At 34.8% G+C, this 72,089-nt stretch overlaps 5 protein-coding genes across 5 annotated transcripts; 3 read left to right on the top strand and 2 right to left on the bottom strand.

Moving 5' to 3' along the window:
• Positions 1-2,746: 2,746 nt before the first annotated feature.
• Positions 2,747-3,670, bottom strand: LOC126705274 (uncharacterized). Its single transcript, XM_050404167.1, has one exon. It carries the CDS (start codon positions 3,668-3,670, stop codon positions 2,747-2,749), a length of 924 nt encoding a protein of 307 aa, XP_050260124.1.
• Positions 3,671-19,100: 15,430 nt separating this feature from the next.
• On the bottom strand, positions 19,101-21,557 carry LOC126715730 (RING-H2 finger protein ATL56). The gene is made up of 2 exons (XM_050416495.1): positions 20,848-21,557; positions 19,101-19,479 (listed from the first exon to the last, which is right to left on the bottom strand). Exon 1 carries the CDS (start codon positions 21,454-21,456, stop codon positions 20,890-20,892), a length of 567 nt encoding a protein of 188 aa, XP_050272452.1. The 5' UTR covers positions 21,457-21,557; the 3' UTR covers positions 19,101-19,479; positions 20,848-20,889.
• Positions 21,558-37,940: 16,383 nt separating this feature from the next.
• On the top strand, positions 37,941-39,488 carry LOC126707489 (putative EG45-like domain containing protein 1). The gene is made up of 2 exons (XM_050407177.1): positions 37,941-38,040; positions 39,241-39,488. The coding sequence occupies exons 1-2, from the start codon at positions 37,941-37,943 to the stop codon at positions 39,486-39,488; spliced, it is 348 nt and encodes a 115-aa protein (XP_050263134.1).
• Positions 39,489-40,805: 1,317 nt separating this feature from the next.
• LOC126715729 (EG45-like domain containing protein) lies at positions 40,806-42,143 on the top strand. Its single transcript, XM_050416494.1, has 3 exons — positions 40,806-40,992; positions 41,529-41,805; positions 41,951-42,143. The coding sequence occupies exons 1-3, from the start codon at positions 40,887-40,889 to the stop codon at positions 41,955-41,957; spliced, it is 390 nt and encodes a 129-aa protein (XP_050272451.1). The 5' UTR covers positions 40,806-40,886; the 3' UTR covers positions 41,958-42,143.
• A 5,636-nt stretch (positions 42,144-47,779) lies between these two features.
• Positions 47,780-49,301, top strand: LOC126707483 (putative EG45-like domain containing protein 1). The gene is made up of 2 exons (XM_050407164.1): positions 47,780-47,879; positions 49,027-49,301. The coding sequence occupies exons 1-2, from the start codon at positions 47,780-47,782 to the stop codon at positions 49,299-49,301; spliced, it is 375 nt and encodes a 124-aa protein (XP_050263121.1).
• The last annotated feature ends 22,788 nt before the right edge of the window (positions 49,302-72,089 follow it).

Below are 72,089 nucleotides of genomic sequence, written 5' to 3'. Positions count from 1 at the left end.
GAGTCCGACTATATAAGATTATGAACAATTGATTCCGATTAGTTATAATTATAATTAATTTGAAATTAATGATGTGTCATAATTTGATTGGCTAGGACTACATCTTATAGTAAGATTGCACACATTTAATTAATTAGAGAGTCAAATATAATTATTCAATGAGTAATTTATGTAATTATCTTTTTAATTAGGGTAAATTTGAAACTAATTAAGTTTGAAATAGAAGTAATTGGAGCATATTAATGTTAATTGAAAACTAATTTAGGACCTATTAATGTTAATTGTGCTAAAATTATTTTCTAACAAATGACTTCTGTTCACAATTTCATTGATTTCTCTCATAATATTTTGAATCTATGAGTGAAGTTAATTTTTCAAGAAACTAGACATACGGGGCTTCAATTTAAGCACAAGAACGAGAAAATTTCGATTATAATTGAGTAAGATATGATTTTTTGAATTTGGCTTTGTAGGTTGTTACAATAGTTACAGGAAAACCGAATTTTGTTTGCTCATCACTCCCACCAATCTCTATATTTAATGCACTAGCTTTCCCCAAGGTTTGAAATAGGGTCTAAGTTCTTGATTCTTTTTTATCCTTTGTCAACCCTATTAAATAACCTTCCATTCACTTTTCAAAAAAAATAAAATAAAATAACCTTCCATTCATAATTTTTTCCACTACTACTATATAAATCTCCTATCTCCTCCATTCCAAGGCACACAAAAACCCATTTTCTTCTTCTCTCTTGAGTTCTATTAAAATACAATAGTCTTGACATATCTTAGTCTTCTTGAGACTTAAGGTATTGAGTGAAATTCACTTTCTTTTTTCAAGTTCTTCTTTTCTATTCTACCCTTAAGACCTCTACCAAGAGCTTTCTCCTCCTCCATCATGTGGATTTTGCATGTTGGTATAATCTCTTTCCCTAATTTGTTTTGTATGTTGCTATATGATGAGAATTTAAGATTAAAACATGCTAGTGGTTATTTAAATTCTTTGAATATATTTGAATGTTCTTAAATGTTCATATGTGTTCTTCACATGTTCTTGATTGTTCATCACATATTTATACATAACACTAGCTTTAATATTAAATCCATGTCAAAATATGAAAAACATATTTACTTCATAATTCTTTCAAATCCTTGAATCTAGGATATCACCATTCACACACATTCACTAGAATTTATTTTTCAATCCAAATGCAACACTTAGTAAATTAAATTAGGGTTTATCACATGCACACACATTAAATTCAACATGCAAATTAATTGATAACATATTGGATGATATGATATGAATGTTGGCCATTATAGTCTAGAAGACCGGTTTCATCAAGAAAAATTGGTATTTAACACTTTCTCATCTTGTAACATAGCCTCCGAGTTTAGATTAAGAATTGATAAATTAATGCTTATCAATGTAATTTTCAATTTTTAAATTGTAACTAGAAAACAAAGTCATGTACTTTATCGTAGATTGTACCTAGGACCAAAATCATGTAATTTCTTATGATCAATATAGATTCATTTGCAAATCAATAAAATGAGGAATTTTTCAATTTTAGTTTTCTTATTTATTCCAATAATTAAATAAGAGGTGACTCCATTGTAAAACCTTTAATCTAAAGGGGAAAATATAATCAGTTGAACCTCCATTTTGAGAGATAATAACACAACTCCACCTATTCACGTGGGTTTAGCCCAACATCCAAAAATGGGTTTGGAGCGTGATCTCTCACACAAATATTAAAATTTTCCTATAAAAAATAATTAAAATTTCAAGTTTGTTATGCATGGAATTCATACTACAAAAGATAAAGATAGGAATGAGGCAAAATGCATTTAGCTGCTAATCAATTTGAATTCGAATAAATGTGCTCCACTAAATGAGGATAAATAAGCAATAGGCCAATAGTAGATGAGAGAAGTTAATGGATATCTTAAGGAGGCAATTGGTTCGCTGTGGTGTGCCCTTGATGTAATGCACATTACGATAATATGATATTAAGATTTTTGGTTTATTTTATTTTTTTCTAACATTGCCATAATTTAAAATTACAAAATATATCACATTATCTTAATCTCATCGTTTTCTTAAACAATGTAATGTTATATTATTATATTGAGATTACATTAATGTAAAATTATTATAACGTAATATTATGGCACAATGTAACATCATGGTGAATCAAGCGCTGCTTAAGAGCATTGATTTAGTAAATATTTTTAGAAACTTTTTATAAAAAAATGGAAAAAAAATGATTTTTTTTTACTTTTTTTTTTATTTTATATTTTCCAATAAAGTTGTATAAAAACTTTCATAAAATTATCTCTTTCTCTCTGTCGTTTGGGAAGTTAGTCATAACACCTTTTTAGTTCAGGTTCATAATCATAACAAAGTTCTATCACCAGATCACCTACCTCTATTATCATATGTATAAGTTTTGTCCATTTTATTCTTGAAAAAACTCAATTTATCTATGAGCTACTTAGTTAACTAATTTTTTTTCTCATATAAATTAAACATCATAACTAAATATTTTTTCAACTTCACATATTTAGATCAGAATGTCAATTATCAATAACCTTTTTTTTTTCTAAATTGTCATCATATGTCAATAGGTAAACATATCCTCACTTTCAACACATTAATAAAAGATTCTTCTTTACTCTTAACCAACAAAAGAAAAAGGAAAAAGAGGAAAAGAAAAAGAAAGAAAAAAAGAAAAGAGCATGAAAGCTAAACTGCAACACTCTCATCTTCCACCCTATTAACGTGTCTCTTTCTACACTCGCAGTAAAAAACTGTATTAACAATGTAACTCCAAAGCACCACTACTCCATACAACAAAATTAACCCCACTTTATTTCTAACACCATCCACTACCCTCATAGCCGTCGATGTCGATGACAACAAATCCTGACCGTCCACGATCCTCTCTAGATCCATAGCAATTGCGCCCGATACCAACACGAACAAACCCGAAAGCACCCACCCGGAAACTCTCCGACCCGCCATTAGACCAGACCCGACACGAATCGCTTCCCATCCAAACCTGTCCTCCGCGATCGATACCACGAGGCCGAGACTCAGCACCGCCATTAAGTAAACCTCGAGACCCGACCCGATTAGGAGGACCAAGAATTCGGACCCGGGCGACCCGGATAGAGCTGCTAAAGTACGCGGGAGCTGGGCGTAGAATAGCGAGATGGCGTAGGTGAAGATGGTGGTGACGGAGGGGCGTTTCCACGTGAGCTTAACGGCTTCGAAGGAGGAGACGAGGGTGGGGCGTTTGGAATGGACGGCGGAGACGGTGGAGCTGACGGAGGTGACGGCGGCGACGAGGGAGAGGAGGAAGTTGGGAAGAAAGAAGAGAGCTCTGAGCTTGAGGAGGCCGAGAGCGTCGGCGCGTGACTCTTGCAAGACGTGACGCGCCTCGAAGCGCGTGTGGGAGCGGAGGGCAATGAATTCCAGGTGGTAAACGTGGGACTTGAGGCGGTGGGAGTATAAAGATAGAGAGAAAAGAAGAAAAGAAAGTGGGAGGGTGGCGAGGGCAAATATGGAAAGGAAAATGTGTTTGTTTCGCAGGAAAATCTTGAGGGAAATGTAGAGAGTTGAGAGAGGTGGGAAGAAGAGAAATGTATCATCGCTGCTTTCGAACATTGTGACGGGTGATGATTATGGGCTCATTGGAGTTTCTTTTTTTGGTGGTGGAGTGTGGAGGGAGGGGTATGGGTGGAATTTTACCAAATTGCCCCTATATTGCGCCGAAACGCGTGATATCGAGAGATCAGCAACAGAATCAGAATGTGGGGATTGTGTTTGTGTTTGTGTATGTGGTGTGCGTATCTTTGTCTGTGACTGTGGCAAAAACTTTTGTATTTAGAATTTAGTGATTGATGGGTAGGATTTGTTTGATGAGACTGGATGACTTAGATCAATCCTCAGATTTTTTACATCCATTATAAAAAAGTTTTTATTAAAAATTGAAAAAAAAAAATATCAAACTTTTTTGCCAATTTTTTCAATTTATGATAAAAATTGTCCGAAAGTGATTTATTAACATATTCTCTAAGGGTATGCGGTAATAAATCTCTATTATTAATGGGTAGTATTAATAAGTCAATTTTTTGACCAATTTTATATGGCCTAGCGTCAATAAAGTCAATTTCTTAAGTTTCACAGTATTATTTTTAGTCATTTCATCAATTTATACCAATTTTTTATTAAGTGAACTTCACAATAAATTATCCTTAATGGATACTTTACAGTGCCCTTTAACATTTCGCCTTATTAATTAGAAGATAGAAGTAGTGAAGAGTCACCTCTCCAATAACAAATTGTACTTTGAAAAAAAATGAGAAAAATTAAGAAAAAAATTAGGAATTTGAAAATTTTGTACTTAATAACTAAAAAGCTAAAAATTAGCTTAGTGTCTTACTTTTTTTTTTTTTTTTTTTAGCTAATTATTGATCAAAGAGAAATGTTATATCCACAACATCTTCACAACAAATCCTAAGTAGAAGGTTATTGTTAGTTGTTATTGTTGGGGCAAAAAAGTAATCTCAGTAGTAAGTTCAAATTTGAATCAATAACAACTAATCACCTATATTGTGTATGTAACACTTCTCATTGATTAAAATACTTATATGATTATTTATGAAAAATATTATGTTCATAAAATTTCATAAAATTTTTATAATAAATTCCAAGTGGTAAACTATTATTAGTGAACAAAAAAGTAATTCAAATTATAATTGTGGGGTCCAATAGTTTATGGGTCCGGCCCACGCGCTTATGGAAAGCCCACCGGACCTAAACTGAAGGAGGCCAGGGCCCAAGCTCGAAACTAGGAAAAGTAAAAAATGGCCCGAAGACACAGCCGAGGACGGTTTCGTCCTCGGCAGGTCCAAAACCTCAGGGATAGGAATGGAACACGAGTAAGCTAGAAAGATCAGAAAATATCCTGGGGAAGTTGTCTTTAATACCCTTCCCTGACATGACACTGCCCCTAACAGAGCCAGGATCTTAGGCTTTATGGATCATCTCCAGCAATTTTGGGATTAGACTGATGGGACAGATATCTGCCCCGGAAAGATCGACCCTACACGTGGACGAAGGACAACGAACGTAGGCTAGTATAAAAGAGAATGTTATGTGACCAAAGGGGGGGGGGGCTCCCATCGAGCTTCTGGAGAAAGACTTGATGAAAGAGAATGCCTGGATAATATACGCCGGACACCACCTAAAAGCCTACCGACGGGTAACCGGAGACAGCACCATCTCTCCTCGGACATGATCCGAGGAGCCAAATCCTCCTGGATACAAGATTGAAGGGCCTGAATACCCAGCCCAAAGCTCGTTCTCGTATTGGTTCACCTACAGTCCGGCCCGAAATGTCGTCCTGTGATCCAACGCTGGCCTTTCAAGCCCACTCTCTACAAATAGTATTGTGAGGGACTTTCCGTGTGCGAGCCCGACATCGTTGTTGGGCCGCCTGAGATTTTTGTGTCCTTCCAATTGGCGCCGTCTGTGGGAAGGCTTGCGCGTTGGCGTAGGAGGTGTTTGAGTCAACTCTCTAGCCAGTTGAGGTTTGTGGGATTCCCTCCATCTCCGGCGACATGCCGTCGTTGCTCCGACCTGAATTTTTGCTAGGGGCTACGCCCTGCAGTGTCAACAGCGCGGACAGCTCTAGGGGCTTCCGGCTTCAGGCCAAATCCCCCCCGCCATGGTCTAGGGGCTGATCTCCAACAAGTTTTGGACAGAACCAAGGCCTTGCATGGTCCTCGGACCCAAGCCTATGGGGAAACCAAGTACAAAAAAGAAATCTTACAAGTAATGGACAGAACCAAGGCCTTGCATGGTCCTCGGACTCAAGCCTATGGGGAAACCAAGTACAAAAAAGAAATCTTACAAGTAATGGACAGAACCAAGGCCTTGCACGGTCCTCGGACCCAAGCCTATGGGGAAACCAAGTACAAAAAAGAAATCTTACAAGTAATGGACAGAACCAAGGCCTTGCATGGTCCTCGGACCCAAGCCTATGGGGAAACCAAGTACAAAAAGAAGATCTTACAAGTAATGGACAGAACCAAGGCCTTGCATGGTCCTCGGACCCAAGCCTATGGGGAAACCAAGTACAAAAAAGAGATCTTACAAGTAATGGACAGAACCAAGGCCTTGCATGGTCCTCGGACCCAAGCCTATGGAGAAACCAAGTACAAAAAAGAGATCTTACAAGTAATGGACAGAACCAAGGCCTTGCATGGTCCTCGGACCCAAGCCTATGGGGAAACCAAGTACAAAAAAGAGATCTTACAAGTAATGGACAGAACCAAGGCTTTGCATGGTCCTCGGACCCAAGCCTATGGGGAAACCAAGTACAAAAAAGAGATCTTACAAGTAATGGACAGAACCAAGGCCTTGCATGGTCCTCGGACCCAAGCCTATGGGGAAACCAAGTACAAAAAAGAGATCTTACAAGTAATGGACAGAACCAAGGCCTTGCATGGTCCTCGGACCCAAGCCTATGGGGAAACCAAGTACAAAAAAGAGATCTTACAAATAATGGACAGAACCAAGGCCTTGCGCGGTCCTCGGACCCAAGCCTATGGGGAAACCAAGTACAAAAAAGAGATCTTAAAAGTAATGGACAGAACCAAGGCATTGCATGGTCCTCGGACTCAAGCCTATGGGGAAACCAAATACAAAAAAGCATCATCGGAGTCCCCTATATCCCAGTCGATTGCTCAGATGGATTGCTTAGAAATCATCAACCTTGGACGATATTCACGCGCTTATCACAGAATATCCAACTGATATCTCGAAACGCACACATAGGGCACACCCATTCAAGAAACAGTGTTGTCAAAGAAACAGTGCTCAAAACAAATAAAGAAATTTCCATTCTTATTACGAAGAAGAAATAGTACAGCGTACAATGAAAAGCTGGAATCAGCCTACGTCAAAGCTTACTACGTAAGCAAGAAAAAGAAAAATACAAGAAAGCTGGAGAAAGCCGAGGAGGTATGTCGGAGGAAAGGTTGGCTACAGCTCCGAGACCTTGTTCTTCCCCCGCACCCTTACATGCCCATAACTCAGGCAGCCAAAGAGACCCAACTTGAACCTGACACCGTTGAAGAAAAGGTGCAGGGAGTTGGAGATGGTGGGCCTTTCTCTAAATATACGCCTGCCGCAAAGCAGAGGCGCTGATGGAGGAAAATCTCTCTTCTGCCATACCAAAGTGCTGGCATGAACAGAGCCTGCTTCGGATTTTGACTAAAAGAGGGAGAGACGCCGTTCCCCCTCGGTGGAGATGGAGTACTCTCCTGAACTTGTGCTTCCTGTGCCCATACCTTACTGTTATAAGCCTCATGAAGACACGGCGCTTCTGCGGCGGAGACAGTTCTTTCTTCCCAACCCTCACTTTCAACATGTTATGCCAAGAAAGGAGAACTCCGGATGTGGAAGCTGTGATGCGGGAGAAAATCTGAAGGATTTGTGCATATATAAAGCAACTTTCTCTCCCTCCCATTTATTGGAAAAGACAAGGTGATGGCAGTCAACTCACGTGGCGTCCCAAGAAACGCTACAGACAAAACAGTCCTGGCTCAACTTCCAACATCAACTGCAACCACAAGATTAAAGAGCCTCGTAAAGGCGCACCTCGGTCACCGTGACATCAGAGAGTACCACGTGGCCAGAAGTTGCAGAAATATCTCTTAATTCATGGGCTAGGTGGATTCGTGGCCCCGGGCTCGCTTTGCGTAAGGGCCCAGGTACTGTGGCCCACACCGAGCAATGGCCATGGCCGAGGACAACCCCTGTTTGGCACCTCGGGAAATGCTCAAAGAAAGGGAAAGTCTGAACTCAAAGTCTTGGACAGCACCTAAGGCTTGCATGATCCTCGGACTCAAGCTAAAAGGGAAAACCAAGTACTGATGCAGACATTGGTCTCGGACAGAACCTAAGGCTTGCATGATCCTCGGACTCAAGCTAAAAGGGAAAACCAAGTACTGATGCAGACATTGGTCTCGGACAGAACCTAAGGCTTGCATGATCCTCGGACTCAAGCTAAAAGGGAAAACCAAGTACTGATGCAGACATTGGTCTCGGACAGAACCTAAGGCTTGCATGATCCTCGGACTCAAGCTAAAAGGGAAAACCAAGTACTGATGCAGACATTGGTCTTGGACAGAACCTAAGGCTTACATGATCCTCGGACTCAGGCTAAAAGGGAAACCAAGTACCGATAAAGACACAAGTCTAGGACTCAAGCTTAAGGGAAGAACCAAGTACATAAGATAAAACGTATAAGTCCTGAACAAAACCCAGGTTTTGCAAAGTCCTCGGACTCAGGCTTCTTGGGAAATCAACTGCCCGAATGAAGAAATTTTTCGGCTTAAATACTGGAAAAGGCTAAGGCTCGCATATCATGGAGATGGCAGAACAACCTAATGATCGTCAACCTAAGGAGGCCATTCATCCGGTGGGTAACATGCCCTCGGATAACTACTTCTTACACCTTATTGAGCATTTAATACCCATCACGGCTAATTTTAAGATAAGTCTCCTTCCTTACTGGTCGGACTGTTATATTGAATAATAATTTTGTTAAAGTTATCGTGGCATCTTTTTATCAACGATTACTTTGGCCTTAGTTATTATTGATTCAAATGCTATATTATTATGCCGAGCAGCGCTTTCACATTTGTTAAAATATATAAACAAGACATACGAAATAGAGTAACAATAACTTTTATTAATATGAAAAATTGTTACAACGTACAAGGAATGGCTTAAACAAGCCTATACAAAAAATGAACTGCTAAGACAGAAACAACATCCGTAATACAAATAAGTGAACCATCAAGTGTCTTCTGAATTCGCCTTCAAAGTCTTTCTGAAATCTATGCCTCAGTACTGCTCATATCAGGAGAAGATCCCTATACAAAAATAATGAAGGAGAAGGAAGAAGAATTGGAAGACATGGAAGCACTTCAGCAAGCTCTTGTCACTGAAGAATGCAAGGGAAAAAGAAGATGGAGGACATGAGCGGGAAGGAGGAGAAGAAGAGGGAAGTAATGAAAAGAAAGTAAAAGGAGCAAAAGAGGGAGAGGGGGAGCCTTATTAGGTATGCTCATGAGAGAGCAGATGGAGATGACAAGGGAGGTTTTCGACTCAGTCACACCAGAAATGGGGTGTGACGAGTCCCTGCTTCGGATTTTGGCTAAAAGAATGGGGAGGCAAATCTTAAGCCTCCGTCATCCTTGCCCCGACCGAGCCATCTCGAGTTTTGTTAGGACATGGCATTCCTGGGAAAGGAAGGATTTGTTCATGGAGGATTACTATGAGATAAATATTATTGAACAGGGAGTAACCGGATGGGGGAAGTGGATTCTGGGAAGAACGTGAGGGATTCGGATATGAAAAGGTCATCCTCAGTCTTCTCTCTTTATATAGGGAACGAAGAAGAGGGTATGTGATACATTCAGATCCCCAGGGAAATCCAGAGTATAACGCGCCGTTTCGTTCTCCCACACCATCAGTAACCGTTGCATCTGAGAGGCCTCGTAAATGGGAAGACATTAAAGACACGCTGCAGATAACCACGCGGTATAACGGCAACGTGCGCAAATCCAGGAAAAACGGCTCGTAGACCGGTGCGTTCCTTGGGGAGGGGAAGAGTCGCCAGTGTTGATCAAGATCCGAAGAAAGTGAACGGCAATAAGGGCTTGACATCATCAAAATCCACCTGTCCTACCATGACGTTGGACAGCAGGATTTTGAGGGGCTAATGTGGGGTCCAATAGTTTATGGGTCCGGCCCACGCGCTTATGGAAAGCCCACCGGACCTAAACTGAAGGAGGCCAGGGCCCAAGCTCGAAACTAGGAAAAGTAAAAAATGGCCCGAAGACACAGCCGAGGACGGTTTCGTCCTCGGCAGGTCCAAAACCTCAGGGATAGGAATGGAACACGAGTAAGCTAGAAAGATCAGAAAATATCCTGGGGAAGTTGTCTTTAATACCCTTCCCTGACATGACACTGCCCCTAACAGAGCCGGGATCTTAGGCTTTATGGATCATCTCCAGCAATTTTGGGATTAGACTGATGGGACAGATATCTGCCCCGGAAAGATCGACCCTACACGTGGACGAAGGACAACGAACGTAGGCTAGTATAAAAGAGAATGTTATGTGACCAAAGGGGGGAGGGGCTCCCATCGAGCTTCTGGAGAAAGACTTGATGAAAGAGAATGCCTGGATAATATACGCCGGACACCACCTAAAAGCCCACCGACGGGTAACCGGAGACAGCACCATCTCTCCTCGGACATGATCCGAGGAGCCAAATCCTCCTGGATACAAGATTGAAGGGCCTGAATACCCAGCCCAAAGCTCGTTCTCGTATTGGTTCACCTACAGTCCGGCCCGAAATGTCGTCCTGTGATCCAACGCTGGCCTTTCAAGCCCACTCTCTACAAATAGTATTGTGAGAGACTTTCCGTGTGCGAGCCCGACATCGTTGTTGGGCCGCCTGAGATTTTTGTGTCTTTACAATAATTCAAATTAAAATTAGTAATAATTTACCATATATAATTTGCTGAAATTATTGTGAACGTAGAACTCTCGACATTTATTCTATATTTATTTTATTAAAATATTCATTTTTATTAAAAAAAGTTTTAATCTCTTTTTTCTCTTCATATAATAATTAAGTACACTCTTCTCCATTGTCCTTGGAAAAAAAGTAAGATAATAATAATAAATTATTGACCAATTTCATTTTTTATTATTCTTGAAAAATGTAAAATAATAATAATAAATAAATATTTTCATCAACTAATTTTAATGTGCATAAATGGTGATTTATGACGGGCTTCAATATATTTTAAGTTTTGGTGCTATCTTACCAGGAAAATTATTAGATACTTCCGGAATACCATAAATGTGTATTTCTCCCTCTTACATAAATGGTGGGTCTCACAATAAATTTAATTAGTAAGACCCATAATTTGTGTGAGATGAGAGAATATACATTTATGGTACTCCAAAAATACGCAATAATTTTTCATCCTACAGTGCGCATGCTCTTGTTTATTCCAAAAAAAAAAAAAAAAAGCTATTGTTTAATTAGTTTTTACCCAATTTTTTTTAAATTAAATGGTAAAATAACAATAATAAAATATGGATTGAGTTGCCAATTACAGGACACTGACAGAGTGAGATTGGCCGCTTCTACTTTACGCGAAGGCGCTGACCTACTGACTCTATTGTCATTTTCGGAGACAATAGAACGTTCACCTCTTTTCTTTTTTCTTTGTTTTTTTGGGAACCAGGTTCTTGTATTTTTAACTACCTTTCCAATATATATATATATATATTTTTTTTTTGTTAAACAGGTACTTGAATAAACAGAAAAGCAACTACAAAAAGGCCATAGAGGCCAAAGTATTGGCAACATGTCTATAATAATACAGTCCATTCCTATCAGCTTCAAGCAATACATTTAAGTTATCATAAGGAGAGGTATCAAACACAACAAAATTCTCCATCAAGGAAGAACCCCTCTTAACCAAAAGGTCGGCGCATTTATTCGCCTCTCTAAACACATGTCCCACCCGAACCTGCCTAAACCTGGCCATGAGACACCTACAATCACACAATAAAGTAGTATAATTTCTGTTAGGACAGTTTGTATTTTGGAGCATTTCCACAATCACCTTGGCATCAAGTTCTATTTCTAGTTGGCTTATTCCCAATTGAATGGCCAAATTCAGGCCATCACGCAATACCCACCACTCAGCCATGACACTAGTAGTATGCCCAATTGATCTCGAAAACACCTTAACCCAATCTCCATGGTAGTCCCTAACAACTCCTCCACCACCGGCCTTACCTGGGTTTCCACACGACGCTCCATCGGTGTTAAGCTTATGCCAACCACCTAATGGCTTAGTCCATCTGACAGGGATAGCAATTTTGGAAGAAGCTTGGCGGACCTTTCCAATATTCTTTACGATGCAATCTTTTTTCTTTTTCTTTTTTTGAGAAGAATTATGATGCAATCTTAGTTAGTTATTTTATATATAAATTTTTTAAATCAGGTAACCTTTTAGTATATATTCTCAAAAAAAAAAAAAAGAAGGCAATTTTTAGTATTCTAATATATATATTTTTGGAGTGTTAATTATTCTAATTAAGTTAAATAATTCTTTATCTCTGTCTCTTCTTTTTTTAAGAAATTAATAAATAACTAACATCTTAACACGTGTACCAAGTGTTTTGAGACTAGTTTTTTTTTTTTTTAAAGAACTTTTTTCAATGTGAGGGCTCATTTGGTAATATTGTTTTAATAATATTATTTGTATTTTTTAAAAATATATGTGAGTGAAAAAATGTGTTGAAATACATATAATGTTATTTAAACACTAAAAATTGTTGTTTAAAATACACTACCAAACAACTCCTCAATTTTAGTGATATACATCTGTCATGAACTTATAAAGAACTCAATTGCATAAATACCATGTAGTTTCTTTTAAGAACTTTTCTTTAATGTGAGAGATTTTCAATTTTTGTGATGTACACCTGTCATAAACCTATAAAGAACTCAATGGAAGAAGATGATTGTATTTGTACGAAATGTGCGCATAAGCAGAATTTGCAAATTATATTTTTTTAATTTGAATAAAGAATAAATTATAACGCAAATTTCCGAAACTCCCAAAAGCATTACCCAAAAAAGTCCATAATAGAAAATATATTATAAAAAAGTAAAGAAAAGTTTGCACAGTGTCTTATAAAAAGATCCCACGATCCAAAACTTTAAATCCTAAAACCAAATCCTTCTATGTGACATACAATTATCAACCATATACCTAACCCAAAATAAATTTAACCGCTTTTTGACAAACTAAAAACAACTGAAGAAATACTGTGTCAATTATCAAGTAGATGAAGTGTATATAGGATTTTGATTGACTATGAGACAAAGATGAATATATTCAAATCAAAAAGGGAATATAGTCGATTTCACTAGTCGGGTCATCAGTTTGTTCATAACTATATTAAAGAATTAATTTGTTTTCTCTAGCCCTTTTGTTTTATTAAATTAAGAACCTAGCTTTCATTATCTGTCAATTGGGATTTAATTTCTGTTGTTGGGTTTTCTACTACTTCATATATATTTATAGTGTTTTAATTTGCCATTTTCTCAAATCATGCATTGGTATAAACAAATTGATGACCTTTTAAAATTGGTCTTGGCATCCATATCAGTTGCTAATTGATGACATTGATAGGTAGTAAAAATTATTTAACATTCCTCTAAAATCTATTAAGCTTGCTCTAAAACAAATTGTTATGCTGCTATGGGTAGCCAAAAACAAAGATTGAATTTTCATTTTTTATGTTTTGAAAATGTTGCATAAGGAGTACTTTAGGAAAGCAAACAATAGTCTTTAGGAAAGCCCACAAAGTTATTTTAAGAGATTCAGCTAATGCCCCAGGAGGGGTGGTCCAGCGGTGTGGGATCCCACGTGGATGCTCATGGTCCCATGTTCGAGTTGTGGCGGGTACCATGTGGGGGGAGGGGATTTATGGCATGCATTGCACCCCACACTCTGGCTCTCTTGGGGTGCTAGGACAAGGTCTGTGGCGTCCCGATCGTAGTAGCTATGACTCAATCCAATATTCCCCAGCGGGGGGTGTCCCTATTAGATCACACCCTAGGGGGTAAGTCACATATAGTTGCCCCCATCCCCCCTTTCTTTTTAGCAAAAAAAAAAAAAAAGAAAAAAAAAAGAGATTTAGCTAATATTCCTGATAAATTCACTTAGGAATTGAAAGGTGAAATATTTAGAGATTCAACTAATGTTCATGATTCCTGTAATTATGAAAACTTTCAATAATCTGGTATTTGTATAAAAAAAAAATCTGGTATCCTTGAGTTCTTCTCAGCACAGTATATTCATGTTTATGTAGTAACTACTATCTAGCTAGACTATTATCATTTCATGGGTATTTTTGAATAATTAAATTATTGTGCAATAATACCACCATGCAATTAAAGTAAACTTATACAACTCACTCTTACCTTATTTATTTATTTTGTCTCTAATCGTTTTTTACAAAATTAACGAAGGAAGATAAGTTTGATTACTCGGTTTTAAGAGCTAAATGACAAATATATCCGCGTCAAATGGAATGGGGGTGTCAATTGGCTTTGAAAAAACTGTAATACGCAATTATGCAAGGTGATTAGGCCACAAAAGTCATTCTAAATCCTCTAAAAGTAATAGCTTTACCATTTGTAGAATCAAAGGATCAATTGCCATTTTCTTTGTTCAATTTTATACGAATTAAAGTTCATTTTATATTTAGCCCTGAAATTATATTGATTTTTCAAGAATTAAACAATTGACACAATCAATTTGAAGCAACCCCAAAAAATGGATCATAATTATAGTATACTAACCTTTGAGACTCTTCTTTTCTTTTCTTTTTTCCTTTTCTAAAGACTAATAATTTTCATTCATTATAATTCAAGGTTTCTATATTTTACAATCACTTAAAAACCTAGGATGAGATGAGATTTATATGTTTGTGGGTGTAAATTTTTTTGTGCTATATCTCATCACACCTCTAGGTTTTGTAATGATTGGAAAATGCAACAATCATGAATTATGATGAATGAAAATTATTAACCTTTAAAAAAAATAATAAAAAGGCCAAGTGCACAAGTAAGTATATAAAGTTGCAATTTAATCAACAAAATAATATATTTAATTATAAATAATGCTACAAATTGCAATCTAATTCTATTATATAAAAACCACTATTTTAAAAATTAGACCAAACTGGTCAGTTCAACTAAGAACCGAGCACTAATTCGCACCAATAAAATCTCTAAGAACTAGTATAAAATTAGTAAAGAGCAAGTTGAACTGGGAACCAAGGCACAAACCAATTCTTTGACCATACTGGTTTTTAAAACTATAATAAAAACTACTCAAAACATGTCCAAAATACAAATATAAAAGACCCTAAAAATTCTATTATTTAGGCAAGAACCAGAGAGCAAGAAGTGAAATATGTCTCTGACCCTTTGAAAGCCGCAAAAATCCTATACTTTAGAAAAAATTTCATGAAAATGCAAAATCTTCCCATCTAGAACACTAGAGAATACAAAGCTTTAATAGTTGGCTTAATTGAGGAAAACTATAGCCTTTAAGCTCATCAACAACAAAAAATGAAATAGTGTTCAGTAGTTACTAATTACGACCGTATTTAGAAGTCAAAAGCATCCCCAATCTTTGGTGATTCGATTGAATAGAATTTATCTTCATTCTTTTCTTTTCTGTCAAAAAATGGCAAATGTTAACATGTGTGCTAAAGGTTAGACTAACGTGGGTCCTATTTAATAAAAAAAAATTGAATAAATAAACCGAAAAAAATATAAAATTAATCCCATAAATTATTTTAATATTTTTTTTCTCTTTTTGAAGTAGGCTCCACAATTTAAAAAGCTGAAAAGAATGACATAAAATTGCACAAAAAGATAAGGTCGAAATTGTTAACACAAACCTTAAAAAAATAGAGAATTGCAATATTCTGCTTTCTTTGGAAATGGTTTTGACACAGTTTCCTCATTTAGCTAACATGGATAGAATTCAAATACAAGTTTTACGATATTAATAAAGGAGTCCTCCTTAAGATTTCCCAAGAGAAACTATTTTGGATTTTGAGATTTTGACTTAATGCATAAAACTACAAGGAGAATCATGAAGGGGCTTAAAAAAACAAATGGCACTTATTGCCAAAATAGAACCCCTCTTCAGATTTACTTGTGCTGTCAACGACCCAAAAAACCTCTATCAAGTCTTATAGATTTTACACACACATTGACCCTACATACCAGATCCACGGCCTTATTCAATGTCTCACTACAAAGTACAAGTTATTTTAAGCCAGTTAGATTGAAATATAATAACAGAATAGATATCTAAAGATTCTGTTGACAAATTCAAAGATCAGACAGATATCTAAAGATTCCTTTTTGATAAGAGATATCTAAAGATTCCTAATCAAACCATTTAAATCTCTAACAACAACAGCTAAACATTACTGTGAGTCTAAATTCCTTTGTCATAGACAACAAAAAGGATGGGATTTTCAATTATTATCAGTCTCTAGGAAAATTAACCATCTAGGAACATGACATTAAAAACTTAATCATTCTGCATGATTAGAACTTTCGAAATCCTGTATATTTGACTATCATCTCAAAAATAAGGTTGAAATTGTTGTGACAGAAAAATTTAATGCAAAACATTACTATACCACCCAATTATTAAATTATTTTTCAGTACTATACTACCCGCAATTTGCCACATACATACATGTGTGAATTTATATACTGCATTCATGCAGAGTTCAGTATCTCATTATTGATTCTTTGCAGTTTGCACACAATCGAATGAAGAGCAAATACAAAGAAAAGTAGGGTCAAAACTCAAAAGTAAACTACATAGCTCACAAATTCAATGAAAGTCTAACATTGTGGGAAAACAGATTTCAAACCAACAGTCAAGAAAGAAAGTCAGACAAGTTCTAATCTTTTCGGCCAGAAGTCCTTCAAGACTTCACACACTTCAACAAGCAAGAAAACTATCAGAATATAGATTGTTAGTAGTATCCATAACTGAGCTCCTATCCCTCGAAATTCTTGTAATTAAAAAAACAAAAAAGGAGGAACCAAATGGCAAATCAAATATTCATTAATATTAGGGACACTAGTGTTCCTTCAAATCTTCAATGGACAACTAGAGCAATGGCACCATACTTCCCTAGAAGAAGGCTTTGCAAAGTAGGCCAGCTAAATCTCAAGAACGGATTTTGTGCAGTTTTGTGATCATCCTTATAAATTGTTATACATAAAGTGCTGAACAAACCAAATATTTAAATTCACAGATGATGATGATGACAAAGATAGTGTGTGTGTGTGTGTGTGTGTGTTTTTTTTTTTTTCATTATGTTACACAGTACTTGTATTAAAAGAATGACCAAAGAAGTTGTTGGAGAATCTAAAGGATGAGGGCTACCGACTAAGGAGACTTAATGGTGCAATGAAGTAGTTCAAGCAATATTGTGAGAGAGAGAGAAGGCTATAGAAACCTACCAAAATATGGAGACAATGGCACTATGCAGTTATGAAAATTATAAAGTAGGTGAAGAGGGAAGCAAAAAAGGCAATGTGCTTATGAAATGTTTTTATTAAAGTATGTGTAGAGACAATGCGATTATGAAAATTATGTAGTGAAGAGGGAAACAAAAAAGGCAACCCAAGAGGAAAACGTGAGATTTTAATTATATCAAGGACATTAACAATGGAGATTAAAAGTGTTAAAAACAATAACACTAAGAGAAAGATGAACATGCTGGACTTACTCTCATGCCAATATTTCATAAACAATAACAGATGATGATGATGACAAAGATAGTTTTTTTTTTTTTTTTTTTCATTATGTTACGCAGTACTTGTATTAAAAGAATGACCAAAGAAGTAATTGGAGAATCTAAAGGATGAGGGCTACTGACTAAGGAGACTTAATGGTGCAATGAAGTAGTTCAAGCAACATTGTGAGAGAGAGAGAGAAGGCTATAGAAACCTACCAAAATATGGAGATAATGGCACAACGCAGTTATGAAAATTATAAAGTAGGTGAAGAGGGAAGCAAAAAAGAAAATGTGCTTATGAAATGTTTTTATTAAAGTATGTGTAGAGACAGTGCGATTATGAAAATTATGTAGTGAAGAGGGAAACAAAAAAGGCCACCCAAGAGGAAAACATGAGATTTTAATTATATCAAGGACATTAACAATGGAGATTAAAAGTAAAAACAATAACACTTAGAGAAAGATGAACATGCTGGACTTGCTCTCATGCCAATATTTCACAAACAATAACAGATGATGATGATGACAAAGATAGGTTTTTTTTTTTCCCAATCATGTTATGCAGTACTTGTATTAAAAGAATGACCAAAGAAGTAATTGGAGAATCTAAAGGATGAGGGCTACCGACTAAGGAGACTTAATGGTGCAATGAAGTAGTTCAAGCAACATTGTGAGAGAGAGAGAGAGAAGGCTATAGAAGCCTACCAAACTATGGAGACAATGGCACAATGCAGTTATGAAAATTATAAAGTAGGTGAAGAGGGAAGCAAAAAAGGCAATGTGCTTATGAAATGTTTTTATTAAAGTATGCATAGAGACAATGCAATTATGAAAATTATGTAGTGAAGAGGGAAACAAAAAAGGAAACCCAAGAGGAAACCATGAGATTTTAATTATATCAAGGACATTAACAATGGAGATTAAAAGTGTTAAAAACAATAACACTTAGAGAAAGATGAACATGCTGGACTTACTCCCATGCCAATATTTCACAAACAATAACTGATGAGTGGAGAAGTGGAGGCATCACAATTGAGTTTTCCATCACAATAACTTAGTGATAAAAAACATCATTAAATTCATATCTCTTTGCACTAGCTATAGTTACCAATAAGCTTAGCATTAGGAATATTATATGATCATTGAGTACCTATTAAGTTATAGGAAAGATTAAGCACCAACTAGACTTTATGGTACTGAATGTTGGACCATTAAGAAGCAACATGTCCATCTAATAAGTGTAGTTGAAATGAGAACATTAAGAAAGATAAGTGGATAAAACAAGAAACAAGAAATAAAAAATGAAGAAACTTGTTTAAAGATATGAGTGATTCCTATTAATGAAGATGAGAATATGGTGTAGAACAAATTGAAGAATTAGCATACTTGTGGTTGTGGTGAGTTAAGTTTTAAGAAGATTGGTGGGTTTTGGTTTAAGAACCCCTTGAGAAGAAGGGTTAGGATTCAATATAGAAAATATTTAATTTATAGTTGAAAAGAGAAGAACAAAGACAAAAATATAATTTTTTTAAAGAAATTTGTGAATAGTACCAGTGAAAAGTGCCCAAGAAAAGAAAAGAAGAAAGAAAGAAGGGAAAGGGGGAAGAAAGAACCCTAAGGCCAACATGCCTCAATTTTCAAAACACAATAATTTTATTAAACAACTCTAACTTGTTTGAGTACAATACACTTATATAGACCATACTCTTGACTCCTCCCAGTAGAACTAGGACTTCTATTTCGACTAGTAAACCAAACCCAAATTGAATTAAACCAAATCCCATACATAAAGACCCATAAACTACATGAGACTTAATTAATAGAAGAAAATCCATGGCCCATACAGAACAATTGTAGAATTACCAAAATACCTTCACTCTAGAATAACCAAATAAAATACAAAAACCTAATTAACTACCATGGACACTTATTCCTGGGCTTCGCCCTAACATTAGGCTTCCAAAGAAGATATTCTTTCTCTAACCATGCTATGGTTGGGCCATTAGAGTTGGTCTTGTAAGATGATTTGTCCATATGCAAAAGAGAGTGACAAAGGCATCAGCAAGAATAAGTGAGTTGATTAAAGTTGATGGAATGAAAATATTTAGTAAGACTTGAAATAACATTGATAGAAATAGTAAAAAAGACATGTTAAATAAGAAGGTCACAAAGAATATGATTTTAGATGGGAGGCAATGTGGAGAAGAATATGCATGGATGATCTTGATTAGTCTGTTGAGGATTCATAGTCAAGGTGAAAATTTTGAGACTAGGGCATTGTTGTTGCTGCTGTAAGTTACACATACACGTAGTAGGCCTTGAACCCATGATCTCACCTAGGTTCCATTTGGGATAAAATTCATGGCATAATAACCTCAAAATTGCAAGAATGTAAGCTATAAACCCACCCTCAAACCTGTCAAACCAACTTGTTCTGAGAAAATAATATGGGCAGCCAGACATTTGATCGATATTTATCATAGCTCTTTTAATGGAACAGATGATACATTTAAGAAATGTTACATCAATCACTTTCTTAGCAACCCTCAAGGAAAGACCTATGATGCTTCCCCTTGGGTCAACGAATACATATACTAACACCTCAAAACCATCATCCTTAAGCAAACAGAGGAATTGACATAAACAACCAACAAAGTACTAATAATCACTCACACAAAGCCAACCCCAACAAGTGAGTATTAAGGATTGGTTGAGTTGAGTTGCCTCCAAACTAAAAAAGGTTTGAAATCCCTTATTTAGACAATGAGAACATTAAATAAGAAATGAGTTCTAAATTAGTCAAAATTGTTTTTTTTTTTTTTTTTTGCAAGTCTGTAAAAATATGACCCTATTCCACATACTTGATAGAACATATCAAGAGGGAAGACACCGTCTTGGGGTTATGGAAGACATTATTCCATTAACTTGCCCTATTTCTTTTAATCCAGCTTTCAAGATCCAAATGAAGTTTTAAAAGCCCAAAAGTGGAACACCCAAGTTTACCCAACGCATTCCATAAAACTAAGGACTTCAGGTGCATATGTCATAAAGGAGTTCTATTTCCCATTCTTATATAAACTGATCCTATTAGCAGTGTCATACCTATTTGAATTTTGAAGAATAGAGCTTTTTAATGTCTGAATTATATGCTAAAGTTAAACAATGAAAATCTAGTAATAGGAACATAATTTTCTACTCTCAATTTACATTTTTCTCTGTAACCAAACAAAACCCAATACAAGCAAACATAAAATCGAAACAAACAAGCTGCATATTATGTATATATATAAATATAGAAACTATACATCAACGAAGAAAAACGAGAGAAAACAAAAATTAAAACTTTTTGGGTACAAAATTTCAAAAGATAGCAGAACTTACAATAATTACAAGGCTAACAAAACCCCTGAAAATCAGCATCCTCTACCAAACACCCCAGGAATTTTTTTCCTCTTCCTCCAAACTCACAACAGAAGAACCCGTCCTTGAGGCATTTGATCGAACAGGTGCACGGCAAATAGGACAAGCAGCGACCTTGGCAAGCCAAGAGTCAACACACCTCATGTGGAACACGTGACCACAAGCGGAGAGCTTTCTACACCACTGGGCGTCTTTGAAAGCGTCAAGGCAGACCACGCAATCATCGTCTCCTCCAAGAACGACGTCGCTGCTGTTGCTGTTGCTGTTGTTGCGGCGGTGGGGTTGTGTGCGTTTTAATCGGAAGCGGGGGAGGGCGTCGAGAACTGTAGGGGAAAGGCCAGAGGAAGGCGCGGCGGTGGATAGGGAGAGAGAAGAGCCGCGGCGGTGGCGGTGGCGGTGGTGGGAGAGAGAGAGGTGGAGGAGGAGTAAGGCGGCGGAGGCTAAGCCGAGGAAGAGAAAGAAGAGGGAGGTTAAGAGAGCCATTATGATGGCTTTAAGAAGTAGGGATAGGACTTTTGGGTTTGGTTTCGGTGGTAAGCCGTGGGTTTGGGTTTGCTGTAGAGGAGGCATGGTTGAGAGAGAGAAGAAAGAGAAAGAGAGATAGAGAGAGATGTGGACGATAAAGCAGTAAAAAGCAACAAAGAAAGGAAGGTAAACAACGTTATACCGTAGAGTTAGTTGTCTGGGTCAGCCTTACTTCGTTATTTAGGCCTTGATTAGGGGCAGGGAATGAAATAGAATGACAAGAAATAATAAAAATAATAATAATTTTAGAATATTTTTTTATTTTTTTGTTTGAAAGTTTTAATGGAGGGAATGATTTGAGAGTTTAAGTGAGAGAGAATGGAATGAGTAGAAGGAAATACTTATTTTTCTCTATTCCTTTAAAATCTCAAATTTTTATTTTCCCAAAATTGAGAGGAACAGGAGTGAATGAAATTAAATTTAATAAATTTTTTATTAAAACTCCCAAAATATTCCTATTTATTCAATTCTTTATTTTAAAATAGGGGTTTAATAGTAAGATTGTCATAAAATGATTTCATTTCATTTCCTTCATGTTACTCCTTAAGGCTCCGTTTGGGAGTTCATAAGGAAATGAAATAGAATGATTATAGGAGAATGAAATGGAATGTATTTAAGTAAGGGAAATGAATAGAAAATAATTGAATGGAATGTAATTAAGTAATCTTGATTGGATGTTTTAAAATAAAAGAATGAAAATAAATGGAATATAAGTAATCTTGTTTAGGAATAATATGGAGGGAATGAAATGAAATCATTTTATGACAATATTACTATTAGACTCTTATTTTAAAATAAATAGTGAATATATAAGGGTATTTTGGGAGTTTTTGTAAAAAAATCATTAAATCTAATTTTAAAATTATTCTTTTCATTCATTTTCATTCCATCCTTCCAAACGAGGCCTAACAAGACTACTTACATTTTATTCATTTTCATTCTTTTATTTTAAAACATCCAATCAAGGTTACTTAATTCCATTCAATTTCATTCTTTTCAATTCCTTTCCCTTTTTCAAATACATTCCATTCCATTCTATTTCTTTTCATTCCCTTATGATCATTCCATTCCATTGTGAACTCCCAAACGAAGTCTTAAAATTTTTGTTGACCAATTGTGCATGTGGGCAGAATCGGCAAATCTCTCTCTCTCTCTCGGAGAAGGTCTTTGTTTAACAAATTAATTTTTTTTTATGAATATTAATAATCTTATAAAAAAAATGAATAGGCCTATCAAAAAAAAAAAAAAAAAAAAATATATATATATATATATATATGAAAAAAGAATAGGGCACTAAAAATTTATAACTTCGGTTTTAAAAATCGGACTATACATAAAATCATAAAATAATTTGACAAAAAATTACTCAACTGATAAGTCTCGCATCTTGGTCTGACTCTCTAAAAGAAAAATAATGAGACAAGAGAATTCAAAAGAATGAAATCATTAAAATTGCTAATAAGCATAAATCAAAGCGAAGATGGGTTTGAACTTTGGATCCATATATAGTAAAATGCGCATGGATCAAATGTTGAGCAATGAACCCAAATTTGGCCCAAATCTCCCTCGAGCAACGCCACCAATCAAAATGTGTTGCCACCAGCAAGGTCAAAGCTAAAGCTCCATACATGTTGGCACCAAATAGCCATTTCCAAAAATCCCAAACCATCAAATCCCCATCAAATTTCTAAACCCATCATCGCTTTTAACCAAGCACCAAGCCTTTGCTACTACCACAATTGAGCTATACCGAGATGCACCCTTTTGAAAAACACTGACTCAAACTAAGCATTAATCTTTTCCACAAGCCCAATTTGTTTGTTACGTTTAATTCCTTAATCTCAACATAAACCCTATTGTTTTTACTTTTTATGGCCCACACAACCTAGCCATCGACAAGTTAAATGTGTTGGGGGAAAAATCCTAAATCTCCTCAATGTCTGTGTGAATTAAAATAAATGACTATCAAACAATAGCAATATATATGGGAAAAAAGTTTCAGCAAGCATCACAAAAACACAATCACACAAGAACACCAAATTTTACATGGAAAATCCTTCGGTGTAGAGAGAAAAACTACGAGGTAACTCCGAAAAATATCCATTATGAAATAGAGATTACAACTCTCAAGATTATGCCAAAATTGACTCCACAATAAATTGTATATACAACAAACAAATCTTAAGGAGTAAACACAATTTCACCACAAAGTCAGCAGCAAAATCTTCGTTTGAACACTCCAACTCTCCATGGTTGTAGCACTAAAAAACATATAATTACAACCATAAATTAAGCAATAATAACAAAAGCTAATACCTTTATAAACTAAACAAGCTAAACGGGTTTGCATGTTGAACACAAACATGACCGTTTATTAAACAGGTTAGCCGTGTCGATTTAAATATAACTCGAATCCGTTTGGCCTTAACTCATGACTTGTTTATAAATGGATTAGTCGTGTCGGGTTCACGAGTTATGTCAGATTTTGCCACCCCTAATTTAGAGGGCATGACCTCTCATAATACAAACCCAAATAGTCATAAAACAACAAGTTTAAGTCCACATGCAGATTATCAAAAAACACAATGTATTGGTCTAGCAAGGAAAGGTCCAAAGCTAGATCAAGACATGGTGTATTTTGATAATCTTCCTATAGACCTAAACTTGTTGTTTTATGACTATTTGGGTTTGTATTATGAGAGGATATGCCCTCGAAACTCTGTTGCTTTTGGTTATGTTGTTTAACGAATTCTGGTTTTACCATAAAAAGAAAAAAGAAAAATGAAAACGTCTGCCTTCATTAAATGAGACATGAAGGTTTGGGCTGGACCCATGGTGCTAGGATGCACCCAACAAAATGGAGAAGGTGGAGCTGTGAAATAAAGATGAGCTCAGAGAGAGAAGAGAAGTTAAGTGGAGAAGGTGGAGCTGTGGAATAGGGAGGAGTTTAGAGAGAGAAGGTAGGCGAGATGTAGAGAGAGAAGAGGTGTGGGATTTTGAAAAGTAAAGAATAAAATAACTTGGAGACAATTATTTCATTTATCTTGATCGTGTTTGTTTATGAAATTTAATAATTTTGGTAGTTATTAAAATTTATTTATTATAATTCCTTTTTTATAGGTAATTATTATGATAATTATTATTAATAAATATTTATCACAATAATTAATAGATATTTATTATGATATTTTTAATATATAATTATGATATTTTTTAATTGTGTTTGTATAAATGAAATTATCTATTTTATTAATTAAAAACAAAAATATGATGTGGAAAGTTTCTAATTGATAGTTTAAATATATAATAGAATTTAAACTCAATTAAAAATTTTGTATATTCGCCACATCAACTTTTGAGACCTTACTACTTTATACATCAACATTTTCACAATAAATCATAAGTGTCAAGCTATTATTAGCTGTTAGCTTATTACTAGTGGACAAAAATGTAATTTCAACAATGGATTAAAATTATAACTAAAAACAACTTACCACTTTTGTTGTGAAAATATTGTAAACTCCATAAATTTTATAAGATTTAAAGGTGATAAAGCTTAAGTCACTACTCTTGTGAAGTTACATTGGGTTTAGTTTAAGTTACACACACACACACATGGTTGGGTTCAAGTTACATATTGCTTAGAGTTACACCCCATAATAACATTTTTTATAAGTCAAGAATGTATTGACCCATTGTGATGAATTAATTGATTAATTAGCCAAGTTTATTAATTAATCAAATTAATATGCAAAGCGCGTGGTAGCACAAACAAATCACCAATTAACTAAAGTATGCAGCGGAAAATAAATTGATATAGTGATTTGTTTACTAATGGGGGAAAACCTACACGGCAAAAACCCCATCGAGTAATTTTAAGGTCACCACTTCCGAGAATCTACTATTATCAAAACAAGCAGTTACAAGTAAAGGAATCCCAGTACCTTATACCAACCTACAGTTGAACCCTTACCCCAATACCCAATTGGACTTATTTTGTAGTGACAATCTCTCCTTTTAATGCACGGATCTCAGTACGTGACTAACCAATTACATGGATCCCAGTATGCGACTTGATCACCAACTTGAAAAGGATGTTGGCTACAAAGTTCTTCAGTTCATTATAGGATGAAGATCATGAAGTTGCTTGGTCACAAAACCCTATGGTGTACAAACACAACAACTTCTTCAAGAACTAGGGCAAACTAGGTTTTCGGTCACACTCTTCTTCACACTTGTGAAATTTGCTCTTGTGCAACTTGTGTCACCTTTTACGGCCCTTAAAATAATTCTTATATATGTTTAGGCTTGTAAGAAAAGAAAGCTCAAACATACATTCACGGATTGGATGAAAATCAAAATTGAAAATTAGAACTTCATAAATCTCGATAGATACCATATTTGTCGAGCAACTGTCGAGTTTCGGGTTGAAACAGCTCTCTTTAAACCTTGATAGATGTTAGCTGTTGAGTTTTAAAATCCTGTACTTTCTGACTTGATTCTTGGATAGACTTTCATGGCTTTAACACTTGAACTTGAAACCTTATTTCTTGAAGCATTAAACACATCCTAGATTTACCCAATTACAAGTAAAGTGCGTTTTGTCAAAGGATTAGCCAATTACATAAAATAGTGACATATATTCCTAACATTGAAACACATATGTCCTAACAATTTTAAACCATCAATTAGCTAATTTTTCCATATCATATTTACTTTAATTAATAGAATAGATAGTTCCATATACTTCCATATACAAAAAAAAATTTAAATAAATATTTATTAATAATTATCATAATTATATAATAATAAATATCATAATAAATACCTCTTAGTACTTCATTTCAGTACCTTTAGTTAGGCCACATGGCCCTTTCTTTGCTTGGACTTGCTCCCTTCTCCACGAGATTCTTGGGCCTACAAAATGGGCATTAAAGATATGCTTTGCCCTGGGTTTTTTACTCCTCATGGGCTTTAAATAACTTCTCATAATTTTTACAATGAATTACTTTGTAAATAATATTTTCCTTGGGGCTTTTTTAAATAATGGCCTCCAATATTTTTCTTGAGAATAATATTTATCATGAGTTTTAAATAAATATGGTAACAACCACTATAATGGAATAATGTAATGTTTTCATGAGTTTCTCTATAGATAATTATAATGGACATGTAGGATGAATAATTACCATGAGTTTTGGTAATAAATATTATGAATGTTGTGATGTAAGATGGATAATGAACATGAGTTTATAATATGAAATAAATAAATGTCATGGGTCTAATAATCATATCTTTCCATGGGCTTTTATAAGATGATTGCCATGGGTTTTGAGAGTAGATAATTCATAAATTCCATGAGCTTGTAATATTATGGTAATAGGTTTAAGGATCTAAAGTATTGTTCATTATTGGACTTTTAAGTGAAATAATTATGATATAGTATTTTGCCAAGTATTGATAACCTTAGACTTTCAATAAATAGTGCCAAATAGTTAGCTTGGGCTTTTAATAGTGCCGATGAGAATTGGACTTTGATGTTGCCAATGAGAATTGAGATTTGGATAAATAAATCGCCATGGGTTCAAACCATGAGCTTGGATTATGGATTTGAATTCCATTGATAAAATTGTTTTACCATGGATTTGAATCATGGGCTCTTCAAATATTGCCAAGCATAAGTATTCTTGAGTTTTAAATAAAATAAGATGTGTGTATTGAGTCCATAAGGCTGGTTTTAGGTTTAGCTAAATAATGATAATAAAATTGGATAAAATAGGAGTTTTTTGGGCTTTTTGTGATAGTTTATATCATGACCCAGTTTAGATAATGAGATATGAAATATTTGTGATTAACATAATAATAGAGCCAAAAAAAATATTGGGAAAACCCAATAACTTATATTGATATAAATAGGTGGTACTCAAATAAAGTTAGGTGTAAAAAAAGTACCTTAACACCAATTACATAAAGTAATGACATATGTTCCTAACAAGTGAATCACATATGTCCTAACAATCTCCCTCTTTGGCAATCCGTGACAAAACCACAACAAACAAATGAACATATGAGAGAAGTCATAAATCACTCAACTCATATTCACTTGTTGAATACAATAAAATCTATTCTAACACAAACTCTTGAAAAACTTTGCAAGAAGAGAGTTTATGACAAGAAGACTTTAACAACTTGTATTTCTGAAACACCTTAAACAAAACTCATCAAGACATCTTTGTGTGAAACAGAAATAATAGATTGCATACAAATAAGAAACATGTGTATAAATAAAGCAAAGAATCAACACATGAAGAGATAGGTGAAAGAACTATAATAACAACCTCAAATCTATATATATAAACAAGTACAAGGTTTACTATCACAATATGATCACAAGATCTAAGGTACATGAACAATGTATCTAAAATAGAAAGAAAAGAAAAAGATACATAAAATGGTCACTATATCCCTCAGTAAACACTCCCCCTGTCAAAAATCTCCTAGGCTAACCCTCCCCCTAACTATGACTACTCTCATATCCAATACTACTACCCCTTTTTGTCACGAGTGATAAAGGGTAAAAGTGTCAAGTAGACATCTCTTCATCGCTGGGTGAGCTAGCATCTCCATCATCCTCATCATCGAAAGCAGTAGCATCATTATCATCAGCATCGTCGGAGTCATCACTCTCATTCGTAGAGGCCACAGGAGTGGAAGGCATGGTGTAACCGCCCATCTCAGCCTAGCATCGAGCAATGCATCCAACACGAGTGTTCGCCTGACACAACTCATCATTGAGAGTGTCGAGGCGAGCATCCATGTGCTAAAGTTGCGTCATAATGTCCTCAAGTGTCACTCTGTTCGTAGAAGAGGAGGGAGTGGATGTGGATGGAGTAGTAGGAGTCGGAGTGACTGTCGATCCGGACCGTCTCGAAACTACGCCTCATTGCGTTTAACAGTACCAACATCTATAACACCCATGACAGGAAAGGGATCGGAAGAGGGAAAATGAACATCAAAATGGCGTAAAAGCCTCATGATAGCTGAAGGGAAGATGAGCTTATCACGGGTCGCCGTATCTCTATAGACATCTATGATAGAAAGAATGAAGTGAGAAGAAAAATCTATGGTAAGACCCTCAATAAGAGAAAGCAAAAACTGAGTACAAGGCTCTATGATAGAGTTATAGTGAGAGAGAGGGTGTAAAACAAAAGTCATGACCATGTTCAAAAACTGAGGGCCTTTTGCAAAGCCCGAACAGTAAGTGAACTGGCGCTCACCCCAATTGGATGGATGCTCACAAAAAGCAAAAATGAGCTCGTCTTTAGACACTATCCTCAGATGCTTACAACCAAGGCAGTCAGAAAACTCAACCCTGGGGACACGGAGCACATCCGCAACAACTTGCGATATGACAACTATGTGCGTACCTCGAACGCTAGTAATGAAATGAGGTACTGAGTAGTCGAATCCATGCATGTTGGAGTAAAACTCCTGGATCAGCACAGATGGACAAGTGACCGGGGCATCACACAGGGGCCCCTATCCCTTACTGTAGATGACAGTGGGTAGGTCAGTGTCCGAGAAGTTCGACAAGATGACGTGGCGTTCAAAATGAATGCCTTGTCAAGAGAAGTTCTCAAAGAAGTTCGATTTGGCCTTCTCATCATGGAACCAGACAGAGAAAGGAGTAGTGTCAGCAGAAGAGGATGTCTCGAAACGAAGAGGGTTCCGGGATGGAACAGATTTACATTTGGGTGCCATAGAAGCAAACTAATGTAAACGGAGAGAGGGAGAGAGAAAAAGAAGACAATCAGAAAAGTCCCAAAGCAATTCAAATATACACAAATATATTGAATATAAAGGACGTATGCATGAAAATGCATGAGCATATGACATGCAACAGTAATATCATCATGGGCTCAGCCCAATCCAAACCTACCAGCACACAAGTAGTTTAACATATATAACACACATCTAAATGCATGAAAATATAGTTATAATGCACATGAGATGCAATGCATGAAGATTTTAAAGCATTTTCACAAAAACCAACCCAAAAATTTCACACTAACTTCATCAATTTTGAAAAACCCCAAAAATTTTCAAAAACCCAAAAACTTAGGTTAAAAATCATGAAATGCATGAATATGAGAGATTTAAAGACTTACCAAGAGAAGAAGAACGTGATTAAGGCTGAAAATCTCTTTGAGATGAAGTTTGGAGTGTGAGAGAGAAGTTTGGAAGGTGAAAAGGCACGATAAGATCGAGAGAGATCAAGAAAATGAAGATCGGATTGCGTTTGAAACCTTATATAGGTGTTCAATAATTCTCGATAGATGGAGGTGTCAAGGGAGGTGTCGAGCTTTAAAATTTTCGATAGATGCAGCTATCGAGAGGTGTCCAGAGGTGCCCACAGCAAAATAAGCTTGATGGATCGAAGAGGTATCGAGGAGATGGGAGATTTCTCGATTGATCCACCTAGCTATCGAGAGGTGTCGAGATTGCGATAAAAAATCAACTGAAGAGCTTGACAGATAAGCCAGGTGCCGAGAGGTGTTAAGGATCTGTCGAGGTTGCTCTAGAACAGTTTTTCAAGAAGGGAAAAACATAGATATGAATGTAATCAAACATGCAACTCAACCAAGGATCTAAACAACATTTTAAACTCTCAAAATCATCTTTCAACAAAAATGTTAAGCACATAGATCCCAAAAACACACATACACACTAAACAAGTCTAACCAATTTTATATTTCAAAAACAAGTTAAGACAGTTTAGTGAGCATACATTAACATATGTAAACCTTTTGATGGCTAAATCACATTGTACCTGCATATGTATCAAAAGTAGCAAAGAATATTATGTGTTAGGTGTGAAAAACATCGCAAGATTGCATAAGCGTCTACATGTTATGATAATTTGAGATATGAGAAAATCACTTTAACTCATACATAATCATAACTGTTTGATGGAGACTATCACCTTCGAGGTACATCCTATATGTTAGGAACAGAGGAGTTGAATAGTTGAATTCGAGGACAACTATGCCTCCAAGAACAGAGAAGAGATATGAACAGAGAATTAGAGAGAGAGAGAAAGGACAAAGAATTGAGAGAATTGGAATTTAGAATGATTTTCTGATACCAGCTTCCTCCTTTCCAGGCCTCTAATACTCTCTCAATGCCTCACTCTCTAACTGCCTAACGGCCAAGCCAGCTGTTAACCAGCTGCCAATACTCTAACAACTGACCGTTATTAACTAACTCTTATTTGGTACCATCACTAATGTGAATACAGTATATAGCATCAACTAATCAATTACACTTATTATTCTAATACCAGAGTACATACTGGCAGCACTATTGGATGTCGACCTCATCAGCTACTCCTGCATGCCTCATCAGCAACTTGTACACGCCCCTCACCAGCACCCCACATGCAGCATCACACGCCCCCTCATGCAACAGCATACACATAGCTAAACATCACCACACACCTCACCTACTCAGTAACATATTCACACTCAGTAGCATACTCACACATTCTAACACTATAACTCCCACATCTCCTAAAATACACGCTTGCAATCATATATAAAGCATTTTGATCTTTTTGCCTTTTGTTTTTCTTTGCATATTTTTCTTTTTAAGCAAATCATGCATAGACATATAAGAGATAGAAAAGAAATACCCAATAATGTTAAGCATTTGACATTTCAATTTCGCTATGCCAAAACACACAAATGTCATTTCATGATTGGCGAGCAATAGTGGTGAGATGGTTATTTATGCCTTCTCTTAGGATTTTCTAGTTCTTCCCGTCAAAAAAAGTGATATGAGTGTTAAGTACAAGAGATTACTTAATCTTACTCATCACAAACACGAGCCACAAAGCTCATTTGCTTAGTTGTGCATAGAAATGCTCATCTAAGTTACAAAAGATACAAAGTTTAGAAATTTTTGTTTCAATGGCTATCCAAGGTACACAAGTACCAATGTACACAAAACACACACTGTTTTTGTATTTTTTTTATTTTTCAAATTTTATTTTTATTTTTATATGAAAAACAAAATAAACAAAACTGAAAACAAACAAAAACATGTTAAACAAAGCAAAGCATAAAAACTAGATGCAAATAAATGAGGAGGAAGGAGGAGAGAAAGAGATCAAGCCATGGAGATGACACCGATGTTTTGACGAAGGAATTCAAAACATTTGCTGTCAAGAGGTTTGGTAAACAAATTAGTCTTCTAATCATTAGTGTGAATAAACTCAAGAGTAAGAGTACTGTCTTCGACAAGCTTCCTAATGAAGTGATGTCAAATCTCTATGTGTTTAGTTCGAGAATGTTGAACCAGATTCTTAGAGATGTTGATGGCACTAGTGTTGTCATAGTAGATGGTAAAATGTTCTTGACAAATACCATAATCATGGAGGAGTTTTTGCATCCATAGGAGTTGGGTGTAATAGCTATCGGCAGTGATGTACTCAACTTCTGCAATGGATAATGAGATGGAGTTCTACTTTTTGCTCATCCAGGAGATAAGATTATACCCACATAAAAACAACCCCCCGATGTACTCTTTCTATTATTAGCATTCCTAGCCCAATCAGCATCAGAATATTCAGCTAAGACATCATTTGTGTCCTTGCTATATCATACACCAAATTCGGCAGTGGTTTTGACATACTTTATGATTCTTTTCAAAGCAATCATATGAGACTTTTTGGGATTAGCCTGATATCTAGCACACATTCCTATACTGTAACTAATGTCATGACTACTAGCAATAAGGTAAAGAAGACTACCAATCATGCTTCTATAAAAGAGAAGAATCAACACTTTTACCTAACAAGTCAACAGCGAGTTTCACATTTGGGCTCATAGGGGTTCTAACATAACTAGCAGATTCCAAGCCAAACTTTTTCACAAGATTCATAGCATATTTAGATTGAGATAGGAATGTACCTGACTCTTGTTGACGAATCTGCAATCCAAGGAAGTGAGTCAACTCTCCAATCATGCTCATCTCGAACTCTGCTGCATGAGTTTTGAGAAGCTATGTGCAAGTTCATCCTTCGTTGAACCAAAAATGATATCATCAACATAGACTTGAGCAACGATCAACTCGCCATCTTCCCTTTTAATGAAGAAAGTTTGATCAGTCTTTCCTCTTGTGAACCCATATGACACCAAGTATTGTGTGAGCCGATCATACCAAGCCCTAGGGGCTTGCTTCAACCCATAAAGTGCCTTCTTGAAGTACAACACATGATCCGAAAAGTGTGGATTAATGAATCCTTTTGGTTGAGCCACATAGACATCTTCTTCAAGTAGCACATTCAAGAAAGCAGTCTTTACATCCATGTGGTAAAACTTGAACTTTAAGTGACATGCTAGGGCTAGGAGAATTCTGATGGACTCCATATGGGTAACTAGGGCAAATGTTTCATCATAGTCTACTCTTTCCATTTGTAAGTATCCTTAAGCTATAAGCTGAGCCTTGTTGCGGATCACATTACCTTCCTCATTAGTCTTATTGCGGAATATCCACTTTGTGCTGATGATGTGCTCACCTTCCGGTCTAGGTACTAGAATTCGGACATCATTCCTCTGAAACTGAAGCAGTTCATCATGAATTGCCTCAACCTAGCTTTCATCTTGAAGGGCTTCCTCTACTTTAGTGGGTTTAACCTATGACAAATAACAAGAATAAGACACAAAGTTAGCAACACATTTATCAACTATTCGCTTTCTTAATGTGAGTTCATTCATGTTTCCTACAATAACTTCAGGAGGATGATTTAATTTAATCCTGGAAGAAGGTCATTTCTCTTCATGGGATTCAGAATCTGGTGATGTGGGTGTATTTGTAGAATCTTCCACAACACTAGGAGTACCAGGAGTACTTGGAGATGCGGGCTCTTGTTCAACAATTTCTGGAACTTCCTTTAGCTCAGAAGGAAGAATTTCTTTAGGGAGTTCCTTACTAACCTTCATGGTTCTTTTGTTGTATACCCGATAAGCCTTGCTTGTGGAGGAGTATCCTAGAAATATTCATTCATCGCTTCGGAAATCAAATTTTCCCACATTCTCTCTATCCTTGAGAATGAAACAAGTACTTCCAAAGATTTTGAAATACTTCACATTTGGCTTTCTTCCTTTCCATAACTCATATGGATTCTTTTTAGTACCGGGTCTAAAGTACACCCTATTAACCGTATGACATGCAGTGTTAATGGCTTCTTCCCACAAGTTTCTAGCCACATCCTTATTATGTAACATGGCTCTAGCTATCTCCTAAATAACCCTGTTCTTTCTTTCTACTACACCATTTTGCTAAGGAGTAATAGGAGCAGAGAATTCTTGAGATATACCTGATCTTGTGCAAAAAGACTCCATATATGAGTTCTTGAATTCTTTACCATGATCACTTCGAATTTGATCAATCTTCAAGTTCTTTTCATTCTATAATCTTGTGCACAAGGCTTTAATGTACTTAGGAGCATCTGACTTGGATCGTAGGAGGATAACCCAAGTGTACCTAGTGAAGTCGTTTACCACAACCATGATGTATCTCTTACCACCAAGAGACTCGATTCTAGTTGGACCCATAAGATCCAGATGTAGAAGCTTGATCCAATGGTCTAGATGTAGCAGATGTTTGAGTGCCCGGATGCTTAGCTTTTGTATGTTTTCTAAGCTGACATGGTCCACACACAACATTACTCACTCTACTAAGTTTTGGTATCTCCAATACTGATTCATGCTTAGATACAATAGAGAGATGTTTGTAACTAGCATGTCCCATTCGTTGGTGTCATAGATCTTCATTTGGTAAACGAATGCTATTGCACACAATATCAGCATCAGGAACCAATCCATAACAATTGTTTAGAATGCGAACACCACTTATGAGTTTCTTTCCTAACTCATCCATGACAAGACACTTTCCCTTTGAGAATAGCACCATGAAGTCTTAATCACATATCTGACTTATGCTCAATAGGTTCACTCTCAGACCTTCTACATATAAAACATTTGCAATATCCGGCAGTCCAGGTAGAGAGATGATTCCCTTTTCTTTAATCCGTGATTTGCTCCCATCACCAAAAGTGACATTGCCACCTTTCTTAGACTCGAAAACCTTGAAGAGAAATCGGTCTCCAGTCATGTGTCTTGAGCAACCGCTGTCAAGGTACCACAAACACGTGTCCATAACCTTAAATGTGGACTTCATCATAAAACACACTTCATGCTTAGATGACAGATCAGTGGGAATGGTGTTTTCTCTCATCTGCTTTTTACGAGCTAAACCTTTAATTTTCACTCTTCTCAAACGAACACCTTTGCACATTTTCTTTCTGAGACAGTCTAGTTTCTTCTTGGTCAATCTGAGATCTTTTCCAATAGTCATCATAATAAAATTCAAATAACTTTTAGACTTATATTCTCTGATACACTCAAACAAGCAGAGATTAAAAAAACAAGATGTATTTGAAAACAAAGATCTCTTCAAGCCGGTTGCAGCCATGACAACATGGATCAATGGATCAACACAGCAAAGATTGATCCTAATTAGAGTGTGCCTGCTCTAATACCACTTGATAGACCAAAAACAAATTGACCCTTTATGATGAATTAATTGATTAATTATCCAAGTTTATTAATTAATCAAATTAACATGCAAATGCGTGGTAGCACAAACAAATCACCAATTAAACTAAGTATGCAGTAGAAAATAAATTGACATGATGATTTGTTTATGAATGGGGAAAACCAACACGACAAAAACCCTACTGGGTGATTTTAAGGTCACCACTTCCGAGAATCCACTATTATCACAACAAGCGGTTACAAGTAAAGGAATCCTAGTACATTATACCAACCTATAGTTGAATCCTTACCCCAATACGCAATTGGACTTGTTCTGTAGTAACAATCTCTCCTTGTAATGCATGGCTCCTAGTATGTGACTAACCAATTACGCGGATCCCAGTACGCGACTTCAATCACCAACTAGAGAAGGTTGTTGGCTGTAAAGTTCTTCAGTTCATCTAAACAATGAAGATCAAGAAGATGCTTAGTAATAAAACCCAACGGTGCACAAACACAACAACTTCTTCACAAGAATGATGAACTAAGGCAAATTCTGTCTCCGGTCATAATTTGCTTGAACAAGCTTTGCTCAACACTTGTGCAACTTATGTCCACTTTGATGGTCCTTAAAATAATCCTTTTATATGTCTAGAGTTGTGAGAAAAAAAAGCCCAAACATACAATCATAGATTGGAGTCAAAACAGTCCTAAAAAACTGTTTTTCATAAACCTCGACAAACGCCTATCTGTCGAGTTGCTGTCGAGCTACAGGCTTCAACAGCTCTTCAATTCAACAGCTCTTCAAGGCTCAATAGATAGCTAGCCGTCGAGCTTTAATGAACAACACTCTCTGCACTTGAATCTTGGACAGACTTGCATGATTTTAACACTTGATCTTGAAACAAGGTTTCTTGAAGTATTAAACACATCCTAGATCTACCCAAATACAAGTAAAGTGCGTTTTGTCAAATGATTCGCCAATTACATAAAGTAGTGACATATGTTCCTCATAAGTGAATCCCATATGTCCTAACACATTATTTTAAACTACAAAAACTTAAATTTAAACATTTGATTAATGATATGGCTATTAATCTTTGACCATCTTTAAATTTTGTAAGCATGAAAAATATACAAATATAATGTAATCTAGCAGTGGATTTATCAAATTTCACATTAAATTAAAAAATATTGAGTGGTGTAACATTACTTCAAGTTACACCAGGTGTAACTTGAACCCAACCCATATATATATGATTTAGGATTTAATTGGTTTTAGACTCTTTCGTTTTTGCACCCAATAATTCACTTGTCACAAAAATTAAAAACTTAGATGGACATGTGGCAGAAAATTGGACTTCAATTGAATCTAATTTAGAATCTAATTGGATTTGGATCCTTTGATTTTTATACTCAATAATTTACTTGGCACTGAATTAAAAATTAAAATTAAAGACACGTGACACAAAATTGAGAATCCAATTAAAATCTAATTGAATTTTCTTTAAGCTTTGGGTGTGTATATATATATATATATATATATACCATTCTCATTAATAGAATTAGATAGTAATAACAAAAAGGATATAGAGGTATTGAAGAAGAGGATTCATTTTTGATTTGTATGGACCTTGTAGCTTTTTTCGAAGAAGACTTTGGTCCAAAGAAATACAATGTTATCATTGAATTTTTAAATATTCCAAGTAAATAATGGTATACTCTTTTTCAAAATTGTACTCATTAAGGGAATTAAAATGTGATAACTAAAAGGATTTAAAGGTTATATAAGATGAATCATTTGAATCACACGTTAGTATGTATGGATGCTTAGGTGTAAGAAAAATGATCTTATTAGGTAAATCAATAGGTAATATTTAAAGGAATTAAAGGAATGATAGAGGAGTCTTGTAAAAAAGAGAGAGAAAGGAATGGTATATGATGAGTCATTTCACACTCTTGCATGCATCTTTAATTTTTAAAAAGATAATACATGTCATTATTATATGCATTGACAAAGGGACATGTGTCATTCTTGCATGCATCTTCTTTTTGTGAGGATCAAACTTTTAATGTATATGATATAATAAAATCATATATAATATTATGCCCCAAAAATTTGAAAAAAACTCCATCAATGCTCTCGATTGGATTATGGTGTTAATCCTACCTATTGTACAAAGAATGCTTGGATTTGGGATCTTTTTGTGATGAAGAGTTGTCCCTCACAAAAATGTCATTACCTTTTAATTTTGTATTACCGTTTGTTTTGATGAAAAACTTTATGTGAAGATAGTATTTCACGTTTTTGTATATTTGGTAATATTAGAAAAAAAATGGATAAAATGAAAATATTATCTTGACTTTCCTTATTTAACTATAGAGTTGTCTTCTAAGAAATTTTAGTGGAAAGCTTTAGTGGAAAACAACTTTATCACACACTAAACTAAATAAGGGAAATTAAAAAATAGTTTTACAACTTATTTTAAGGTTGCTACCAAATATAAGAAAATGAAATAGTTTTTCAGAAAATATTTGTTGAAAAATGATTTATTTTCTAGAAAATGTTAATGTTCAAACAAACAAAGTTATATGAAAATGATGTGGAAAATTTAGAATTTGAATCGTTATGCATAATTGTGATGACCCATTTTATTGCATTTCAAATTAATTTTTTATTTTTATTTTGGTGAGAGATAAGATTTTATGCTAGCGCTTACATAGCATTAGAATCTATGAAATCTATGATTTTTTTTTTTCTTTTTTGGTAGGAAATTGAAATCCAAGTAGCCAAAACAAAATTCATACCAATATAAGAGATTGGGCTGTTCGAGTTTAGAGCTACTTATAGGTGAAAGAGAACACCATGATGCATACATATTAGAGACTCTCCTTTGTGCTTTTAGACATACGAAGAAAGAAAGAGGAGACATGAAGATGAGAGTTTTTCTGATGGTGGGTATCATTGCAATTCTTATCTCTACAGCTACAGCTATACCGGGAATTGCCACTTTTTACACTCAATATGTTCGTAAGTATTTATAAATGTTAAATGTTAAATGATTATTTGAAATCATAAAACTATTCATGGCTGGAAAGAATCTAATATCAGTTTCATCATTATCAATTAAAGTAAATTATTACTGTATGTGTTGTCTGTAGTATAATTTGTTTCACATTTCTTTAAAAGTTACACTAGTTTTTTAGTGTAGTTAATTTGTGGTATGTTTTTATGTTAGAATCTCTCTCTCTCTCTCTCTCTCTCTCTCTCTCTCTCTCTCTCTCTTGTGTCTGCATGTGTGTGCGCTTGTTATTTATTTATTATTTATTTTAAAAAAGTAATTGTCTCATATTACTTAAAAAAGTGTATTGTGTGTATTATAATTTGTCTCACTCTCTCTTAAAAGTTCCCATGACTTTTGAGTGGAGTTTGTGATGTGTCTTTATGTTAGAACCTCATTCCCTCTACTTTATGTGTGTGTGAAAAAAAAAAAAATTGTGAAAAAAATGAAAATTTTTGTATCTTTAGACATATTGAATTGGAAAATGCTAAAAATTTATACTTATATATAATCTTATAAAATTAATGAATGTGACTGGTTGATATCATTAATAGAAAAAATTGAATACTGAAATTACTTTTTAGTGATGGGTGCCACATTATATATACTAAAATTTGTAGTATATCCCTATAGCATCACTCTATTAAAATTGTACCAAGAGATAAGGCCACATGGACCTCCCCCTCTTTCACTATCTTGATCTTTTTGCTTTTAATTTTTAGTTGTATTTTAAATTTGTTGAAATTAAAATGAAATAAAAAATAAAAAATTATAGTGAGTAGAAAGTAATAAGAAAGGGAAAGAACACGAAATAATTGTGTGGTTCGGCTTAACGGCTTACGTCCATAGAAAAACCCCTTGATGGCTACATTTTTTATTATACACTCAAGCTTCTTTTATAATGAGCCCTAGTTGATAGGGTATATATTTGTATTTTGGAACTAGGATTAGATGTACATGGGCTTTACATTAAATTAGTCCTCTTAGGCCATTACATAATAAACCAATTAATATAAATTATTATCTTTATCAATTTGTAAAGATTAATTAAACAAAATTTACCAAGAGATATATTAGGCTACATGTACCTCCCTTCTTTCACTGTCTTGTTCCTTTTGTTTTAAATTATTAATTATATTTTAAATAGTGACCTATTTTTGTGTTGACAGCATCTGCATGCTACGGCAACCAGAGCCAAGGTGTCATGGTTGCAGCAGCTAGTGACACCTTTTGGAACGGTGGTGCTGCATGTGGGAAATATTACAATGTTAGGTGCACAAGAGACCATAATGTTACAGTGAAAATCGTCGATCACTGTCCGGATTGCTCATCAACCATCGACCTCTCTCGAGAAGCCTTTGCCAAGATAGCTAAACCTATGGCTGGAATAGTAATCGACATTGATTACCACCAGTAAGCCTTGCAATTTATGTTACATTCTTCATTGCAACTAATATTCTAACTTGTAACAGATCCTTGGTTGGTGTGTAAAATTGCTTAAGTACTCTCTTTGTCTTTTTGTTTGCAGGGTTGAAGTCACTCAAAGACTAGAGTAAATGCTCAAGCTGTTGGAAACTGTTGTAACAATATTGTACCTTATAAAACAAATTAGATTAAGACAAATAAACGTGAAGATGTTATAATATTAACTTTTTCTCAAGTGGTTATCAACAATTCTATATTTTTACATGATATATATTTTAAGAGCCTTATTCCTCAATTAGTACCTCTTTTAGCACCTCTTTGTATTTCCAAAAAATAAATATTTAGAGTTCAAATCCCTCTATTCCAACTAGTGATGTATAAAAAAAAATTTAAAAGCAATACCAAGTTGGTTCAATAAAGGGAACTTGGTGAAGCAATGCAATTCAATTGGGAGTTATTGCGACATTAAAGGTCTACACAATTTTGGCCTTGTGTTTCTATTGGATGAGGAAGTGGTTGGGTACCTTGCCCAAAGCCACTTTAATTACGTTTGTAACGATCCTTCTTAGATGACCACATATTAAGAATATGCTTTGTTAAAACCTTATTAAGAAAAAATCAATAGAAAAAAAGTAGTAGCGAAGACCAAAGTATAAAATTCTTGTGAACCTTCAAGTACATGCTTTTGGATTCACTCATATATATATATATATATATATATGGTCAAGTACATGTGTAACTTTTTTTTTAGATCTTACACCACTTGATTTTTCTTATTGGTTTAAGATGTTCAAAGTTGCATTGTTGGATCACAAATTTTCATTGTATTTAACAGATATGCTTGTGTTAATATATCAAATATTATTTGCTATTTGATAAGATATTTTACAAATAAAAAAATTATTAATCTTTAATCATTTTAATATTTTGCAATTATTGATAATATAAATAATTTTTTTTTGATGAAAGATAATATAAAGAAATATATTTTAATTCACTTAGTGACAGTATAATATAATCAAACTTAATTAATATTATATCATAAAATGAGTAATATTATACATGAACCAAAAAATAATCTTATTAATATTATACATGAACTAACTTAGTAGTGGAGTCCGAAAATCAAGGAAAGTTCTAGTATGCCACTTTAGACATATTCCAATCTTGACAATAGACTAATAAAGTCTGGACCTCTAATTTCGGTCAATAGTAATTTTTTTTGAACCAAGGAAACGTGCAAAGACTGGTGACGGTTGGAAGAAAATTTGGAGCAGCTTCTCCTATAAAAAGGGCAAATACTCTTGTCTTTCAGGCAAATACACTAAAATCAAACTGTTGTTAGAAGATAGAGAGCAATCTTTCTTGAATTTTCTATCAATAAATTGAGATGGCAATCAAAATCCATGCTTTTGTTTTCTTGGGGCTTGTCTTAAGCCTTATCTCAGTGGCTTCAGCCATTTCTGGAACTGCCACTTATTACACAGTTTACACTCGTAAGTATCTATATATAAAACCCTAGCTACTCTACTTGTAGAGCTAGATTGTTGTTTTAGTCTTATATTTTCATGTATAAATATACACCCATATTATTTCAACTTTGTTAGACCATAGTTTGTCACCAAATATATCACCCAAGGAGGTGGCGTAGGCTCTGATGGGCCAATCACCTTGCGAGTTACAGGTTGTTGGTTCAAGTAGTAGTACTGTCTGCCCTATTTAGTACTATGGTGCTCTTACACCTTGCATGATAGAGTTTAAATGAGCCAGGAATACTGAACACACATTCGAGTCCCATTTTTTTATTCCATAAAAAAAAAAAAAAAAAACAAATTGTCATCAAATAAATTTTCTTTGTCATGATAGGCATGATCATCTAGGAAACCATAGCCTACGGCATAATATTCAAAGTTTGTAATAGCATGACCATCTAGAAAGTCTGAAAAAAAAATTGTTGACAATTAAGGATTATATAGTACCTAGGTTTGAAATTTTATTTCTTTAATTTATTTTGTTCCCCATGTTATTGTAGCGTCTGCCTGTTATGGCTTCCAAGATCAAGGAGTTATGATCGCAGCTGCTAGTGATGCCCTATATGAAAATGGGGCTGCATGTGGTAGAATGTACAAAGTTAGGTGCACAGGCCCTACAAACGCAGGGGTACCCCAGCCATGCAGGGGTGAAGTCACTGTTAAGATTGTTGATCGCTGCCCGTCTCCTGGATGCCAATCGACAATTGATCTCTCTCAAGAGGCTTTCAACATTATAGCTGACCCCGCTGCTGGAAAAATTAACATTGATTACACCCAGTAAGCCTAACACATTCTTTAGTTTATTTTCGATGAATAACATTCATTTTCCTCGGTTTTACTACCATCAATTCTAGTCTGTTGGATGAGTTTTATGTGTTAGAATTTATTTTTTTTCTTACTTTTTCTCTTTTCTGATTTACAGGGTTTGATTCTCCTCGAAGAGAATTGGCTGTTTTCCAAAGCAAGACCTCTAGCAATCATAATTATACGGAAATAAGAAGCAATTCATGGAAATTGGACATTTTCCATGGATGATCACTGGCAGTATATCGATGAAATAATACTTCTTTGTAACGATTTTCAATAAGTAAAAATAAAAGATTTACTGCTTATAAGTTCTCTCTCTCTCTCTCTCTCTCTCTCTCTTTTGAAGTAAAATGGTGGCAATTTTATTCAACTTGAATATCTACATGTACAGAAGGCACCAAACGTTAGAATTTACATCTCATCAGAGCTTCCTTTGCTTAAGCATGAGAAGCATGCATGGTTACAAGCAGCACATATATATGCAGTTATGCACCACCCATTTGTGAACGGTAGCTTAACTTTAGCCGATTCAAATCTAGAGTCAATATGACAACTTCATTAACTCAAATGTTATGGACATTCATGTCCCAGGTTAAACAAATTTGATTGCGTTACCAACACACCGTGTCATGCCTTCCATACAAGTTTAATTTTTTGTGAAAGTTTCAGCGACCATAATCCATGCCAAAGGGCATGACTCCCAGTAGCATTAAACGATTCACCCGTGATGTTCCTATCCTGGTGCAATAAGAGCTGGTACGCAACACCTTAAACGCCTATAACACAATGTTAGCTAGGGAGCAGACGGTCAGGCGAATAATTGCACTTTCACTATCAAATGTATAATCTTGGCTACATACTTATTAGTGAAATCCTACATTGAATAACAATAAATATGGTTTGTAATTAATATAATATAATTAAGCTTGAATTCGTAAGTAAAATTTTGGGTTAAGTGGTATCCATATATGTTGTATTAACTACTATACTTGTATCTAATAAACCCCCAACTTAGAGGGATTCTTTCTTTTATATATATTGTTAAATTATCGATTGTCTCAAAAGTTTAAACTATTAGAATATAATAAATTTAATTGTTTAATCACATATATTCCCCTAAAACTCCGTTTGAAGTGTGGGTCAAAACTACCTTTTAATAGATGATGCTGCTCTGATACCATGTTAAATTAACGATTGTTCCAAAAGTTTAAGTTATTAAGATATGATAAATTTAATCATTTAACCACATACTTTTAACATATATGAATTATGCATCTTAATCTTTTGTCTTGGATTGTTTAAGGTCAGTTGGTTGGAAGTTTGATATTTCATTGTCATTCAGCCGGATCTTGGTTATGCTATACACCTGATTAGTCAATTCATGACAACACCTTGTTCTATGCATTATGTTATTGTCTTTCAAATCCTTCGATATGTGAAGGTCATGTTCTTTCATGGTCTGCTTTTCTCATCACAATCGATCTTCCTGAGATTTCCGGGTTTTCTCGGATGTATAAGGGGCAAGAGGTCCTATTGATAGGCGCTCTACCACTTGTAATTGCTTGCTTTCAAGGGATTATCCCACTTTTTGGCATAGTGAGAAACATTTTGTTATAGCTCTCTTTGACTCTGAGGGTGAGTGCTATGAGCTAGCTATCACCACCTCTAAGCTTTATGGTTATAAGAAAACCTTTGGTACATCCCAACATGCTACATTGGCTATTTATTGTGAGTTTGTGACAACCGGGGTGCTATTTAGTCTGTCCATAATGACATGTTTTATGAGCGCACCAAACATAATAAAATTGATTATCATTTTGTGCATCATCATTTGCAACAAGATACACTCCATGATCTATACGTTTTTGTTTTGGTTTTTCTACTGATCAGCGCAGTTGGCTAATGTCCTTACCAAGCTTATCCTCCAAGTCGTTTTAATAGCTAGGCCATCATTAACTCTTGCACAATATTATCAGTATGTTTTTTACATCACTGATCATTCATAGGTGTGCCTATAAATATAAGTCTTTACTTATAAAATTAATACATACAAAAATACAAAAATTGCTTTCTACTCTTTTTCCTTGTCTTAACAATAACAAATTAGAGCTGATCTAATAGTTTGTTCTTCACTTTAGTGGCTTCCCCACACCACTCTTCTCCTCAGCAGCTGGTTCTTCATCTCGGTAGTATATTGAATTCTAGCAGCACACTCACCACACAAAGTTTCTCACTTAATTTGTTAGGTACCCCTAACCTCCATACGTGCACGTTTCCACAGCTTAGGGCTATGAAGGCTAGGATCCCTGCTAGAGCTCAATCAGAAAATTTAACGTTCAACGAACTTGGTATGGGTTATGAAAGTCCAGTGGATAAAGAAAGGTCTTCAAGGATGCCTAAGAAGTTATTTCATTCTAGAGCTTTGTATGTGGCTGCGTACGTGTAAACTCGACAATGCATATCTTCATTATGAATTTATGATAGGTGGTCTTTTTCTTCGAACGATCCTTAATTTGTGCATGTGGAATATTGGTTGGGTTGAATTATTTTATATTTTTTTTATAATTTACACATGCTTGGGTTTATTCTTGTCACCGAAACTCAATCTTTTGAAAATCATGCCAAAAATCTAAAGTCTTTACGGAAAAGTTTGGATAATATCTTAATTTTTTTTTGAGAGTGGATAATATCTTAATTTAAAGTCTTTACGGCGGAGTTAATTTGGATAATATCTTAATTTAAAGTCTTTACGGCAAAGTTTGAATAATATCTTAATTTGTATATTGACGACGTAGACTTGATATAACATAGTTTGTCCTTTGATTAACGACTTTCAAGCAAATTTAGGCACGGCTGCTACGTATGTAGTTTGAAAATTTCAGGTCTATGACATTGCGGTAGAATTTAATGACAATGCAAAATTACCTGCGTATAGTCCGGTATATGTGTCTCCTTGAAATTCTTATAATAAATTTTGGTATGTGGAATGTACGAAATGAACATGACTTGAAATGGAGAGCATCTTAATCAAGCATGTGCAATTTGAATATTTCTAGAAATGGAGAGGTTCTTCATGTGTCACTTTCAAACTCTTGTTGGTTCCTCCCAATATTTATACTTTGTTCAGGGCCTTCTTATGTGTGGGCTTTTCTCAGCCCAAGCCTATTAATAATAATGGATGAAGCTACATCGATTTAGGCCTCAAAGCCCAATAAGAATTTATTTTTATTTTATATAAGATAGAAATTCTACTTTAATCTAATTTAAGTGTATATATGTAAAAAAATTTCTCCTGGAGACTTGAACTCTAGCTTTTGCTCCCCATACCCCACCGGCACTACCTATGGAGTAATCACCGCACCAAGCGTACACGGTGATAAATCCAATGAGATTTAATGAACGGCACTTTTGCTCCCCATACCCTACCGACACTTATACCTATAGAGTAACCACCGTACTAAGGGTACACGGTGATAAACCCAATGAGATTTAATGAACGGCACTGTATGTATTGAGACACATTCTAAGGGCATAAGATTTGCCAACCGCCTAATTAATTGTGTCCTTGTGCTTCCTTGAATCTTATCCATGTGAGTAGTCTAGAAGGTCATATCCAACTTGGAATATACCAATATATATATATATATATCTCCAAGAATCCCTTAAGTTTACCAAAAAAAAAAAAAAAAAAGAATCCCTTAAGTAACAAATTTAGTTGACTCTTCTGAGTATATTATAGGCCATATCCAACCGGCACGCACTACAAGTGAGGACAATTGTTGCATTAACCAAATTTCTCACTATAGATTATACCGTTCATTCTCACGCTTTGCTAAGTGTTAGAATATAAGCGTAATCTGATCCAAAAAAGAAAAAGAAAAAGAAAGAATATAAGCGTAATGGAGTTAAGCCCAATGCATGAAATTTTTAGCTATTTCAAAAGAACGTTTGGTTCAAAGAAATATTGTGTTATAATTGAACTTTTAAATAATGGTGTACTCTAAATAATGGTATAATCTTTTCCAAAATCGTATTCATTGAGGGAATTAAAATGTAATAACTAAAAGGATTTAAAGGGATATAGACCATGAATCATTTGAATCACACGTTAGTATGTATGGGTGCTTAGGTCTAAGAAAAATGATTTTATGAGGGAATTAATAGGTAATAACTAAAGGAATTAGAGGAATGGTAAAGCAGTCTTGTCAAAAAAAAAAAAAAAAGGTATGGTAGAAGATGAGTCATTTTACACTCTTGTATCTTGTATGCTCCTTTAATTTTTAAAAAGATGACATGTCATTACCATATGCATTCACAAAGGGACACGTTTCATTATTGTATGCATCCTCTAATTGTGAAGATCCAACCTTTGATATGGATAATAAATAGTTTCGATGAAAAACTTCATGTAAAGATAGTTTTTTACGTTTTTCTGTATTTGATAGTATTAGAAAAAAAATGATAACCAAAAAATTATTTATTGACTAACCATATTTAGCTATAGAGTTGTTCTCTAGAAAATTTTAGTAGAAAACAACTTTATCTCACACCAAATTACATAAAATAAGTCAAAAAATAGTTTTCCAACTTATTTGAACATGGAAAAATAAAATAGTTTTATAGAAAATACTTTTTAGAAAATGATTCAGTTTTCATAAAATGTTTATGTCCAAACAAATGGAGCTATAAATGTGGAGATAGTAGTTTTTCACTTTTTTCTATACTTGGTAGTATTAGAAAAAGAATGAATAAAAGGAAAATTATCTCTTGACTTCCTATATTTTACTATAGAGTTGTCTTTCAAAATTTTTTAGTGGAAAACAACTTTGTCTTACACCAAACCACAAAACAACTTTATCTCACACCAAACAATTTTAGTGAATTCTAGTTAGCTTAACTAATAAAATCTATGATGGTTGAATTAGAAATCTGAGATTCAATTTCTGCCTACACCAAAAATCAATTAATGGTTTAGTTTGATGATAAATAGTACAATCATCAGAAGTAAACGTCATAGGTTAAAACTCTATAAAAAATTATAAAAAAAAAAACCTACATAAAAGAAGTTAAAAGATAGTTTTCCAACTTATTTTAAAGTTGCTACCAAACATAGGAAATTGAAATAGTTTTCTTGAACTACTTTTTGGAAAATGATTCATTTTCCATAAAATGTCCATGTTAAACAAACAGAGCTATAAATGTGAAGATAGTTTTTTGTATTTTTCTGTATTTGTAGTTTTTCACATTTTTCTATATTTGGTAGTATTAAAAAAAAGAGAAGTGCTATGTCCATATATTTTTCACAACAAATCGTAGGTGGTAAGTAGTTATTGGTTCTAATTTGAATCTACAATTTAAAGTATTTTTTTGCCTACTCATAACAACTAATAACAAATTGCCACTTAGGATTTTTTGTGAAAGTATTGTGAAAATGTTTAGACATAGCATTTCCAAAACAAAAATGGATAAAAAGAAAATTTCTAAAACAATTTTATCTCGCACCAAACTACATAAGGGAAGTTAAAAGATAGTTTTTTAACTCATTTTAAGGTTGCTGCTAAACATAGAAAGATGAAATAATTTTCTAGAAAATATTTTTGGACAATGATTTATTTTCCATAAAATGTAAATGTCCAAACAAACGGAGGTATAATTGTGATGACCCATTTTATTGCATTCCAAATTAATTTTTTTTCATTTTGGTGAGAGATAAGATTTTATGCTAACACTTACAAAGCATTATAAACTTTGTAAACTATCAATTCGTTTTGTTTGGTAGGAAATTGAAATCAAAGCAGCCAAAACAAAATTCATACCAATATTAGAGATTGGGCTTTTCGAGATTACAGCTACTTATAGGGGAAAGAGAACACCATGATGCAATATATATTAGAGACTCTCCTTTGTGCTTTTAGACATATATACGAAGAGAGAAAGAGGAGACATGGAGATGAGAGTTTTTCTATCGGTGGGTATCATTGCAAGTCTTATCTCTGCAGCTTCAGCTATAACGGGAAGCGCCACATTTTACACTAAATATGTTCGTAAGTATTTATAAATGTTAAATGATTATTTGAAATTATAAATCTATTCATGGCAGGAACGAAATGGGTAGGATGTAGGTCAGAATTACAGTTTTTCCCCTTTAATAAGTGTGGTTGAGGGATAAATATCCAGCATATATTAATTTTCATTCGAAAAAGAAGGAGGACGAACACTTATCTTACCAACCGAAAGAAAAATATGAATAATATACAAAGTTTTTCACAATCTTTGTTATAACGGTTGATATGACAAGCTGTATTTATAACAAACAATATTATTTTCAAATGAATCAATTTTGTAAATATCATTTTTATCACTATCAATCAAATTAAGTATGTTATTAGTGTGTAGTATAACTTGCTGCACTACTCTCTCTTAAAAATTACCATGACTTTTGAGTGAATTTTGTGGTATGATTGTGTTAGAACATCATTCACTCCAAGATCAAAAAAAAAAAAAAATCATTCAATCTCCCTTATGTGTGTGTATTTGTTTCTCATAATAATAATAATAATAATAATCATCATCATCATAATAATAATAACTACAATGACCTTTGAGTGAATTTTTTGGTATGTCTGTGTGTTAAAACATCATTCACTCTCCCTCATGTGTGTGTTTCTTATGATAATAATAATAATAATAGTGATTGGTGCCACATTAATGTGTAAATGTTATATATTTAAATTTGTAGCATATTCCTAGAATTTGTTGAGATTAAAATGAAATAGAAAATTGTAGTGAGCAAAAGCAATGAGAAAGGGAAAGAACACGAGAGAATTATGTAGTTCAACCTGACGGCTCACGAATAAAGCCGTTGACGGCTACATTGTTATTATATATACTCAAGTGCCTTATACAATAAACCTTAATAGGGTATATATACTATATTTCTATTGGAATTAGGGTTAAGTGTACATGAGCTTTACATAATTGGTCCTCTTGGATCATTACCCAAAAAAAAAAAAAAAACTATTATAAACTATTATCTTTATTAATTTATAAAAGTTAAGTAATAAAAATTGTAATCGATCCCTAGCATTACTCCATTAAAATTGCAACAAGAGATAAGGCCACATGGACCTCCCTCTCTTTCACTATCTTGTTCATTTTGTTCTAAATAATGACTTAGTTTTGTGTTCACAGCGTCTGCATGCTATGGCAACCAGGGCCAAGGTGTCATGATAGCAGCAGCTAGTGACGCCTTTTGGAATGGTGGTGCTGCATGCGGGAAATTTTACACTGTTAGGTGCACAGGAGACCATAACGGCGTACCACAACCTTGCACGGGTGCTAGTGTTACGGTGAAGATCGTCGATCACTGTCCGGGATGCTCATCTCAATTGGACCTCTCTAGAGAAGCCTTTGCCAAGATAGCTAATCCTGTGGCTGGAATAATCGACATTGAGTACAACCAGTAAGCCTAACAATTTATGTTCTAGGTTGGTTTCAGTGTAAAGTTGCTTATAAGTAGTCTCTTTGCCTTTTTGGTTGCAGGGTTTGAAGTCCTTCAAAGACAAGAGTAAATGCTCAAGCAGTTGGTAACTGTTGTAATAATATTGCACCTTAGAATTTTTTTTTGAGAGGAATATTGCACCTTAGAAATGGTTAGACAAGACAAATAAACTTGAAGATGTTATAATATTAACTTCTTTTCATGTGGTCGTCCACAATTCTGTATTTTCACATGATATATATTTTGATAGTACAAGTAATAATCCAATTGTTACCATCACTACAAGAAAGTTTGCTATTTTCAACGGTTGAAACCATCGAAAAAAGTATTAGAAACCGTCGAAAAAAGCATTTTCGACGGTTTAAGTGACCGTTGAGAACCGCCACTAAAAACTATGTCGAAACTTTTTTTCTATATTCTATGTGACCGTCAAAAAATGTGATTCATCTTTATCAACAATTATTAAATGTCGAAATATTATTGAAAATTGTTGAAATATATGTTGTTTTGAGATAAATTTCAACAGTTTGTAACCGTTGAAATAAGTATTTAAAAAAATATATTAAAAAAAAAAACCTAATTTGGATGCAGTCCTTCACTTGATTCAAATTTAATAACCTGATTCAAAATATAAACATAAACACAATTGTGCAATTCCAAATTAAACTCCATTCAAATAGTTCCAAGTTTTCAAAATGGCCAATTAAAAGGAAAAAAAAATTAAAAACCACTGTGCTCCATCAATTATCCTCAAGTAACAGATTTATGGAGAAGTGCCACTTCCCAACAAGAAGGCCAAGCCCATGACAAAAAAATCATTCACCAAAATAATAATGCCATTCAATTAATTTGCCAAAATTAATGAACGCCACCAACAATCAATTGAAGAGAGGAAAATTATGCCCAATATCATATATCTATGTTATGCACAAAGCAATTTCCTGCTTTAACCTATCATCTAAAAATCTTATATTTCCTTCCTAGAAGCCATAGGAAGAGGCATCAAGTGGGAGGATGAGGTATGTGAGCACCAGTGCCAGAAGCATCAGCACGTATGCAATCCCTTGGTCAATTGAAGTACCTGAATACAACAATGTCCACATGAATCACATTTTTCCATTTATAATAATATAGCGCTTATTTGCTTGAATCACACTCACACGCACAAAGAAATTCAATTTTGGGTTCTTAGATAGTAACGTAGGAAACAAAAATTTCTAATTTGTAAGATTTCATCAATAGAATTACATTAAAAATGAAATTTGAACAAACAGTGTAAACAAGATACAACACCCAACTCACTTAATCCCTGCCACTAATCATAAACTCTAATGTGTTTTTTTTTTTTTTTTTTTTTTGATACATAACTAAACATCATGACAAGAACATAGTTTTATATATATATAATTTGAAAATTGGGAAAAGGGGGATTTGAGCCCTGGCAGTTAATACATAAGAAATTTTGCTATTAAAACCTTGTACTCAACTACCAAGTGGAGATTCAAAAGTAGCACATTCTGCTTAATTACTATGTTCCATAAACTATTAGTATATCAAATTCACCAAAATAAACAAGTAAATGCAATAAAATATACTAACAAACAATTGGGCCCTATGCCCAATTATTAACAAACAATTGTGGCCTATGGTCACAATTGAATTGGAAAACTAGCTTTCTATGACAGGTAAGCTTTGAATAAGGGTTAGAACATAGTAAAGGTAACAAGAGTGAGAAACAAGAAGACATTAGAACCTGGTACAAACTAGGATTATTGAGTATCAAACCCACAAGGACTATATAAACTATAAACACACCTTAAGGCTAGTCTGCCTGTAATTCTTCTAAAAAATTCCATAACCATAAATATTAAGCTATAGACAATCATAGAAGGTTACATAAAAGGCTAAGTAACCTACTACAGTAATAAGCTACTGGCTAAGCGATTACTCTTCCTTGAATTTTAACATCACTAAATGCCTCATTTGTTCCTCAAAAATAATTTTTTTGTTCCTTGATAAGTTATAGACTCATTAACTAAAGGAGGAGGAAGTATCATTTAAGCTAAAACTCATTAACTCCTCAAAATAACGAACTTAGCTTATTGAATATTCTTCAACCTTAGTCAAGCTCCTATGTCAGCACTTCTTCTGTTCCTTGCCAAATAGAAACCAGCTTTATTTTATTTATCAAAAACAGAAACTAGTTTTATTTGATTCATTTTTTTTTTCTTTTGTTTTCTTTTTTTTAAGAATAAACTTGTAGGGGTCTTGTTTCTGTCCTATTAAGGCATCTTAAGACACTCATAAAAGACATTGACATCGGATGTCATGACCAACAACAAACCAAATATATCCTAAACATTTTTATTTCTTTTTCTTTTTTTTGAAACACAGTCAAATTTTGAAATTAAATTACTAAATATATAAAACTACTTGAATAATGCCTTAAATTATTATTATTTTTTTTTTTGAGAAGAAGAATCCCTTAAAGTAGTAGGTTTTTCGTTTTTGTATATCTTGGAAATGTTTTCATTTATTAAAGAAGAAAAAAAAAAGGAAAGAAAAGAAAACGAAAATGATCTGATTATATGGGTTTCACCTGCATCAATTGAAGCAAAAATAACCCCAAGTTCTGTAGATAAAGGTTGTGTTGCCTATATTTGAGTTGGTTAAGCAACGCTTATTAAAGTATATTGTTGTAGTTGTTCTATAAATTGAACTTCCATGAACCTTTTAAGTAGCTTAAATTTAGTTCCTAATATCATAGCCAAACATTTATTATCAGTATTTCTTAAAAACAAAAAACATAAACAACAACATTGCATGTAACTACAATCACATGAACCAGAACCTCTATGAATTTATGACCTACCTACCTCAGCTCCACAACATTGCATAGTCATTTGTTTCGATTCTCAAAAGTATTTATTGGAAGGCTTAATAAGAAAAGGTGAATATACACCCATCAAGAGCCATCTCAAAAGCAACATAGTCATTTCAACAGCTCTAATAATCACACAAGACTGAAACAGAATGAATTAGATATACAAATGTCTCATACATATTCCAAGAAGGGACTGACCAATGGGAAAAAATGTGGCATCTCATACCTGTTTAATGCCCTTCAATACAACTTGAACTGTTGAAGGCTTAGAGACTGCTTTTTGGTTCTGGTCTTCACCTTTTCCACTACTTATTGCTAATACAGGAGTCAATGGAGATGGAATGGCTGCTTCCTTAGATGATTCTGCAAGTAACTTCCTCGAATTGGAAATTCCTTGGAGAAGTAAAAGTTTTAAACAAATAATGATAATAAAAACTAAAAAGTATTCACACAGACACCAACACAATCAATAAAGTTGAAGACAAATGTTTTGCATTAATTCTTCTTGTACCTAAAAGTTTCCACTGATAAAAAGTCTCATCAATACATTAAACAACATATTCACACTACAAAACGCGGGGGCCTTGGGCCGCGTTTTTTAAGCCGTGGCTATAAAAAACACGGCCCAAGATAGACTGAAGCCGTGTTTTATAAAAACGGGGTTTAAAAAAACCTTAAAGTCGCGTTTTTTAAGCGGGGCCATAGAAGGGTTCTTAGGCCGTGTTTTTTTAAGCTAAAAACGTGGCCTAAGGACCTCCGTATTTTATTTTTTGGCAAACTTTTTTTTTTTTTTTTCCTTAACTGTGGCCGCATTTTAAAAATGCAGCTCTAGCATATCTGAAGTCGCGTTTTTTAAGCGGGGCCATAGAGGGGTTCTTAGGCCGCGTTTTTTTGAGCTAAAAATGTGGCCTAAGGACCTCCGTATTTTATTTTTTGGCAATTTTTTTTTTTTGTTTTTGTTTTCCTTAACTGTGGCCGCATTTTAAAAATGTGGCTCTAGCATATCTGAAGTTGCGTTTTTTAAGCGGGGCCATAGAAGGGTTCTTAGGCCGCGTTTTTTTGAGCTAAAAACGCGGCCTAAGGACCTCCGTATTTTATTTTTTGGCAAACTTTTTTTTTTTCCTTAACTGTGGCCGCATTTTAAAAATGCGACTCTAGCATATCTGAAGTCGCGTTTTTTAAGCGGGGCTATAGAAGGGTTCTTAGGCCGTGTTTTTTTGAGCTAAAAACACGGCCTAAGGACCTCCGTATTTTATTTTTTGGCAAACTTTTTTTTTTTTTCCCTTAACTGTGGCCGCATTTTAAAAATGCGGCTCTAGCATATTTGAAGTCGCGTTTTATAAACACGGCTTCAAATTTGGTCTGAAGCCGCGTGTTTAAAACGCAGCTTTAAATTTTGTCTGAAGCCACGTTTTAAACACGCGGCTTTAGTTTGGGATGGGGCCGCATTTTCCAAACACACCCCCAGGTTTTCCCTATAGTCGCATGTTAAAAATGCGGCTTTAGGATTTGTATAAATATTGAACTAAAAATATTTTCCACCCATCGCATATCAGCCTCCATCTCTCAATCCCGATCTCAACCCTCACCCTCGATCTCAACCCGCACCCTCCATCTCTCTGATCTCAAGCTAGCCGTCACCCTCCACTTCCAAACCTTTCATCTCCAACCTCTGAACATTTCAAAGCTTCGGTTGTTTTGCAGAGAAAGAGAGTGGGAGAGAGAGAGAGCGAAACACAAAGAGCCGAAGAGAAAGAGAGGGAAGCTAAGAGAGGTAATTATGTTTTTATTTTTTGTTTTCAATTTTTGAATTTAGGGTTTTAAGTTCTGTGTTTAATTTGAATAGAAATTTAGGGCAAAGTTCTTTCGGTTCTGATTATTTTCCGTTTCTTTTTTTGTTTCGCGGTTAGTATATTTGAATTCTAGGGTTTTGAAATAGTTTTATTTTGAAAGGTATAGGCTTTTGTTGATTCTTTGATCTGTTGTTATTTATTTTCGAGCTACATCTCTCTCTGTCTCTGTTTCTCTCTATTTAGAGCCCGTTTGTTTAGGTGTTTACATTGCACGGAACGGCAGTTTCGCGAATCGCGATTTCGGGATTGTGTTTGGCTAGGTGATATCTGCGCGATTGCGTTTTCAATTCTGCAGATTTTTGCGATTCCGAAAATGAAGTTTTCTTCTGCTTTTTCTTCTGCGTTTTCAATTGCAGTAATTGGCTCTGTATTCAATACCTAATGTTATTTAATATGCTGTTATTGCTTGTGGTCTGTGGCCTGGTTGGCTGGTTGCCTCAGATTCTACTGCTTAAGTGCTTAAACAATTTTTTTTTCACCATTATATACAATTATTGAGCTAAAGTCAGACTCTTGCATTTAATATTTAGGAGAAGGGAAATAACATTTCTAGACCCCCTCTTTTTTTCTTTTCTTTTTTTCGTGGGAGGTTTACTTAGCTCACGAATTATACATGCTGGATTCTTTTCTCTCTTTTCTAAAATCCTTGTCTCTTGGTGTAAGTGGGATTAATTAATTAATTGATACAAAAAATCTGTAGGCTTTTATTTTTATTTTAATATACAAATTAAGAAAGGGATGCAATACGATTGAGAACTTTTAAGAAGTTGACTCATCCTAATATTACTCTTATCAACATATTTAGCTAAGGAGTTTTGATGGACACAATTACATTATAGCATCGTGGCATGATTACACCCAATTTTATATGCTTTCTTACTGGAAAAGATTGGATTCGCAGTAGAAATTCTATTGCGTGGGTGATTGATAGTATGGAAAGGATAAAAAAATGGGTAACGGGTGTGGATATTACTTTACACCACTTAAAAATATAAGAGTGATTAAGTTTAAAAATCCCAAAACATAAGTGAAGTCAAACTCAAACTTTTTGATGTTGTTCTATCAAGGCACCAACAAAATTAAATTATTAATTTGAAGACAAATGGTTGGTGTTTTTGTTTTTTGGCCTTGAAGACAAATCAAATTATAAGACACGAATATATTGGGTTGCCGCTAATTGTTTTGGCTAAAAACCCAAATTAGGCTCAACTTCTGGAAATTATTTACCGAAATCCCAGCCTACCCCTTCTCCATATATATGTATCTCATTAGTCTTGGTTTCGGCTTTTGCATGTTAGTTTAGATGACTGAATAAACTCAAAATATTAGAACTTACATGATTGAGGGATTTGTTGTTGCTGCTGTTTCTTTACTAGTTGTGAAGTTTTAAAACAATTTAAGACAGATGAGGTTGATCAAAACCATTTGGATTGGATGGGATTTGTTTTTTGTTGTTGAATAGTATATGGGTTTGAAGAATATTTCAAGTTTTTGCTGCTGCTGCTGTTTCTTTACTGGTTGTTTATGAGTTAGTTGAATGTATAGATGATGATAGAATGTTACTTAAGTAATAGAATTCAATGACATAAATGGGATAGATTTTTCTTAGGATATGTGGAGGGATGTTTTGATTTTTGAAAACTAGAGTGTTTTTGGCCTTGCCAAATAGTCCAGATGGTGAAAGCAAAGAAATTTAAAGTTTGAATTTTCTTCCATTGTGATATATTAGGCTTAGTTGAAATGTTTGAATGGATCTTTTGTGTTTTCTACCAATCCTGGTAAAATAACTTTTAAAGAGTGTGAATTTCTTATTTGTTTTTATTCTTTCTTTGCAGTCAGTGAATCTAAATTAATGCATTTTACCCAAATAATTTGTCACGTAATTTATTAAGTAGTAAATACATGTTTTCTAGATTTTTTTCAGTCAACTCAATGAACCGACCCAACCCATTTCTAACACATTTAAGATGACATGTTTTGGACCTGAACCCCCAATTGACCTAACTCAGTCCATTAGCCACATCTAGCTAGGTTGGAGGGAAAATTCCTAAATTTTTTGGTACCATATAAAAAATCCTATTTTTGTAGGGAGTACCTCAAGTACACACATTGTGATGAAATTTACTTTAGAATTCTAGATCCACAGATGATTTAGCACATATGTCCAGGTGTGTTGGAGGTGTGCCATATTTAAAATGCTACACAGCTTCATTATATGTAATCAACATCTGTAGTCATCATCTCCACTAAACAAAATATATATTTGATCGATAGGTTTCAATTAAACAAACTAGTAATTTTTTTTTATTGAATAAGAGATTTGAGATTCGAATACACTAAAAACTAAATAATAAAAAAATCATAATATTGGGACATCATAGACTAAAATTAGATTGTATTTATAAAAAAAAAATACATAAAAACTACAAAAACCCAAAACAGAGGAAAATGTGGATGGGCTTTCTCTTATTCCTTCTTGAAGCATTTCAGCATAGAGGTAAAGAGCCTGTTTTGGAAACCCACATCTGGCATGACCAACTACACATACTAAAATTTACAACCAAAACAGAACCAAAACAAAACCAAAAAATTGGAAATTAGCAACTATCTTTATCACAATGTGCATACTAAAATTTACAATTGAGCACATCTAATCAATTACAACTAAATATAATCACATAATTCTCAGAAACCCTCACTCACTTACTCACCAACTGACGTTCTTGCTTTCAATCCCACAGATAGTGAAATTTGAACTCTCCTTGACCATTCACTGAGCTGAAATACCAATGCAAATGCACCTGCAATCACATTGAAAGCATGCAATACACAAAACCACAAATTCAATTTTGACATAGCATTTCAAATTCAAGAACAAAAACCAAAAAAGTTCAAAATACTCAAAGCGAATAACAGAATATGGAAGAAATTCAAGTCCAAGCAAAAACAAACTGATCAGAAATAAGTTTTTAAAACTACGAAATCGAGAGAAATAGAAAAAATACCTAATCGAAGGGTTTGGATAGGGAAAAGTGTGAATATCTGAATGTAATAGTACCGGCTTGGTGAAATCAATTCGATGGCGATGATCTTGATGAGGAAATCAAAACGAAAATCATAAAAAACAGGAAAAAAAAATACCTAGTCAAGAACTCTGTTTGGTTCCCTAGAAAATAATAGAAAAATAGAAAGGTTTTGATATTAAATTGTAAAAATTATACTGTTTGGTTCCTAAGAAATTTCCAAAAAAATATATTAAAAAAAAACCATGAAATTAACCTTTGAAAATAATTTATCGGAAATTTAATATCCTCTTATCAATGCTTCGACCTAATTATTTAAAATTTCAATTGCAAAAAAGCTAAGAAGAGAATATATGAAATTAAAAACTATCAACTTTTCTATCCGATTCCCTATATTTCTCAGGATCCAAAAAGAGCGTAATAGAAAAGAAAATCAAAAGGAAAAAAAATAGCGTACCGATCAAGCTAACGAGTCTGATTTACAAGTTGATCAGAAACCCTAAGATTTCACACACAATGAATGAGAGAGAGTGAGATAGCGATAGAGAGTGAGAGAGAAGGGAAAAAAAAATCAATTGTAAAAAACACTGTAGAATCTCTATATAAGATCCGTGTTTTTATTTTCAACGTTTTATAACAGTTGATAAAATATTTAAAATTTTTTTTCCACATTTATATGACTGTTGATATTTTTTGATAAAATATTTAATTTATTTTTTTCCACATTTATATGACTGTTGATATAACTTTTCTCTATTTTTTTTTTTAACACCTATTTCAACAGTTATGGTAACTGTGGATTTTTTTTTAACACATGTTTCAATAGTTATACCAACTGTAGAAATAAATATGTGAATTTCTTTGCTTTAATCAACAGTTGTGTATAACTGTAGAAGTTTAAGGTTTTTATTAACATTTTTTAGTGACCGTAGATAAAAAAATGTTGAAACAACTCAAGTTGGTTGTAGTGAATATACATTGACCACTTTTGTAACTAAACTTCCACACACATATATTAATACCAAGTCGTCAAGAGCCTTGTACCTCAACTAGTATCTATTAGTGTTTCCAAAGAAGATATCCAAGGTTCAAATCTTCCCACCCTTAATTATTGATGTATTAAAAAAAAAAAGAAAAAAAGAAAGAGGCAACACCAATATTACAAAAAACGCAGCTATAGACTTAACCTATACCTATGTTTCTACGAAACGCGGCTTTAGACTAAACCTATAGCTGCGTTTGTAAGTGTCTTAAGCTGCATTTTTGTGATAGGGCCTATAGCTGCATTTAAAAAACGCAACCATAGGTCCAGCCGAATAATTTTTTTTAAAGGATGACCTATAGCTGCGTTTTTGTGATAGGGCCTATAGCCGCATTTAAAAAACGCAGTTGTAGGTCCAGCCGAATAATTTCTTTAAAGGAGGACCTATAGCCCCATTTTTAAAAACGCGGCTATAGCTAACCTTTTGATTCAGCTGGTTCTATAAACGCGGCTATATGTGACACCCCAAAAAAAAAAAATAAAAAAAATTCTTCAGCTTCCCACGTGCCCCCCACTTTCATCTTTTCTTTCTTGTCTCTTTCTTCATTCTTCACTCACTCCCCAGCACAACTCTTCAAGTTCTTCTTTCTTTCCCTTTTTTTTTTTTTTTTTTCTTCTTCTTCAGTACTCTAGCGTAACTCCTTTTTTTTTTCTTTGTTTCTTTGGAGCTGCTGCTTCTTTTTTTCATTTTTCTTTTTTTTCTTCTTTTTTTTCTCCTTTCTTCTACAAGTCACGCCAGGTTCTTGTTTGTTTCTCTTTTTTTTTTTTCCTTCCTTTTTCACTCTAGCACAACTCTTTTTTTTTTTTTTTCCTTTGTTTCTTTGCAGCTACTTCTTCTTTTCTTTTTTTTTTCTTTTTTTCTTTTTTCCTTCATCTCAAGCACACTGATTTGTCTATAGATCTAGTTTTTTTTTTTTTTTTTTGGTTATTTTATGTTTAGTTAGTAAGAAAATGGAGGAAATGCTGACTTTTTTTTTTTTTTGAATTTGAATTTGAAATTTTTGGATCTGTGCTTGAAGTTGTGCTATTGTGTTGCTGATAATGTATTTATGTTTAAATGGGTTTGTATTCTTGAGCTTGTTCTTTTGTGTTTCTGAACTTGTGTTTTTGTGCTCCTTGAATGGACCGCGTTTTTAGATTTGGGTTGGTTTTGTTGAATGAGAGGAGATTCATGGGTTTGTGTTTTTATATTTTGGAGCACGTTGTGTTTGTATTATCAGTATGTTGTGTTTGATTTTGAATTTTCTGCGTTTGTGTTTGATTTTGAATTTTTTTTGTTTGAATTTTGAATTTTTTGGGGGAAAAAAACCCTTTTAAAAAAAAAACTATAGCCGTGTTTTAAACGCAGCTATAGGTCCACAACCTATAACCACAGTTATAAATGCAGCTCAAAACGGGTATCTAGCCACGTTTTCCAAAACACTGCTATAGGCCTGCAGCCTATAGCCACAGTTAAAAAACGCGGCTATAGGTCTAACCTGTAGCCGTAGTTAAAAAAACGCGGCTATAGACCCGCAGGGGGTTATTGCTGCGACGCATAGGCCGGGTTTGTAACGCGGCTATATTCTATAGACCCCTTTTTTGTAGTGCAAGTTAGTTTAATGGAAGGGACTCTATAAAGCAATGAAATTCAATAGGGAGCTATTGTGACCAAGAACAAAGAATACAAAATTCAAGGAAAAATCCAGTATCATGCTTGTGCATCATTTCATCTAGAATTAATCTTACTTTTTCAGTAATTAAACCAAATATTAAATGCTCTGCATACAAACAAAATAAATCTAGATACCATATGGAAGTAACAAGTTTAGTTGGCTTTTCTTAATATATATTATAGGCCATGTCCAACTAGCACTAATAGTGAGACTAATAGTGTGGTTAGATGGTTTCTCAAAATAATAATAATAATAATAATTATAATAATAATAATGTGTTTAGATCATTAAATTTACCATATTCCAATATTTTAAACTTTTTAGAGAATTGATAATTTAATATGGTATCATATATAGCAGGAGGTCCTGAGTTTGATCATTGTCTCCTCTACTCTACCTCCCATTTAAATTCTCACAAATTGAATTTACCATATCCTTTGATAAGAATGCCATCATTCCTTAAACACAAACTAGTTCCTTCCACTTGAAATCAAGGATTTAGATCCTCTAAAAGTTAGATGGGTGAAAAAAAAAATTTAAAAGTAAAAAAAAAAAATGTAGACTAAAATTTTTTTTGATTCAAGGACTAAAATTAAAAGTGAGTTTTTAACTTTTAATCTCAATCATTGGTTCACTATTACATGATGCAATAGCCTTCTGGATCCTAAAACTAGTATGTTATGGGGAGCCTCAAGGGGAAGCCCTTTTGAACCGCAGCAATTTGCACACCCTTTGATAGTTTGATTAGTTTAAAGTTCACTTCAAAAAAACAATGTTAAATGACAAGTGACCAACAGAGAGGACCAACCTCTAAGTCAGTTGGGACGCCACAGCCCCAATGGGAAGATACCACGGACAATTCTAAAATTAACCCAAGAAAAGTGATGGAAATATCATTAAAAGAAAGAACAAATGGAGCATAATGGTTGAAAGAGGGTGAAAGAGGGTAATCGAAACTCAAGATTCTTTCACCTTTCCACTCTTGTTCGGAGGAGAAGGAATCGCATTGAGGAAATCAAATCGAATGATGGATCTTGGATAAGTAACAGGTCTGTCATTCAGAGTTTTTTGAGGAAAATTTTAAGACTTTGTATTGAACCAACGATCCTTAAGTTCCTAGAGACCTGGAGAATTTAATTACCCCTTGCATATCTAAGGAAGAAAATCGAGAGCTTTGCAGAATTCCTTCCAGGGAAGAATTAGAAAGGTGGCTTTTGGAATGAAGTCATTAAAGGCTCCTGACCCAGATGGTTTCCTAGCTTTGTTTTATAAACATTACTGGGATATTGTTGGCGATCAAGTGGTGCTTGCAACTCAAAGTTTCTTTTCGAGATGGCTAGCTATTGAGGAATCTTAACCAAACCTTTATTTCACTTATTCCAAAGAAACTAGAAGTTTGCAATTTCAATCAATTTTGTCTTATAGGCCTTTGTAATGTTTGCTATTAGGTAATATCCAAAATTTTGGTGAATAGAATAAGACCTCTATTAAATAAGATAGTGGATCCTACTCAAGTAGCTTTTGTGCCTAACAGAAGTATTACTAAAAATGTGGTGCTTGCTCAAGAGATCGTTCACAGCTTCAAGCAAACTAGAAAGAGGAAGGGCTATTTAGGGGTGAAGCTAGACTTTAAAAAGTCCTATGATAGAGGAATGGAGCTTTCATATGACAGTTCTCAAGGCTTTGGGCTTCAATGAAAAGTTCTCCAACCTCATCTTTCAATGCATCTCCACAGTCCAATACTCTCTTTTACTGAATGGTGGATTTGTCAAAGCTTTAATCCTAGCTGTGGCCTAAGGCAAGGTGAGCCACTATTGCCATATCTTTTCATTCTTGGAAGCAAGATTCTTATGAGACTTATTAATAGAGAAGTTGATCAAAAAAATATCTTAGCAATTAAAGTGGCTAGCACAACTCCTCCCATTTCAAGACTTTGTTATGCTAATGATGTGATTATTTTCTGCAAAGCAAAGCACTCTGAATTAGTTAGTCTAAAAAAATGTTTGGAAAAGTATTGCTCTTGGTCTAGCCAGCTTATAAGCATAGAAAAATCTAGTGTTTTCCCATCAAAAGGAGTCAGTATTAAATTTTTGCACCAAGTAAAATGCTGCTGGGGTCTTAATTCCCTTCCCCAAAGTACCACTTATCTCGGAGTTCCCCTGTTTTTATCCAAGAATAGGTCATATGATCTCAAGTTGGTAAAAGAAAGACTAGAGAGCAAGTTGAGTAGCTGGAAGGGTAGGAATCTGTCATGGGTAGGGAGAGCAACTCTAATTAAATCTGTGGCGCAATCTATTTCGACATACACTATGGCTACCTTGCAATTGCCCAAGAAGTTATGCAATCAACTAGATTCAGTGGTCCATAGATTCTGGTGGAACCCCAAAACGGAGTCAGGCCATTTCTGGACTCCTATTGCTTGGTCTACTCTATGTAGATCTCAGAAGGAAGGTGGTTTGGGTTTTAGGAACTTTTTGGGACTTCAATCAAGCCATTTTTTCCAAATTAGTTTGGTGGATTTTGTTGGGTAAGAATTGTTTGTGTGTCAATGTTCTAAAGGAAAAATATAAGGTAAGACACAATTGGTTAAACCACTGCTCCTTGGGTAAGGCTTCTTCGGTTTGGAAAAGTTTGGTAGGTGTTAAGCATCTCACCTCTAAGGTAGCTTGCATGTTGGTGGGGGATGGTAATTCCATAAGGATTTGGGAGGATCCTTGAATACCAGATCTTCAAGGGTTCATTCCTAATCCAAAGAATGGAGTTGACCTGAATGGTATTCTTTTAGTTTCTCAGCTTTTTAATTCTGATTTTTTTGGTTGGGATGTCCATAATTTAAATTGGTGATTTGAAATCTCCACAATTGATCTTATTTTGAAAATTCATATTTTTCCAACCAGTAACAAAGATCAGTGGGCATGGACTATGCAACATAATATTGACCCCTTTTGGAATTGTATTTGGAAAGCTAAACTCCATGAGAGGCACAAAATGATGATTTGGAGGATTGTTGCAGGTTGTTTGCCCTCCAAAGATAAGCTAACTAGGTTAGTTGATATTGGTGATGTTTATTGTCCTCTCTGTAGGTTGGAAATTGAAACCTCCCTTCATCTTTTTGTTCTTTGTCTGGTAGCTAAGGTAGTGTGGTTCAGTAGTAAATGGGGGCTAAGAATGGATTCATTTGGATTTTCTTTGGAAGTGGATTTCATTCAATTTTTGTGTTCACCCCCATTTACCAACCAACTTAGTCAGAAGAATGATCTCTTGTTATTTGGAGCCATTCTTTGTGATGGAATTTGGAAGCTGAGAAACCAAGTGATTTTTGAAGACCTTCCCTTGAGATGTGATGAACTAATAGCTAGAGTTTGGAAGTTATTTATGGAATTTAAAATCTCTAGACTAGTTGCTACATCATCTGTAAATATCAATCATCCTTTGTAGACTTGGTCCCCTCCAAGGCGTCTATTTGTCAAGATTAATGTTGATGCAACTATTGGTCCAAATTATTCATCTTTAGCCTTGGTGGCTAGAGACTGGAGAGGAGATTTAATTTTTGCCTGCTCTCAAAAAGCGAAAACCACCTTCCCTCTCCAGGCAGTGGCTGAAGCTGTGAGATGGGCTCTCTCTATGGCTGCAAAGTTGGAGGCTAAGAATGTTATTATTGAGACAAATTCTAAGATTTGTCATGATACTATTCATGAGCTAATTTTGCCCCCGCCTTGGAGAATTGCTTCAATCTTAGCGGACATGCAGTCTCTTCTTGTAACTTATTCTAATGTGTCTATCCTTTGGGTTCCTAGGCTAGCTAATATGGCAGCTCACTCCCTAGCTAAGTGGTCTCTAGCTTGTAATTTTTTTGGTTCTTTTGATTAGGATAGTCGTCCTCTTTATTTTGCTTCTGAAATTAGGAAGGAAGCTAGCCTTTGATTGTTTTTTGTTTCTCAGTTCAATAAAGTATTTTTTTCCATAAAAGAATAAATAAATAAAATAATGATGCAGCCCTCAATCAACCTACGAGACAGGTTATGATTTGTGAAGGTACGTAGGACCCAATTGCTTCAAACAACAAGGTCTTGGACCTGTCTGTGAAGTAGATTTAACTACCCCCACTAGCGTTGAAATGTAGACACAGTATAGGACTTTTAATTCCTTGGCCAAATGGGATTACACCAACCAATTCATTATTATTATGAACAACCAAGCCATAGATTCACATTTCCTTCATGAACTACTTCGTTGCTAGCTTTTATCCAGGCTTAAGATAGTTTCGCGGATATAACTCCGTTACACGTAAGACTCGTAAGTCATGTAGAATTGTAGATATGATACTAAGAGTAAGAAATCTCATTCAAAACCAACATAGAAGTTTCCATCAATCATGAGCTGTTTATTTCAAAGGAAACATAAGTTGTTGTTACGAGCCACAAGGCCATAGTCTTGGAGAACTTTAAACCCTGCAAATAGCATGTACAAAAGCAAACTTGAATTATGTTTTTCTCATAATGTATGCACCTTAAGCAATAGAAATATTAAATTGGGCATTTGGGCTTACTGAATATACTCAATTTTGATTCTTCCTGCACTAAGATAAGCTATTGCGGAGAAAGCTTGTTTAAAGAGATCAATGGTTCCTCCACATCCTAGTGGACAGTAATCAACAATTTTAATCACAACGCTGGTGCCCTCACAAGGTGGAGCACCTCGATTGTTGGCCTGGATGCATCTGACTCTATGCATTCTCCCACTTGCTGCCCTATGGACCCATATAGCATTGCTTGCTGCACCTATCATGACACCCTAGTTTTGATATCCAAAGCAGGAAGAGGCTGTCAAGATAATAAAGATTTTTTTTTCTTTCGAGAAGTAATAAAGATCAAATTCAAGGGTTAAGGTTTTGTGTTTTTGTTTGTAGTTTTATTTGAGTCCAAATCTTCTGTCCCACTTTTCCTGCTCCACTCTATACTATCATTATTGACTTATTAATACTACCGTTATTAATTAATAGTAGTATTTAATTAATTAGGTGAACACAAGACAAATTTTTATTGGAGTATAGAGTGGAGCAGGAAAAGTGGGACAGAAGATTTGGACTCGTTTTATTTTGGTATGACTACTTCAATTAGGGCATGTTTGATGAGTAATTCTTAAGTACTCTCAGAGCATAGAGAATAGTGCCCCCCCTTCTTACATTCATAGTGGGGTCCACCATAAATGTGAGAGGAGGGAGCACCATTTCTTCGTACTCCAAGAGTCCCTAAGAATTTTCCATGTTTGATATGTTGTAATAAGTCATGTAATGGAATGGTTATTCATGTATAATAATTATTTGGTTATTTGGTGGCATATTTATTATAAGGAATAGTTATCCCTTAAATTGAGGAATATCTATTTTATTCTAAAATAGTTGTCATAACTCATAACTATTACTAAAAATTTTAAAATTAGTAAATATATTTCTAAAAATTACAAACTTTTCGTATGTATCATATTTTACAAACTTTATATATGTAACAACCAAATGTATGAATATAAATAGTTATCCTATTACAATATCTTTTATTCAAAAATAAATATTACTATTTCTAACGTAATCTCCATTCATTATATCAAACACACCCTTAGTATTTAATAATCACCAAAGTTCTTTTTTAAGACAAACAACAAAAATTTTACAAATTTTCCATACGTAACAACCAAATGTATAAATATGAATAGTTATTTTACTACATCTTTTATTTCCTAATAATGAATATTACTATTTCTAACATAATCCCCATTTAATGTGTCAAATAGCCCTTAGTATTTCACAATCACCTAAGTTCTTTTTTGAGACAAACAACAAAAATTATATTACTAAGACAAAAGCAATTCTAAGTATAAGGAATAAAAAGAAAAAAAAATTGCAGTATAAATTGGGAGAGATCTAAACTCAAACATAAAACCAAATCTGTATTAAAAAAAAAAACACTAAGGAGATTCATCAATTCAAATTTAGAAAATAGATAGCCATGTTCTCCACAAGTCTACCACAAAGCCACCAAAACTACTTAAGAAAGCAACTAATCTAAGAGAGAAAGCCCAACCCACGATAGAGGCTTACGTTGAAGCAGAGCTCATAGCAGAGCCGAGAGTCATTCCAAAAATTCGCCAACCACAACAAGTGAAGGTCAATTACAATTCTAAGTATCTAATTAAGAAAAAGAAAAAAAAAAAAAAAAATCTCTACAACATTAATGGATCAATCCTCTTAGGAAAAAGTTTACCTTCAAACTGGTTCGAAGAAAACTTCTTCCAACCCATTATATGAAGGATAAAAAGACCTTCCACACCACAACAAACTTGAGTTTTTTCAACATTTTTTTTATCTACAGTCACTAAAAAATGTTAATAAAAACCTTAAACTTCTATAGTTATACACAACTGTTGATTAAAGTAAAGAAATTCACATATTTATTTCTACCGTTGGTATAACTGTTGAAACATGTGTTAAAAAAAAATCCACAGTTAGCATAACTGTTGAAATAGGTGTTAAAAAAAATAAATAAATAGAGAAAAGTTATATCAACAGTCATACAAATGTGGAAAAAAATAAATTAAATATTTTATTAACTGTTATAAAACGTTGAAAATAAAAACACGGATCTTATATAGATTCTACAGTGTTTTTTACGATCCTGAAGGTGTTCTAAGTCTACCATGTACCCGAAATCTAAGCTGAACAAGCATGCATATTGTTCCTTACTATACACATGAACTTGGGCATGAATGAAGCTAAAAATGTTGATTTGTTTTTGTTTCCTTCAGGATTCAGCTGTCATAAACTCTGGTTTTCATTAGTGTCTCTGTAAATTGCAACTTTGGTAAGGGCATCAGATATTCTTTCAACTTTTGACTAATTGTTTACATTTTGCACTCAGGAATACTAGGTATTATGGGCACAGTCAATTGCAAATAGTGAAGAAGCAAGTGTAGTTATGTTTTTTTTGATAAGTGAAGAAAGTGTAGTATGTGCAATGGAGATTATAATAAATGGGATTTAAGATAGTTTAGACCATTTTCTGTAAAATGCCTTCTGCAAAATCTCTCTCTCTCTCTCTCTCTCTCTCTCTCTCTCTCTCTCTCTCTCTCTCTCTCTCTCTCTCTCTCTCTCTCGTGTATGTGAATCAAGAGTAATATTAATACAGATATAAACTTGCACCACCACCTCTTATCTTTCACTAGCCTATTTTACTTACTCTAGGAGCTTTTCTCATAATATCCTTTCAAATTTCCTCACATGTCACATGGCTGTTTTAAGATCACTGATATTGAAGATGAAGCTCAGCTTATATTTAATCTTGAATGACTATAGTGGATTTTCTATTATTTTTGTCAATATGTCAATGTAATCAAATTTGCTGCATGACTATGTTTCATTGCTTCAGGTCATAAACTAAACATGAATGTGGCATTTCTTTTCATTTCACATATCTTTATCTTAATGTAATCAAATTTGCTGCATGACTGTGCTGTAACTTTTGAAGGAATTCTACCTATGGCTAGAAGTGTTGGAAACAATGATGCTTTTGCAAGAGAAGAATTAGCTAGAAGTGCTAGAAACTACGGAGCTATTGCAAGAAAAGAGTCAGTTGGAAGTGCTAGAAACAATGGAGCTATTGCAAGAAAAGAGTTGGCCAGAAGTACTAGAAACTATGGAGCTATGGCAAGAGAAGAGTCAGCTGGAAGTGCTAGAAATAATTGAGCTATTGCAAGAGTAGAGTTTGGAACAAGTGAAAGTGGTGACTCACGAGTTGGTAACTAAAACACTACATTTTTTGACATGTCTATCAAATTACCATTCTAATATTTGCAACCATCTATAGTTGACATGTGTCTATCAATTTTTTTGACTACACAGGAAATAAGAAAGGCCGAGAGGCTACACGGAATCTAAAACTTGCAAAACTTTTTACAAAGGAAAGGTTCCTAATCATATGGAAAAAGGGAAGACTAGTAGGGAAATACTCTAAAGTATTCAAATTGGAGTGTACTGCCCTTGTTAGACGGATTAGTATAGTACCTTTACAAGTCAAAAAGATTGAAGAGAGGTACCTTATCAAAACAAAAGAAAGCTATTTGATTATATATTGGTGCGTTATATAAAAGTGTTTTGAAATAAAAGTTTTCTTTATAATGCACAAATGTAATCCTAATTAGTTTTCATTTTTTAGGAACGCTTCATTGTTGAGGGTCAAGAGACTCTTGTTTGGCGGCAAAATGAATAGGTCATACAAAAATTACCGAAGCTCCTTGAAGAAAAAATGGTTTAAACCATATGAGGAGGATCCTGAGGAGGCACTAGAAATTTTGCCACCTAACATGGCGGATGATGATTGGAACTATCTTGTGAATTTATGGAGCAATAAGGACTGGAAGGTACTACTACATATGGAAATTATTATCTTGTGAAATTTTATAGAGAATTAATAATATTTTTTAATCCAATGTATGTTTTTGAATGTAGACAATGTGTGATAAAAACAAGTATAGTTGTTCCAAAAACTTTATCATCCACATTACTAGATCAAAAAGCTTCCAACAACGAAGTGAAGAAGAGGTTTGTATATATCATTTTCTTAATCTTTGAAACTTAATTTTTTTCAAGATAAAGTATTGTTGCATAGTTATTTATGGTGCTTGACATTTTATGGAATGTCCATACTTTGTGTTGTTTAAATGATAGACATTTTATGGAATGTCTATGCTTTGTGTTGTTTAATGATAGAGGGAGAAAACTAGAGAAGATCCTAGCCGACTTCAATTATTTGAGATCACACATACGAGATCTAATGGGCAAGCTGCAAATGAAACTACATAAGAAGCATTGGTATGGAAATTCCTAAAAATGCTTGTATAACTTGTTATTAAGATTTATTTTTATATGCTACTAGAAAATGTATTTTTTTATGTGCTTTTAGCAAATGTAGTATAAAATTATAAATGTTCTTTTAATGTAGATGAAATTTAAGAGACTTACTACTGAAGTGGTTGAAGGGTCTTTGCAAATGTTCGACGATGAAATGTTTGTAGAGGTATTTAGACCTGAACATAATGGTTGTGTTCCTGGTTATGGTGATGGTATTAGTCCTACAGGGTTATGGGGTTCCTCTTCATCTAATATTCGTGACCTCCAAATGCAATTGACAAAATCTGAGGAAAGAAGTAAGGAGAATGATGCAAACCTTTTGAGGCAATTGAAAGAATTGAGGAAAGAAGCAAGGAGAATGATGCTAACCTTCTAAGGAAACTGAAAGAATCTGAGGAACACCGCAAGGAGAGTGACGCTAATGTACAACTCTTGAAGGCAAAAGTTAATCGGGTTGAGAGTTTGCTAGCACAAGTACTCAAAAACATGGCCCCAGTTGAGCTAGCTCAATCTGATTATTCTTCCTAACTTTACCGATTAGGTTAGTTTGTTAACTTTACTTGTTATTTTAAGTAGAGGGTTTGTTACCTTTTCTTTTTTCTTTTTCTTTTTCTTTTTTGTGTAATCTTTGGATGGTTGGGTTTGTTTGACACTTTTCTGTTTACATTTCAAGCTGCAATTTTTTTGTTAAGAAAGGGTAAAGAGAAATGGTTCTACATCTGTCAGTTTAGTATATGTTATTGCATTTACTTGTTTATTTTGGTGAATTTGATATACTAATAGTTTATGGAACACAGTTGTGGGCCAGAAAAATCATGGCCCGGGCCCGCTCTATATCAAAGCCCAGGGCCTGATCTGAGGAGGCCTATTGTCAAGGAGGAGTTTAATGCACGGATAGGATAAGTGAAAAGACTGCCCTTACTGTAGCAGATAACTCTGTGTCTGACAAGCCCCTATTCTTGACCAGGCTATTCAACCTTTACGTCTACTCCCAACCACTTAAGGTATGGGCGAATAGGACAAGTCTTCTGCCCCAAAGGTAAAGCTCACACATGGACCCTAAAGAGAGGGAGGAATACGAGTATAAAAGGAAATAAAAGCCAAGAGAAAAAGGGGGGGGGGGGGGAAAGGAGAAGAAGGGGAAGAGCTCGATGCTCCTCGGACTAAGTCCGAGGAGTCCAACCCTTCAGGCTACGTCGTTGTATGGCCCGAACGTTCAGGCTGAACCACCTTCTACATGAGCCCCCTCCCTAAAGTCAGGACCGGACCGTTGCCCAGCGATCAAGAGCAAGCCTTTTAAGCCCACTCTCTACAAATCATATTGTAAGGGATCTTTCATGTGCGAGCCCAACGTCATTCTTAGGCCGTTAAATAATCGTGTCCTTACAATTGGCGCCGTCTGTGGGAAGGCTTGCGCGTTGGCGCGGGTGGCGTTTGAGTCAACTCTCTAGCAAGCAGAAATTCGCCGGTTTTCCCCCATCTCCGGTGACATGCAGTTCTTGTTCCGACATAAACTTCTGCCAGGGGCTACGTCCTGCAGTGCCAACGGCACGGGCAACTCTAGGGGCTTCCGGCCTCAAGCCAACTCTCCCCGCCATGGTCAAGGGGCTAACCTTCGAAAAAGCAAATAAGTAGAAAAAAAGTACTAAAAAAAAAAACACAAGTTTTGGACAAAACCAAGGCCTTGCATGGTCCTCGGACTCAAGCCTATGGGGAAACCAAGGACTCAAAAAAAAACACAAGTTTTGGACAGAACCAAGGCCTTGCATGGTCCTCGGACTCAAGCCTATGGGGAAACCAAGTACTCAAAAAAAACACAAGTTTTGGACAGAACCAAGGCCTTTCATGGTCCACGGACTCAAGCCTATGGGGAAACCAAGTACACACAGAAAAAACTACAAGTTTTGGACAGAACCAAGGCCTTGCATGGTCCTCGGACTCAAGCCTATGGGGAAACCAAGTACACAGAAAAAACTACAAGTTTTGGATAGAACCAAGGCCTTGCATGGTCCTCGGACTCAAGCCTATGGGGAAACCAAGTACACACATAAAAAACTACAAGTTTTGGACAGAACCAAGGCCTTACATGGTCCTCGGACTCAAGCCTATGGGGAAACCAAGTACACAGAAAAAACCACAAGTTTTGGACAGAACCAAGGCCTTGCATGGTCCTCGGACTCAAGCCTATGGGGAAACCAAGTACTCAAAAAAAAAAACACAAGTTTTGGACAAAACCAAGGCCTTGCATGGTCTTCGGACTCAAGCCTATGGGGAAACCAAGTACTAAAAAAAAAACACAAGTTTTGGACAGAACCAAGGCCTTGCATGGTCCTCGGACTCAAGCCTATGGGGAAACCAAGTTCTCAAAAAAAAAAAAACAAGTTTTGGACAAAACCAAGGCCTTGCATGGTCCTCGGACTCAAGCCTATGGGGAAACCAAGTACACAGAAAAAACCACAAGTTTTGGACAGAACCAAGGCCTTGTAGGGTCCTTGGACTCAAGCCTATGGGGAAACCAAGTACTAAAAAAAAACACAAGTTTTGGACAGAACCAAGGCCTTGCATGGTCCTCGGACTCAAGCCTATGGGGAAACCAAGTACACACAGAAAAAACTACAAGTTTTGGACAGAACCAAGGCCTTGCATGGTCCTCGGACTCAAGCCTATTGGGAAACCAAGTACACAGAAAAAACCACAAGTTTTGGACAGAACCAAGGCCTTGCATGGTCCTCGGACTCAAGCCTATGGGGAAACCAAGTACACACAGAAAAAACTACAAGTTTTGGACAGAACCAAGGCCTTGCATGGTCCTCGGACTCAAGCCTACGGGGAAACCAAGTACACAGAAAAAACCACAAGTTTTGGACAGAACCAAGGCCTTGCATGGTCCTCGGACTCAAGCCTATGGGGAAACCAAGTACACACAGAAAAAACAACAAGTTTTGGACAGAACCAAGGCCTTGCATGGTCCTCGGACTCAAGCCTATGGGGAAACCAAGTACACAGAAAAAACACAAGTTTTGGACAAAACCAAGGCCTTGCATGGTCCTCAGACTCAAGCCTATGGGGAAACCAAGTACACAGAAAAAACCACAAGTTTTGGACAGAACCAAAGCCTTGTAGGGTCCTCAGACTCAAGCCTATGGGGAAACCAAGTACTAAAAAAAAAACAAAAGTTTTGGACAGAACCAAGGCCTTGCATGGTCCTCGGACTCAAGCCTATGGGGAAACCAAGTACACACAGAAAAAACTACAAGTTTTGGACAGAACCAAGGCCTTGCATGGTCCTCGGACTCAAGCCTATGGGGAAACCAAGTACACAGAAAAAACCACAAGTTTTGGACAAAACCAAGGCCTTGCATGGTCCTCGGACTCAAGCCTATGGGGAAACCAA

The sequence above is a fragment of the Quercus robur genome, chromosome 2 (assembly GCF_932294415.1).
Source record: "Quercus robur chromosome 2, dhQueRobu3.1, whole genome shotgun sequence".
Lineage (NCBI taxonomy): Eukaryota > Viridiplantae > Streptophyta > Magnoliopsida > Fagales > Fagaceae > Quercus > Quercus robur.
This window is presented reverse-complemented; position numbering and strand designations above follow the sequence as displayed.

What these genes read in the sequence shown, in the direction of transcription:
- LOC126705274 (XM_050404167.1), bottom strand. Translation starts at nt 3,670, where the DNA reads ATGTTCGAAAGCAGCGATGATACATTTCTCTTCTTCCCACCTCTCTCA.
- LOC126715730 (XM_050416495.1), bottom strand. Translation starts at nt 21,456, where the DNA reads ATGCCTCCTCTACAGCAAACCCAAACCCACGGCTTACCACCGAAACCA.
- LOC126707489 (XM_050407177.1), top strand. Translation starts at nt 37,941, where the DNA reads ATGAAGATGAGAGTTTTTCTGATGGTGGGTATCATTGCAATTCTTATC. An exon ending in TTTTTACACTCAATATGTTC is followed by an intron (nt 38,041 to 39,240) that starts GTAAGTATTTAT and finishes TTGTGTTGACAG; the next exon opens with CATCTGCATGCTACGGCAAC.
- LOC126715729 (XM_050416494.1), top strand. Translation starts at nt 40,887, where the DNA reads ATGGCAATCAAAATCCATGCTTTTGTTTTCTTGGGGCTTGTCTTAAGC. An exon ending in TTATTACACAGTTTACACTC is followed by an intron (nt 40,993 to 41,528) that starts GTAAGTATCTAT and finishes ATGTTATTGTAG; the next exon opens with CGTCTGCCTGTTATGGCTTC.
- LOC126707483 (XM_050407164.1), top strand. Translation starts at nt 47,780, where the DNA reads ATGGAGATGAGAGTTTTTCTATCGGTGGGTATCATTGCAAGTCTTATC. An exon ending in ATTTTACACTAAATATGTTC is followed by an intron (nt 47,880 to 49,026) that starts GTAAGTATTTAT and finishes TTGTGTTCACAG; the next exon opens with CGTCTGCATGCTATGGCAAC.